The sequence below is a fragment of the Arachis hypogaea genome, chromosome 4, assembly GCF_003086295.3.
Source record: "Arachis hypogaea cultivar Tifrunner chromosome 4, arahy.Tifrunner.gnm2.J5K5, whole genome shotgun sequence".
Lineage (NCBI taxonomy): Eukaryota > Viridiplantae > Streptophyta > Magnoliopsida > Fabales > Fabaceae > Arachis > Arachis hypogaea.
The window spans coordinates 77969677-78041765 of NC_092039.1; the positions used below are offsets into that span (position 1 = coordinate 77969677).

Below are 72089 nucleotides of genomic sequence, written 5' to 3' on the forward strand. Positions count from 1 at the left end.
GCACTCGAGTCCTTTTGGAGATGGAAGTCAGAGGTTAGCTCATATGTTTGCAGATGGCCTCGAGGCACGCTTGGCAGGCACTGGAAGCCAAATCTATAAAGGCTTAATTTGTAAAAGAACATCAGCAGCTGATGTTCTTAAAGCATACCATCTATACCTTGCTGCATGCCCGTTTAGAAAGATTTCAAATTTTATGTCAAACATTACAATTAGGACATCTTCTGCAGACTCAATGAGAGTTCATGTTATAGATTTTGGTATCCTTTATGGTTTCCAGTGGCCGACTTTTATTCAGAGGCTTTCGTGGAGATCTGGGGGACCACCGAAACTTCGGATCACAGGAATTGACTTCCCACAACCTGGTTTCAGGCCTGCGGAGAGAATTGTAGAAACGGGACGTCGCTTGGCAGCTTATGCTGAAACTTTCAATGTCCCATTTGAGTACAACGCCATAGCAAAAAAGTGGGAAACAATTCAACTGGAAGAACTGAAGATCGATAGAGATGAATATGTTGTTGTTACTTGTTTTTATCGAGGCAAAAACTTATTGGATGAATCTGTGGTAGTGGAAAGTCCAAGGAATAAGTTCCTCAATTTGATAAGGAAGATCAACCCAGATATCTTCATTCATGGCATTATTAATGGGGCCTTTAATGCCCCTTTTTTTGTTACTCGATTCAGGGAAGCACTGTTTCACTACTCTTCACTGTTTGACATGCTTGAAACTATTGTGCCTCGTGAAGACTGGGAGAGGATGCTGATTGAGAAGGAGATATTCGGGCGAGAAGCATTGAATGTTATAGCCTGTGAAGGCTGCGAGAGAGTTGAGCGGCCAGAGACATATAAGCAGTGGCAAGTCCGAATATTAAGGGCCGGGTTTACGCAACAACCTTTTGATCCTAAGTTAATAGGGATGGCAATGGATAAAGTAAGGTCTGGCTTCCACAAAGATTTCCTAATTGATGAAGATGGTCAGTGGTTGGTGCAAGGTTGGAAGGGGCGAATCATTTACGCACTCTCTTGTTGGAAACCTGCATGACTAAGATGGTACGACCACATCCGCTGAGGGTTTTGTGAATTGGTTTTACTCATGAGGATTTCAGGTAATGTAGCCACCTCATATTTTTCAGTTCATCTGGAAAAATATGGCTTGTGTGATTGTTATGCATTGTGAACTGAATCTGATGAAATTGAACAGGGCATGTGCAATTTGGCTCAAGCTGCGAGCTCGGTCCACCAAAACATGGACAGAGAATGGTTTAACCATTTGTGAGTTGTACCACATGCCTTTCAGCGTTAGATCATTTAGGAAGTTTATAGTTTGATACCTGACGTGGGTTTTCAGATTGATCTAGTGTTGTAGATTAGTTTGCCATGTAATAAGGTCAATCTTTTGAGTTTGATTGCTGTTTCCAATTGAGGTTAATACCCTCACACCTTTTGTAGGTAACTTAACTGAAGATGATATAGCTTGTGTACTTTTTTTCTGTGAACACAATCTAAAGTGACATATTATCTGGTTCTCATGGTAATTAAGGACTCAAGGAGTACTTCGAAGAAAAGAAAGATCTCTTTAGAATGGAGAAATTATCTAAATCAAAAGTTTAGCCTTTTATTCTTTTTATTTTAGTTTTTGGAGACAATGGCAGGAAGAAAATTTCAGGCATTACACTGATAAACCACACTGGGTTTTGGTTCACCTAAATCATGTAAGCTTAAAAAGCAAGTATACGTAAATTCTGGAATTTGAAGATTTGGTTACCTCGACAATACCCCAAACATAAACAATTCAAAACCCTTTACCAATATTACAATCTAGGGTTATCATGTTTGAAAAATAATTAATAAAGAAATATATAAATTGATTTTTAAAGAATTTCAGATTAAACACTTTATTTTTTAATAAATATTTATTTTATAGAAGGTTTGAGAATTATTTTTGTTAGAGAGATTGGTTTTACCGTTATTTTGAAAGGAGATTAATTTGTTCTATAGTGTTATTTTTATGATTTAACTGTCTTATAATAAAATTTATTATAGATTTATTTACTCATCATATATATTAAAAATTTGATTGAAAATGAGAATAATAAGTGTTTTTCGATCTGAAATTCTTTCGGGATTAATTTGAGTGTTTTCTAAAACGTAATTTGATTTACTTGTAGTTATTGGAAATGAGTCAATGACCAAAAGTGGTACGACATCTCTATACAATTTCTCATGAATTTATAGACGTGTGAAACATTAAGGATGTAGCAGATGAACTGCTCATTAAATAAACAACTCTATATAAGCCAAGAATTAGTCAACTGGTAAACCAGAGGTATCGGTGACTTTAACTGGATGTTACTACTATTAGGCACACGGATATTTCTTTTTCTTGTAAATTAGATGGTTTTGGATATGATTTTTATGTTTCATGTGTTACGTATTAATAAAACATAATTAATTATATAGAACTAACTAATAAATGATCAAAGCATCTGTTTCGTGATTCTCTCCTAACACTAGCGTATCTTCCCTCATGTTTTGAACGCAGTCAACAATAATTTAACAAACAAATTAAACTATAAATTAATAAAATTAATTATAATTAATTATGTTGTTCCATTCTTGGCTAATTATTAGTTGGTTTTATATACTTTTTCTTAAATAAAAGTGTTTGATATGATATCTAAAAGAGATTATCCAATTATTAAAATAGGTTAAGTAATTAATTTTAAATTTAGAATTATAAAAATTAAAAAATTTAAATATTTTAAAATTATTATAAAAAATAATTTAAATAAAAATTAGACACCTAATAAAAGACATCATAAAATTAGCCTTAAATAAATTCGTTCAGTGCCTAATGACTAGTTTCGCTTTCAACCCTGTTGACTTCTAAAAGTAGTCGAACTTATTCTTTATTTTGGAGTATTACAATGGTATACAACATTTAATAATGGTGCGATGCCGTGGTGGTCCTCGTTCCTGGGATGTGATTGTTTTACGAAGATTCCCAAGAGGGGTAGAAATAGAATTCATTCATCAAGCAATTGAAAGTATAGGCATGGGAACCTAAAAAACTTAGTGTTATATTAGTATATTTTCAGACAATCTTTTTTATTTTGATCATTTTTCAAAAAGAGTGTGCTTAAGAACTCTGGACACCTCTAATTGGGGACTTTAGCAAAGCTGAGTCACAATCTGAAAAGGTTCACCCAGTTATGTGTCTGTGGCATTTATGTATCCGGTGGTAATACTGGAAAACAAAATGCTTAGGGCCACGGCCAAGACTCAATAAGTAGCTGTGTTCAAGAATCAACATACTAAACTAGGAGAGTCAATAACACTATCTGAATTCTGAGTTCCTATGGATGCCAACCATTCTGAATTTCAAAGGAAAAAGTGAGATGCCAAAACTGTTCAGAAGCAAAAAGCTACAAGCCCCGCTCATCTAATAAGAATCTGAGCTTCACTTAAAACTCTGAGATATTATTGCTTCTTAATTTCTTTTCATCCTATTTTATTTATCTAGTTGCTTGAGGACAAGCAACAGTTTAAGTTTGGTGTTGTGATGAGCGGATATTTTATACGCTTTTTGGGGGTAATTTCATGTAGATTTTAGTATGTTTTAATTAATTTTTAGTAGAATATTATTAGTTTTTAGGCAAAAATCATATTTCTAGACTTTACTATGAGTTTGTGTGTTTTTTTGTGATTTCAGGTATTTTCTGGCTGAAATTGAGGGAGCTGAGCAAAAATCTGAGTTAGGCTGAAAAAGGACTGCTGATGTTGTTGGATCCTGACCTCCCTGCACTCGAAATGGATTTTCTGGAGCTACAGGAGTACAATTGGCGCGCTCTCAACGGCGTTGGAAAGTAGACATCCAGGGCTTTCCAGCAATATATAATAGTCCATACTTTGCGCGAAGATAGACGACGTAACTTGGCGTTGAACGCCAAGTACATGCTGGTGTCTGGAGTTAAACGCCAGAAAAACGTCATGATCCGGAGTTGAACATCCAAAACACGTTATAACTTGGAGTTCAACTCCAAGAAGGGCCTCAACTCGTGGATAACTCTAGTCCCAGCCCCAGCACACACCAAGTGGGCCCCAGAAGTGGATTTCTGCACCAATTATCTTAGTTTACTCATATTCTGTAAACCTAGGTTACTAGTTTACTATTTAAACTACTTTTAGAGATTTATCTTGTACCTCATGACATTTTCATATCTGAATTACATACTTTTTGACGGCATGAGTCTCTAAACTCCATTGTTGGGGGGTGAGGAGCTCTGCAGCGTCTCGATGATTTAATACAATTCCTTTGTTTTTCATTTAAACACGCTTGTTCTTATCTAAGATGTTTATTCGCGCTTAATTTTGGAGAAGGTGATGATCCGTGACACTCATCACCTTCCTCAATCTATGAACGTGTGCCTGACAACCACCTCCGTTCTACATCAGATTGAATGCATATCTCTTAGATTCCTTAATCAGAATCTTCGTGGTATAAGCCGGATTGATGGCGGCATTCATGAGGATCCAGAAAGTCTAAACCTTGGCTGTGACGAGCTTCAAACTCCTGAAGGCTGGGCGTTAGTGACAGACGCAAAAGAATCAATGGATTCTATTCCAACCTGATTGAGAACCGACAGATGATTAGCCGTGCTGTGACAGAGCATAGGAACGTTTTCACTGAGAGGATGGGAAGTAGCCATTGACAACGGTGACACCCTACATAGAGCTTGCCATGGAAGGGACTTTGCGTGTGGAGAAGGATTTCAAGGAAGAGTTGAAGTCAGAAGACAAAGCATCTCCAAAACTCCAACATATTTCTCATTACTGCAGAACAAGTAACGCTATTATTCTCCTTTAATTTTCCAATCTAATAATTCCAACTGATAATTTTAATTAATATCCTGACTAAGAATAATAAAATAAACATAGATTGCTTCAAACCAATAATCTCCGTGGGATCGACCCTTACTCACGTAAGGTATTACTTGGACGACCCAGTGCACTTGCTGGTTAGTTGTGCGAATCACAAATTCGTGCACCAAACACCTATAATCCTTCATGGAGGAATCATCCAAATTTCTCATGGAAGGATCAACAGAAGCCTCAACAAGGCTTCAATAACAATAATGGTGGGAGAAATAGGTTTGGCAATAGCAAGCATTTTCCATCATCTTCTCAGCAACAGACAGTGAATTCTGAGCAGAGCCGCTCTGGCTTAGCAAATATAGTCTCTGATCTATCTAAGGCCACTCTCAGTTTCATGACTGAAACAATGTCCTCCATCAAGAATTTTGGAGGCACAAGTGGGTCAGCTGTAAAAGAGTTACTGAAACTCCTCCGAATACTCTCCCAAGCAATACAGAAGAGAATCCAAAGAGAGAGTGCAAGGCCATCAATATAACCAAAATGGCCGAACCTATAGAGGAGGAAGAGGCAGTGATCTCTAGTGAGGAAGACCTCACTGGACGTCCACTGACCACTAAGAAGTTCCCTAGTGGGGAACCAAAGGAATATAAGGTTCATACAGAGACCATAGAGATTCTACTGAACTTACTATTACCATTCATGAACACTGATGAGTATTCTTCCTCCGAAGAAGATGAAGATATTGTTGTAGATCAAGTTGCTTGGTATCTAGGAGCAATCATGAAGCTGAATGCCAAGTTATTTGGTAATGAGACTTGGGAGGATGAACCTCCATTGCTCATCAATGAACTGAATGACTTGGTTCAGCTGAAAATACCTCAGAAGAAATCGGATCCCGGAAGGTTCTTAATACCTTGTACTATAGGCACCATGACCTTTGAGAAGGCTTTGTGTGACTTGGGGTTAGGTATAAACCTCATGCCACTCTCTGTAATGGAAAAATTAGGAATCTTTGAGGTATAAGCTGCAAGAATCTCACTAGAGATGGCAGACAAATCAATGAAACAAGCTTATGGAGTTGTAGAGGATGTCTTAGTGAAAGTTGAAGACCTCTACATCCTTGCTGACTTTATAATCCTAGACACCAGGAAGGATGAGGATGAATCCATCATCCTTGAAAGACCCTTCCTAGCCATAGCAAGAGCTGTGATTGATGTGGACAGAGGAGAGCTAGTCCTTCAATTAAATGAGGACTACCTTGTGTTTAAGGCTCAAGGATTTTCTTGTGTAAACATGGAGAAGAAGCATGAAAAGATTCATCCAATTCTTTCCTTACAGAGTCAAACAGAGCCCCCACACTCAAACTCTAAGTTTGGTGTTGGGAGGCCACAATCATGCTCTGAGCATATGTGAAGCTCTGAAAGAGCTTCTTGTCAAGCTATTGACATTAAAGAAGCGCTTATTGGGAGGCAACCCAATCTTATTTATCTATGTTAATTACTTTTTCATTTTATTTTCCAGAGTTAGTCTATGTTTTCTTTAGGTTGATGATCATGTGGAGTCACAAAAACAGCTGTAGAATTAAAGCGGAGTCAAAAATAGCACACTCTGGAGGACAGGCTTACTGGCATTTAAACGCCAGTAAGGATAGCAAAATGGGCGTTTAACGCCCAGGCTGGTAGCATACTGGGTGTTAAATGCCAAAAATGGCACATAAACTGGCGTTTAACGCCAGAAAAGGGTGTATGGTGTTTGACTGGCGTTAAACACTAGTAAGGGTAGCAGAATGGGCATTTAACGCCCAGTCTGGCAGCATTTTGGGCACTAAACACCAGAATTGGTAGTCAGACTGGCGTTTAATGCCAGAAAGGAGCATCAGCCTAGCGTTTAACACCAGAAATGGCACACAGAGGGCGTTTAAACACCAGAAAGGTGCAGGAATGAGAAATCCTTGACACCTCAGGATCTGTGGACCCCATAGGATCCCCACCTACCCCAACTCACTCTCTCCCCTTCACACCTTTTCATAACACTCTTTCCCAAACACCATTCACCTATCACATCCTACCCCCTTCCCCATAATCTCTCCATCACTCACATCCATCCACTATTTCCCAAAATTCCATCATAAAATCCCACCTACCTCACTATTCAAATTCAAAACACTTCCCTCCCAAACCCACCCATTCTCACACGGATTCCCTCTCTCTCTTACCCTATAAATACCCCTCCTCACTCCTTCATTTTCACACATCATAACCACCTAAAACCCCCCTTGGCCGAACCACTCACCCCCTCTATCTCTTCCATTTCTTCTTCTTCTCTTCCTTTCTTTCTTCTTTTTCTCAAGAACGAGCAAACCTCTTAAGTTTGGTATGGGAAAAAGCTTTGCTTTTTGTTTTTCCATAACCATTAATGGCACCTAAGGCAGGAGAAACCTCTAGAAAGAGGAAAGGGAAGGCAGTTGCCTCCACCTCCGAGTCATGGGAGATGGAGAGATTCATCTCAAAAGTCCATCAAGACCACTTCTATGAAGTTGTGGCCAAGAAAAAGGTAATCCCCGAAGTCCCCTTCATGCTCAAAAAGAGTGAATATCCGGAGATCCGATGTGAGGTTTGGAGAAGAGGTTGGGAAGCTCTCACCAACCCCATCCAACAAGTCGGAATCTTAATGTTTCAAGAGTTCTATGCTAATGCATGGATCACTAAGAACCATTATCAAAGTATGAACCCGAACCCAAAGAATTGGCTCACAATGGTTTGGGGGAAATACTTGGATTTCAGTTCGGAAACTGTGAGGTTGGCATTCAACTTGCCAATAATAAGAGAAGATTCTCATCCTTTTACTAGAAGAGTCAACTTTGATCAAAGGTTGGACCAAGTCCTCATGGACATCTGTGTGGAAGGAGCCCAATGGAAGAGAGATTCTAAAGGTAAGCCGGTTCAATTGAGAAGGCCTGACCTCAAACCCGTGGCTAGAGGATGGTTAGAGTTCATCCAATGCTCTATCATTTCTACTAGCAACCGGTCTGAAGTAACTGTGGATCGGGCTATCATTATCCATAGTATTATGATTGGAGAGGAAGTGGAAGTTCATGAGATCATACCTCTAGAACTGTACAAGGTGGCTGACAAGCCCTCCACTTTGGCCAGGTTAGCCTTCCCTCATCTCATCTATCACCTATGCAATTCAGCTGGAATTGTCATAGAGGTAGACATCCTCATTGAAGCAGACAAGTCCATAACTAAAAAGAGGATGGAGCAAACAAGAGAGCCCACTCATGGACCTCAACAAGAGCATGAGGAAGCCCCTCATCAAGAAATCTCTGAGATGCCTCAAGGGATGCATTTCCCTCCACACAACTATTGGGAGCAACTCAACACTTATTTAGGAGAATTGAGTTCTAACATGGAGCAACTGAGGATGGAGCACCAAGAGCACTCCATTATCCTCCATAAAATTAGAGAGGACCAAAGAGCCATGAGGGAGGAGCAACAAAGGCAAGGAAGAGATATTAAGGAGCTTAAGCACTCTATAGGATCTTTGACGTTGGAATTTTTTCTAGTAAAGAATTTATAAAAATATTTGTGTTGTAGATATAGCTTCTAAACTAACAGAAATCCCTTCGTACAAATGTTTTGGTTGTCACAAGCAACAAACCCCTAAATAAATTGATAATCGAAGTATTTAAACCTCGGGTCGTCTTCTCAAGGAATTGCAGGGAGGTATGTTCTTATTATTGGTTATGAGTTTGTAAATTGGGGGTTTTAAGAATGAGGAATGAATATAGCAAATAATTTAAATGGCAATTAAAATAAATAAATACTATAAAGAAAATCTTTTGGCAAGGTATGAGAAATTAGAAGTCCAGACTTAGTTACTCTTATCAATAATAATGAAAGTTGAATCTTAATTCCACTTAGTTAACCTTTGCTAAAGCAAAGGAAAGTCAAGGGACTAATTAGTTAGACCTTCAAATCCTATTTATTTCTTAAGAAAAGGTTGGGATTATTGAAGTTCAGTTCAATTAGCAAGATAACAGTTATCAATTATGTTGAGCTAAGATAACTCCTGAGTTACTGATTTCTTAACCAAGACCAAAAAGGGAAAAGTAAATTAATTCTACTGGAATAAAAATATCTCAGATTGGGAATAATCAATAGCATAAACAAAAGAAAGCAATATTAAACTGAAATACCTCAAATATCATTAAATAGGGAAATCATCATGAATGTGGCATAAGCCAAATAGGCAACATAACTAATATAAGCATTCAAGTATCTGAAAATAAGAAATAAATGTAAAGTAAAAGAACATTGAACTTGGGATCGAGAGTCACTCCTAAAACTAAGAGAAGTCCTAAATCCTAATTTCTAAAAACTCTACCTAAATCCTAAGAGAGAGGAGAGAACCTCTCTCTCTAAAACTACATCTAAACTAAAAATTATGAATTATGAGAGCATAATTATGAATGGATGCATTCCCCCACTTTATAGCCTCTAATTTGTGTGTTCTGGGCCAAAAACTGGGTCAGAGACAGCCCAGAAGTCACTTCCAGTGCTTTCTGGTCAGTACAGGCCGCGGCCAAGTGACGCGGAGGCGTCGCCCACGCGGCCGCGCGGATTGAAGTTTGCAATTGCGACGCATCCGCGTGGATCACGCGTTTGCGTCATCTAGCGTCAGGGCAACTATGGCGTATTATATATCAAATCGAAGCCCCGGACGTTAGCTTTCCAACGCAACTGAACCCGCGTCGTTTGGACCTTTGTAGCTAAAGTTATAGCCGTTTGAGTGCGAAGAGGTCAGGCTGGACAGCTTAACAACTTCTTCAACTTCTTGTATTCCTTCCACTTTTGCATGCTTCCTTTCCATCCTCCAAGCCATTTCTACCCTATAATATCTGAAAACACTTAACACACATATCAAGGCATCTAATGGTAATAGAGAGGATTAATAATAAGCAAATATAAGATCAAAGAAGCATGTTTTCAATCATAGCATAAAATCAGGAAGGAAAATGTAAAACATGCGAATTGTATGAATAAGTGAGTAAAGAGTTGATAAAAACCACTCAATTGAGCATAAGATAAACCATAAAATAGTGGTTTATCAACCTCCCCACACTTAAACAATAGCATGTCCTCATGCTATGCTCAAGAGAAACTATAAAGAGATGAAGAGGAATGATAGAATGTATGAGATGCAACCTATGAATGTAACTAAATGCAAAATTTTTCTACCTACTTGGTTAAAAATAAATAAGTTCTCCAAGACAAACATAAATCAGATTTCACTAATTCAAATCATACAGTGAAAATAAGTAAGCTTGTAAGAAGATAGCTCATGAAAGCAGGGAACATAGAATCAAGTATTGAACCCTCACTGGTAGTGTATATGCGCTCAAATCTCTCAAGTGTCTAGGGTCAATCTCTCTACTCTTCTCTAATCATGCTTTCTAAACTTTTGTTCCTCATCTAATCAATCAACAAATATTTAGCATATCAATGCAAGCATCATGAGGTCTTTTAGGGTTGTAATAGGGCTGAGGTAAAGGTAAGGATATATGTATAGTCAAGTGAGCTTTATAAAGTGAATCATTGATTAGTCTAAAATCTCACCTAACATACACATACTTTATATAAATTAAAATGCTTTACCTAGCTACCCAAATTTTTTTTCCACTTTTGTATTACATGCTCATGTATCAAACTTATTTTTGAATTTTGTCCCATGTGCATTGATTCTTTTTATTTTGCATTTGGGGTATATATATTTTTTTCTTTTTATATCCCTTTGAAATTTTATTTTTTTTATTTTTTTATATGCACATGGTAATTTAATTACTTTGATTTCACATGAGTATGCTTCCCAAAAATTTTTATTTTGAAATATCTGTACTCTTTTCAACTTTCTACCTTGTTTCTATCATCCATGTTCCCATAAAGTTTCCCCACACTTAAACAATTACACAATTTCTATCTTAAGCTAACCAAGGATTCAACTTGAGATTTTTATTTTGTTTTTCTGCTTAAGGCTAGTAATGCGGTTTATAGAACAAGAGGGGATTAAAAGCTCAAGGGGCTAACAAAGGTGATGTAAAAGGTAGGCTTATTTGGGATAAGTGAGCTAAAATCAAACAATGGCCTCAATCATATGCAAGCATGTAAATATACTAAATAATGGACATATAAAATGGAACAAAGCAAAGATTACAATTATAGAGAAGAAAACACACAAGAATAAAAATTTATGGTTAAATAATGTAACCATGTAAATAAGCTTAAAATCTCACAAGTTGTGAGTTCTTTGGCTTAAAAATCATGTTCCAAATACATCTTCAAACAAATTTAACACAAAAAATTTTTAATTTAAATTAGTAAAATATTATAAAATAAAGTCTTGAAAAGAAATTTATTACTTCAACCAAGTGGTAAAATATGCACAAAATCAAATAAATATGCAAATGCAACAAATAGCTACAAAGAAAATTTAAACATTGGTGTTGAGACAAGAAAGTACTAACCCATGGAGATCGGTATCGACCTCCCCACACTTAAAGATTGCACCGTCCTCGGTGCATGCTAAGATGTGCAGGTGGACGGGTTGCTTCAACTGATGCTTTTCTTCAAGGATTGTGCAGATGGACTTATTTGTCTCCCCTTTTAGAAGTTTCTCCCTTTTTCCGTCTTCGGTGGCCAGCCTGGAAGAAGAGAAAAAGAAGAATAGTAATACCCAGAAGTAAAGATAAGAAAATAAATGAAATGTGGGTGGGCTAATGCCAAATAACGAGGGTCTCAATTACATGGTAGCTACAACATGCATGTGAGAAAATAGTGGAGACACATGGCATATCAATAATGTAAAAATTTTCAAAAATAAGGGAAGAGAGTGTGGGTAAGGAGAGATAATATAAATTCAAGTCAATGCAAAAGTGATACAGGTATAAAAGATTGGCATTGATATAAATAATATTACCTAACCAGAATAAAACAAGTCACTAAGCATTCAAAATAATTCAAGAGAAGATGCAACAATTAAATAAGAAAATTCAACACCAAAGGAAAAATAATGAATTTAGAAAAGAAGGAAGAATATACACTAAATTAAAATGCAATGAACAGAATATGCAAATAAATAAAATGAAAGATAAGAAGAATGAGAAGGTAAAAAAGTGAGTAAGAAAGGAGGGAGGGAAAAATTAGGATTGGGGAAAAAAAGATAAGATATTTGGCAAATTAGGATAAGCTGTGCGGCGCAAGCGATGCGATCGCGTGGGGCACACGGTCGCGCGACTTGCGCTGATACTGATTGACGCAGTCGCGTCGGTCATGCGGTCGCGTGACACAATTCATGCTGCTAGCGCGAGGGCAGCCTCGCGCTCGCACAATTCTCTGCTCAAAATTTTACTTTACCAAATTTTGGGTGACGCGATCGCGTGGTCGACGCGATCGCGTGAGTGGCCAATATGGGGATATGACGCGGACGCGTGGGGCACACGTTCGCGTGGTAAGGTCTGTGTGTCTAGCGCCAGTCCAGCACCACTCCAGCTCATCTTTCGGCTATGCACCCTTTTGACGTCGATTTTCAGGTCACGCGGCCGCGTGGGTGACGCGGCCGCGCGGGAGGCCAAAGTTCCACATGACGCGGTTGCGTGGGGTCAAATTATGCTAATGGCGCGCCTCCAGCCACGCTCTTACGTGACTCTCTGTTCAATTCTTTTCTTTCCAACGCACTAGTGACGCGGACGCGTCAGCGACGCTGCCGCGTCGGGTGCGTGTTTTCCCTTTTTTTTTCATGCAAGTATGCAATTATGCAGTATGCAATGCGAAATGCAATGAATGTCATGCAAAAATTGCAGGTTCAATAAAAATTAAAAAACAGACTAAAATTAAAACTAAAAAGAGAACGATCATACCATGGTGGGTTGTCTCCCACCTAGCACTTTTAGTTAAAGTCCTAAGTTGGACAATTGAGGAGCTTCCTGTTATGGCGGCTTGTGCTTGAACTCATCCAGAAATCTCCACCAATGTTTGGAGTTCCAGTAGCCTCCGGGGTCCCAAACTAGGCATGTGAAACTTCTGAGCAGCTTCAAACGGATTTTTAGGCTCCCGGGGTGATGAATATCAGAATATATTCCAGGATCCCAAACTTTGGTTCCAAATCCGCTTTCGTTTTGATCTATACTCTTCCATCCGGGCGGTTTGGAAATTGGATTCTCGCCAAGATGACCAAACATTTTCCGAGATCCATTTGATTGAACATGATACCAATCCGTGCACTTCGAGTTGAAGCGTGGAACCTTATTGAACCTTGTATACCAGCTCTAAGTGCGAGCCATTTCCCTTTTACTCTTAAAGCCGCAGAGAACTTAAGCTGGCCATCTGTTTCAAGTAAACCGTATTCAAGTAGAAAAATAAAGATAAGAGTCAAGGATTTTACCCACTTGAAGTCTGTGTTGGTTGGTAGTGGCCTTGGGATCAGGGTTTTTAGTGGTTCTGCAAGCTCTACTCCCTTGTGGTCTTCAGTGAATTCCTCCACTTCCTTGCAAACCTTTTCCATTCTAGCCATGTCTTGGTCAAAGTCTTCCATATCTTCCTCATCACTTGAGTCATAAACAGGAGGTTGAGAAAAGTCGACCTTTGCATCATCTTCATATTCACTTGGGGAAGATTCTTTTGTCTCAGAGAATTCACTTGCGGGTGCAAGTTCATCACTAGGAGGACTCAACTGGTGACTATCATCATCAAGGAAACATGCGTCTTGAGTTACTCCGTCCAGTTCTTCATAAGATATCTGCATTGGAGGTTGTGCAACATCCTCTTTAGCGTCAGTTGTAACATCCTTGATGGGGTCTTCCATTACTTTGTATTCCTTAGGAGGTTCGGCATCTCCTAAATCTTTAACCAACTCTTCTTCTTCTACAATGACAGCATCCTCTTCTTGTTCCAGTACGAAGTTATACTCTATGCTGTCCACTGGAGTCTCTTGTGTCTTCTTCACAATACATTCTTCATTAGATTCTCCACATGAAGCCATGGGATTCTGTTGAGTGTCCGAACGTCTGGAGGATAATTGATTTATTGCTTGCTCCAGTTGATAAAGGGTTGCAGTAAATTGTTTTATTGATTCTTCAAGGCGAACCTGTGATTCTGGCTTTGATGGATGTGGGTATGGTGTATGGGGGAGTGGTGGTTCTCGGGAGTAATTGGATTGGTGTTGGGGTGGATAAGGATCGTATGGTGGCGAATGGTGAAAAGAAGCTTGTGAGTGTAGTGGTTCGAGGTTATGTTGAGAGGATGGTTTATAGGCACGGGGTGGGGCTTGTTGATAGTTACAAGGTTGTCCACCATATCTCTCAGCTGGGTATGCATTGTAGAATGGTCGTTGTCCGTGATATCTTGGAGGGTGTTGTTGCCTAAAGGGTTGATTAGATCCTCTTGGCTCCATCCATCCTTGATTGGTCTAATCTTGATGCATATTCCTGCTGTGCTTTCTATTTCCTTCAACAAAGTTAGAACCAAACTCAAAGCAAGAGGGGTGATAATTCATAGTAGTTATCAGAAATAAGGGGGAAAAGAGAAAAACAAATAAACAAGTAAAAGAAAAATATTATTTTTTTCTTTATAAAAAATATTTACAATAACCAATAATAAGGCACACGTTTGCAACTCTCCGGCAACGGCGCCATTTTGACGTTGGGATTTTTGCTAGTAAAGAATTTATAAAAATATTCGCGTTGTAGATATAGCTTCTAAACTAACAGAAATTCCTTCGTACAAATGTTTTGGTTGTCACAAGTAACAAATCCCTAAATAAATTGATAACCGCAGTATTTAAACCTCGGGTCGTATTCTCAAGGAATTGCAGGGAGGTATGTTCTTATTATTGGTTATAAGTTTGTAAATTGGGGGTTTTAAGAATGAGGAATGAATATGGCAAATAATTTAAATGGCAATTAAAATAAATAAATACTGTAAAGAAAATTCTTTGGCAAGGTATGAGAAATTAGAAGTCCAGACTTAGTTATTCTTATCAATAATAATGAAAGTTGAATCTTAATTCCACTTAGTTAACCTTTGCTAAAGCAAAGGAAAGTCAAGGGACTCATTAGTTAGACCTTCGAATCCTATTTATTTCCTAAGAAAAGGTTGGGATTATTGAAGTTCAGTTCAATTAGCAAGATAACAGTTATCAATTATGTTGAGCTAAGATAACTCATGAGTTACTGATTTATTAACCAAGACCAAAAAGGGAAAAGTAAATTAATTCTACTGGAATGAAAATATCTCAGATTGGGAATAATCAATAGCATAAACAAAAGAAAGCAATATTAAACTGAAATACCTCAAATATCATTAAATAGGGAAATCATCATGAATGTGGCATAAGCCAAATAGGCAACATAACTAATATAAGCATTCAAGTATCTGAAAATAAGAAATAAATGTAAAGTAAAAGAACATTGAACTTGGGATTGAGAGTCACTCCTAAAACTAAGAGAAGTCCTAAATCCTAATTTTTAAAAACTCTACCTAAATCCTAGGAGAGAGGAGAGAACCTCTCTCTCTAAAAATACATCTAAACTAAAAATTATGAATTATGATAGCATAATTATGAATGGATGCATTCCCCCACTTTATAGCCTCTAATCTGTGTGTTTTGGGCCAAAAACTGGGTCAGAGACAGCCCAGAAGTCACTTCCAGCGCTTTCTGGTCCATACAGGTCGCGGCCAAATGACGCGGAGGCGTCGCCCACGCGGCCGCGCGGATTGAAGTTTGCAGATGCGACGCATCCGCGTGGATCACGCGTTCGTGTCGCATAGCGTCAGGGCAACTATGGCATATTATATATCAAATCAAAGCCCCGGACGTTAGCTTTCCAACGCAACTAAAACCGCGTCGTTTGGACCTCTGTAGCTAAAGTTATAGCCGTTTGAGTGCGAAGAGGTCAGGCTGGACAGCTTAACAACTTCTTCAACTTCTTGTATTCCTTCCACTTTTGCATGCTTCTTTTCCATCCTCCAAGCCATTCCTGCCCTATAATATCTGAAAACACTTAACACACATATCAAGGCATCTAATGGTAATAGAAAGGATTAATAATAAGCAAATATAAGATCAAAGAAGCATGTTTTCAATCATAGCACAAAATCAGGAAGGAAAATGTAAAACATGCGAATTTTATGAATAAGTGAGTAAAGAGTTGATAAAAACTACTCAATTGAGCATAAGAAAAACCATAAAATAGTGGTTTATCAATCTTCAAGAGGAAGAACTAGCCACCATCACTAAGGTGGACCCGTTCTTTAATTTCCTTGTTATTTGTCTTTTTGTTTTTTTTTTCGTTTCCTTTGCTTTATGTTTTAACTATGTTTGTGTCTTCATTACATGATCATTAGTGTTTAGTGTTTAGTGTTTTCTGAATGAATGCTTGAACATTGCATATTTTTATAGTGAAGTTTATGAATTTTAAAATTGTTGGCTCTTGAAAGAATAATGAAAAAAGAGAAATATTATTGATAATCTGAAAAATCATAAAATTGATTCTTTAAGCAAGAAAAAGTAGTGAAAAACACAAAGTTTGCGAAAAAAAAATGGCGAAAAATAAAGAAAAAGAAAAAGCAAGCAGAAAAAGCCAATAGCTCTTTAAACCAAAAGGCAAGAGCAAAAAGCCAGTAACCCTTTAAACTAAAAGGCATGGGTAAAGAGGATCCAAGGATTTGTGCATCAGTGGATAGGAGGGTCCAAAGGATTAAAATTCTGGCCTAGGCGGCTAAGTCAAGTGTCCCTAACCATGTGCTTGTGTCATGAAGGTCCAAGTGAAAAGCTTGAGACTGAATGGTTAAAGTCGTGATCCAAAGAAAAAAGAGTGTGCTTAAGAACTCTGGACACCTCTAACTGGGGACTCTAGCAAAGCTGAGTCACAATCTAAAAAGGTTCACCCAGTTATGTGTTTGTGGCATTTATGTATCCAGTGGTAATACTGGAAAACAAGATACTTTATTTTCGAAAATTCTTCCCCTCTTCTCACATCCTTCTACTTATGGACTAACACTCCTCCTCAATGCACAATTCGAACTATATCTCTCTTGATAAGTTCGAATTCTTCTACCTTCTCCTTCTATTCTTCTTTTCCTCTGACACCTCAAGGAATCTCTATACTGTGACATAGAGGACTCCATACTTTCTTGTTCTCTTCTCTTTCATATGAGCAGGAACAAAGACAAAAGCATTCTTGTTGAGGCTGATCCTGAACCTGAAAGGACCTTGAAGCGATAGCTAAAAGAAGCTAAAGCACTACTCTCTGTAGAGGACCTAACAGAAATCTTCAAACTAGAAGAAGATATGGCATCCGAAAACAACACCAATGCCAACAATGCAAGGAAGGTGCTGGGTGACTTTACTGCACCTACTCCCGACTTCTATGGGAGAAGCATCTCTATCCCTGCCATTGGAGCAAACAACTTTGAGCTTAAGCTTCAATTAGTTTCTCTAATGCAACAGAATTGCAAGTTCCATGGACTTCCATTGGAAGATCCTCATCAATTTTTAGCTGAATTCTTGCAAATCTGTGACACTGTCAAGACCAATGGGGTTGACCCTGAGGTCTACAGACTTATGATGTTCCCTTTTGCTGTAAGAGATAGAGCTAGGATATGGTTGGACTCACAATCTAAAGAAAGCCTGAACTCTTGGGAAAAGCTAGTCAATGCCTTCTTGGCAAAGTTCTTTCCACCTCAAAAATTGAGTAAGCTTAGAGTGGAAGTCCAAACCTTCAGACAAAAGGAAGGTGAATCCCTCTATGAAGCTTGGGAAAGATACAAACAATTGATCAGAAAGTGTCCTTCTGACATGCTTTCTGAATGGAGCATCATAGGTATCTTCTATAATGGTCTGTCTGAACTGTCCAAGATGTCATTGGATAGCTCTGCTGGAGGATCTCTTCATCTAAAGAAGATGCCTGCAGAAGCTCAAGAACTCATTGAAATGGTTGCAAATAACCAATTCATGTACACTTCTGAAAGGAATCCTGTGAACAATGGGACGAATCAGAAGAAAGGAGTTCTTGATATTGATACTCTGAATGCCATATTGGCTCAGAACAAAATATTGACTCAGCAAGTCAATATGATTTCTCAAAGTCTGTCTGGAATGCAAGCTACACCATGCAGTACTAAGGATGCTTCATCTGAAGAAGAAGCTTATGATCCTAAGAACCCTTCAATGGAAGAGGTGAATTACATAGGAGAACCTTATGGAAACACCTATAATTCTTCATGGAGAAATCATCCAAATCTCTCATGGAAGGATCAACAGAGACCTCAACAAGGTTTCAACAACAATAATGGTGGAAGAAACAGGTTTAGCAATGGCAAGCCTTTTCCATCATCTTCTCAGTAACAGACAGAGAATTCTAAGTAGAGCCACTCTGACTTAGCAACCATGGTCTCTAATCTAATCAAAACCACTCAAAGTTTCATGATTGAAACAAGGTCCTCCATTAGAAACTTGGAGGCACAAGTGGGTCAGTTGAGTAAGAAAGTTACTGAACTCCTTCCTAGTACTCTTCTAAGCAATACAGAAGAGAATCCAAAAGGAGAGTGTAAGGCCATCAACATGGCCGAATTTAGAGAGGAAAAAGAAGTAGTGAGCGCCACTGAGGAAGACCTCAATGGACGTCCACTGGCCTCCAATGAGTTCCCTAATGAGGAACCATGGGAATCTGAGGCTTACACTGAGACCATAGAGATTCCATTGGATTTACTTCTGCCATTCATGAGCTCTGATGAGTATTCTTCCTCTGAAGAGGACGAAGATGTCACTGAAGAGCAAATTGCTAAATACCATGGAGCAATCATGAAGCTAAATGACAAGTTATTTGGTAGTAAGACTTGGGAGGATGAACCCCCTTTGCTCACCAAAGAACTGGATGACTTGACTAGGCAGAGATTACCTCAAAAGAGATAGGACCCTGGGAAGTTCTCAATACCTTGTACCATAGGCACCATGACATTTGAGAAGGCTCCGTGTGACCTAGGGTCAAGCATAAACCTCATGCCTCTCTCTGTAATGGAGAAGCTAGGGATCTTTGATGTGCAAGCTGCAAGAATCTCACTAGAGATGGCAGACAATTCAAGAAAACAAGCTTATGGACTTATAAAAGATGTTCTGGTAAAGGTTGAAGACCATTACATCCCTGCTGATTTCATAGTCCTAGAGACTGGAAAGTGCATGGATGAATCCATCATCCTTGGCAGACCTTTCCTAGCCACAGCAAAGGCTGTGATTGATGTTGATAGAGGAGAATTGATCATTCAAGTGAATGAAGAATCCTTTGTGTTTAAGGCTCAAGGATACCCCTCTGTAACCATGGAGAGGAAGCATGAAGAGCTTCCCTCAAAACAGAGTCAAACAGAGCCCGCACAGTCAAACTCTAAGTTTGGTGTTGGGAGGCCACAACCAACTTCTATGTTTGGTGTTGAACCCCCACATTCAAAATCTAAGTTTGGTGTTGGAAGGTTCCAACATGGCTCTGAGTATCTGTGAGGCTCCATGAGAGCCCATTGTCAAGCTACTGACATTAAAGAAGCGCTTGTTGGAGGCAACCCAATGTTATATTTATCTATTTCCCTTTGTTATTTTACGTCTTTTATAGGTTGATGATCATGGGAAGTCACAAAATCAATTGAAAAAGTAAAAACAGAATGAAAAACAGAAAGAAAAATAGCATACCCTGGAGGAAAATTTGCTGGCGTTTAAACGCCAGTGAAGATAGCAAAATGGGCGTTTAACGCCTAGTCTGGCACCATTCTGGGCGTTTAACGCCAGAAAGGGGCACCAGACTGGTGTTTAACGCCAGGAATGGGCAAGAAGCTGGCGTTAAACGCCAGAAATTGGCACCAGCCCGGCATTTAATGCCAAGATTGGCAGAAGGAGCATTTTTGCTCGCCACTTGGTGCAAGGATGAATTATCGTTGACACCTCAGGATCTGTGGACCACACAGGATCCCCACCTACCCCACCACTCTCTCTCTTCTTCACCCATTCACCAATCACCTCAACACCTCTTCCCCAAAAACCCCTCACCTATCAAATCCCACCATTCTCTTCACCACTCACATCCATCCTTCATAAAACCCCACCTACCTTACCATTCAAATTCAAACCACTTTCCCTTCCAAACCCACCCATAATGGCCGAACCTTACCCCCCTCTCCACCCCTATATAAACCCATCTTCACTCCTTCATTTTCACACAACCTACACACTACTTCTCCCCCTTGGCCGAAAAATAAAGCCACCTCCATCTTCTCTATTTCTTCTTCTTCTACTCTCTTCTTTCTTCTTTTGCTCGAGGACGAGCAAACCTTCTAAGTTTGCTGTGGTAAAAGCATTGCTTTTTGTTTTTCCATAACCATTTATGGCACCTAAGGCCAGAAAAACCTCTAGAAAGAGGAAAGGGAAGGCAAAAGCTTCCACCTCCGAGTCATGGGAGATGGAGAGATTCATCTCAAGGGTGCATCAAGACCACTTCTATGAAGTTGTGGCCATGAAGAAGGTGATCCCCGAGGTCCCTTTTTCAAACTCAAAAAGAGTGAATACCCGGAGATCCGACATGAGATCCGAAGAAGAGGTTGGGAAGTTCTTACCAACCCCATTCAACAAGTCGGAATCTTAATGGTTCAAGAGTTCTATGCCAATGCATGGATCACCAAGAACCATGATCAAAGTGTGAACCCGGACCCAAAGAATTGGCGTACAATGGTTCGGGGGAAATGCTTAGATTTTAGTCCGGAAAATGTAAGGTTGGCATTCAACTTGCCCATGATGCAAGGAGATGAACACCCTTACACTAGAAGGGTCAACTTTGATCAAAGGTTGGACCAAGTCCTCATAGACATTTGTGAAGAGGACGCTCAATGGAAGAGAGATTCAAGAGGGAAGCCGGTTCAACTGAGAAGGCATGACCTCAAGCCCGTGGCTAGGGGATGGTTGGAGTTTATCCAACGCTCAATCATTCCCACTAGCAACCGGTCCGAAGTTACTATAGACCGGGATATCATGATTCATAGCATCATGATTGGAGAGGAAATAGAAGTTCATGAGGTTATATCCCAAGAACTTTATAAGGTGGCGGACAAGTCCTCTACCTTGGCAAGGTTAACCTTCCCTCATCTCATTTGTCACCTCTGTAATTCAGTTGGAGTTAACATAGAGGGAGACATCCTCATTGATGAGGACAAGCCCATCACTAAGAAAAGGATAGAGCAAACAAGAGATCCCACTCATCATGCAATCCCTGAGATGCCTCAAGGGATGCACTTTCCTCCACAAAACTATTGGGAGTAAATCAACACCGCCCTAGGAGAATTGAGTTCCAACATGGGACAACTAAGGGTGGAGCACCAAGAACATTCCATCCTCCTCCATGAAATTAAAGAAGATCAAAGAATCATGAGAGAGGAGCAACAAAGGCACGGAAGAGACATTGAGGAGCTCAAGCACTCCATAAGATCTTCAAGAGGAAGAACAAGCCGCCATCACTAAGGTGGACCCATTCTTTAATCTCCTTGTTCTTTATTTTCCTGTTTTTCGAAAATTATGCTTTATGTTTTATTTATGTTTGTGTCTTATGATCATTAGTGTCTTAGTGTCTATGCCTTAAAGTTATGAATGTTCTATGAATCCATCACCTTTCTTAAATGAAAAATGTTTTTATTACAAAAGAACAAGAAGTACATGATTTTGAATTCGTCCTTAAAACTAGCTTAATTAGTTTGATGTGGTGACAATACTTTTTGTTTTCTGAATCTATGCTTGAACAGTGCATATGTCTTTTGAATTTGTTGTTCAAGAATGTTAAAATTGTTGGCTCTTGAAAGAATGATGAAATAAGAGAAATGTTACTGAGGATCCGAAAAATCATAAAAATGATTCTTGAAGCAAGAAAAAGTAGTGAATTTAAAAAAAAAACAAAAAAAACGAAAAAGAGAATGAAAGAGCAAGCAGAAAAAGCCAATAGCCCTTTAAACCAAAAGGAAAGGGTAATAAAAAGGATCCAAGACTTTGAGCATCAGTGGATAGCAGGGCCTACAGGAATAATATCCTAGCCTAAATGGCTAAACCAAGCTGTCCCTAACCATGTGCTTGTGGCGTGAAGGTGTCAAGTGAAAACTTGAGACTGAGCGGTTAAAGTCGTGATCCAAAGCAAAAAGAGTGTGCTTAAGAACCCTGGACACCTCTAATTGGGGACTCTAGCAAAGCTGAGTCACAATCTGAAAAGGTTCACCCAGTTGTGTGTCTGTGGCATGGATGTATCCGGTAGTAATACTGGAAAACAGAGTGCTTTGGGCCACGGCCAAGACTCATAAAGTAGCTGCGTTCAAGAATCAACATACTTAATTAGGAGAATGAATAGCACTATCTGAATTCTGAGTTCCTATAGATGCCAATCATTCTGAACTTCAAAGGATAAAGTGAGATGCCAAAACTGTTCAGAGGCAAAAAGCTACTAGTCTCGCTCATCTAATTGGACCTAAGTTTCATTGATAATTTGGAGTCTATAGTATATTATCTTCTTTTTATCCTATTGATTTTTAGTTGCTTGGGGACAAGCAACAATTTAAGTTTGGTGTTGTGATGAGCGGATAATTTATACGCTTTTTGGCATTGTTTTTAGTATATTTTTAGTACGTTTTAGTTAGTTTTTATTATATTTTTATTAGTTTTTATTTAAAATTCACTTTTCTGGACTTTACTATGAGTTTGTGTATTTTTCTATGATTTCAAGTATTTTCTGGCTGAAATTGAGGGACCTGAGCAAAAATCTGATTCAGAGACTAAAAAGGACTGCAGATGCTGTTGGATTCTGACCTCCCTGCACGCGAAGTGGATTTTCTGAAGCTACAGAAGCCCAATTGGCACGCTCTTAATTGCGTTGGAAAGTAGACATTCTGGGCTTTCCAGCAATTTATAATAGTCCATACTTTGCTCGAGATTTGATGGCCCAAACAGGCGTTCCAAGTCAGCTCAAGAATTCTGGCGTTTAACACCGGAACTGGCACAAGAATGGGAGTTAAACGCCCAAACTGGCACAAAAGCTGGCGTTTAACTCCAAGAAAAGTCTCTACACATGAAAGCTTCAATGCTCAGCCCAAGCACACACCAAGTGGGCCCGGAAGTAGATTTTTATGTCATTTACTCATCTTTGTAAACCCTAAGCTACTAGTTCTCTATAAATAAGACCTTTTGCTATTGTATTTTCATCTTGGTTCTTCTGGTTCCCTCTCTGGGGCCAAAGCCAATGATCACCATTATCACTTATGTATTTTCAATGGTGGAGTTTCTACACACCATAGATTAAGGTGTGGAGCTCTGCTGTACCTCGAGTATTAATGCAATTACTATTGTTCTTCTATTCACTTCAACTTATTCTTGTTCTAAGATATCACTTGTTCCTCAACTTGATGAATGTGATGATCCGTGACACTCATCATCATTCTCACCTATGAACGTGTGCCTGACAACCACCTCCGTTCTACCTTAGATTGAGTGAATATCTCTTGGATTCCTTAATCAGAATCTTCGTGGTATAAGCTATGGCGGCATTCAAGAGAATCTGGAAGGTCTAAACCTTGTCTGTGGTATTCTAAGTAGGATTCAAGGATTGAATGATTGTGACGAGCTTCAAACTCCTGAAGGCTGGGCGTTAGTGACAGACGCAAAAGAATCACTGGATTCTATTCCAACCTGATTGAGAACCGACAGATGATTAGCTGTGTGTGACAGAGCGCGTTGAATATTTTCACTGAGAGGACGGGACTGTAGCCATTGACAACAGTGATGCCCAACATACAGCTTGCCATGGAAAGGAGTAAGAAGGATTGGATGAAGACAGTAGGAAAGCAGAGAGACGGAAGGGACAAAGCATCTCCAAACGCTTATCTGAAATTCTCACCAATGAATTACATAAGTATCTCTATCTTTATTTTATGATTTATTCATAAATCATCCATAACCATTTGAATCTGCCTGACTGAGATTTACAAAATGACCATAGCTTGCTTCATACCAACAATCTCCGTGGGATCGACCCTTACTCGTGTAAGGTTTATTACTTGGACGACCCAGTGCACTTGCTGGTTAGTTGTGCGAAGTTGTGATAAAGAGTTGAGATTGAAATTGAGCGTACCATGTTGATGGCGCCATTGATGATCACAATTTCGTGCACCAAGCAACCAGGCATGGCACGCCAAGCTTGAGAAATCCACAAATGTATGGGCGTGCCACTTGGTATCGAAGGTGTAGCATGCCAGTCCAAGAATCTCACTATGGCGTGCCACTTGAGTGCTGATGATTGGCATGCCAGGTACTGGAACCAAGGCAAGATCATGGGCGTGGCACGCTAGTACAAGTTTCCAGAGAGGATGAGGGAGGCCAAACACATGGGCGTGCCACTTGGCGTCGAGGGCGTGGTATGCCATCCACTATTCCTCATTTGGGCGTGACACTTGAACCCCAGGCATGGCATGCCAGTGTCATTTAGGAAGAAAAAGCCATTGTGGCGTGCCACTTGTGTTCGTGGCGTGGCACGCCAAACAAAAGAATCACTTGCTTACAAAGGGCATGGCATGCCAGACCCTGGGCGTGCCACACTAGTTCAACTTTCGAGAGAGCTTGATCAAACGTGTAGCAAGGGCGTGGCATGCCAGACCCAGAGCGTGCCACGCTAGTTCAAGTCTCTAGAGGCAAAAAGAAGAAGAAAAAGGCTAGGGCGTGCCACTTAAGCTCGAAGGCGTGGCACGCCAGGCTGCATGGTTATTAAAAGACCCTAGGCGTGCCACTTGAGCTCGAAGGTGTGGCATGCCAGGGATGTTATTGAAGAAGAGCGTGCCACTTGAGAGACTGGGCATGGCACGCCAAGCCATAATTGGAGGAGCATGTGGCACGCCACTAAAGCGCCAGCCACACGCCAGCTGGGAAGTCACGCTTATTCAGTTTCTTTTCCCTCTAAATTATAATTTTCCTTTTTCACTTTTGTAATACTTTTATTTTGAGAGCTAGGAGTAGTATAAATACCCCTAAGAAGTACTAAAAAAGGGGTTAAGCAGTTAGGGAGCTAAGTTTGAGATCCACTTTTACACTTCATCATCTTCTTTACTTTGGAGTACTTTTCTTTAAGCTATGAGTATAAATTCCCTCTCATTGAGAGAGGGAGATCTGTTGTACTTGAAGGATTGATGATAGTGAAATTCTTATTCTCTTCATCTTATCTTTGATTTTCTAGAAGGAATTTTGTTTTCCATGCTTAGTGTTCAATTATCTTGGAAAAGAAATTGAATGCAAAAATAGGTTTCATGGGAACCTTGGAAAAGGAAACATGAAACCTTGCTTGAAATCCCTTCCACACTTGAGTAGGATCTGGGTCTTGGTGTTTGGATATGGTGACATATAATCCTCCCTCTACTTGGACCTATGAGGATGTGTGGTATAATCAGGGATCAAGCATATCTCTCTTCATGAACAATTAGACCAAGGAATTGGCTATTGATCAAGATCTGAGAGATTGAGACACCAAGGGATTGGGGCTCAATCAATCATGATTGCCAAGAGATCAATGAGTTGCATGATTGAAGAGGATATAAGCTGGAATTGATCCAAAGAGACAACATCTCCTGATCTCAATGAATTTCCCCATTCTTATCTACCACTTTCTTTATAGCTTGCTTTTACATTCTGCAATTTCCCATTCCCATTTACAATTAAGTCATTTATGATTCTGCACTTTACATTCTGCCATTTCCATTTACGCACTTTATTGCTTTCCTTTACAGTTTAGCTATTTACATTTATGCCATTTATAATTCTGCAATTACAATCTATCTGTCCCACTTGACTAATTCATCAATTGATTAAAACTATTCAAATTTACCAATCTCTGTGGATATGATCCCACTCTACTGTGGGTTATTACTTGAAGATAATTTTGGTGCACTTGCCAAAAGAGTGAACTCATAATAAAAAATTTTATGGGGTATGAATCGAAAACTCCTTCAGTGGCTGGGGCATTGCATAGCTCAAATGGCATCCTTCTGTAGGCAAAAACTCCAAATGGACATGTGAAGGAGGTCTTTTCTTGGTCCTTGGAATCCATCACTATCTGATTATACCCGGAATACCCATCCAAAAATCAATAATAAGCATGGCCTACCAATCTTTCCACCATCTGATCAATGAAGGGGAGGGAGAAGTGATATTTCCTTGTAGCATCATTCAGTCTTCTATAATCTATGCACATCCTCCATCCAGTCATTATCCTTGTGGGAATTAACTCATTCTTCTCATTGGAAATGATTGACATTCCTCCCTTCTTTGGTACAACTTAAACCGGACTCACCCATGAGCTGTCAGAGATAGGAAAGATTATACTAGCATTCCATAGCTTCATCACTTATTTTTGAACCACCTCCTTCATGGTTGGGTTAACTCTTCTTTGGGGTTGAACCACAGTCTTTGAATCATCCTCCAATAGAATTTTATGCATACAAATGGCAGGGCTGATGCCTTTGATATCCTCAATTGTCCAACCTAAGGCTGTCTTGTGAGCTTTTAACACTTCAATCAGCTTTGTTTCCTCTTCCATGTTCAAGGAGGAGTTTATGATCACTGGCAGAGCCTCTGCTTATCCAAGAAACACGTATTTGAGATGAGGGGGAAGAGGCTTTAACTCTTGTTTTGGCTTATTGTTTATTTCTTTGCCAATTCTTGGCTTTACTTTTCTTTTTCTTTCTTACTTTGATCCATTCTCATGGGATATTCATTAATAAAGCGCTTTATAGCAGCAACCTAATTCACACTTCAAGGAACATTTTATTATGCAGCTTTTATTATTGAGCTAATTATTAAATTAAACAAGTACCACCACTGAATTTCATTCTAATTCCTACAAAATTGGACAATCATTTTCTGTTTCAAACATTTTTCTTTTATTTATGCAGAGGGGAACAAAACAAAATTTAAGCAAATGATTGATAACAAGCACAATGCAGGCTAACATTCTTAGCAAACATCTCCATTTACACCTAATTGAACACTTCAGCAAGACATATAGGAATCTCCAAGTTAAAACACAGCAAAAAGGACTAAGTGTCAATACAACCTGGGAATGTCTCTCAGCTTCTCTTCTGTCATCATTATTTCTCTTTGTTGTACCTCCTTGGGCACAATCCTTAGAAGTTGCTTGTTTCCTAAGCCCTTAGGCAATTGGTTAATATGCAGAATTTTTTTGTAGGCTTTTGAACTTACTTTGGTGTGTGAACACCAAACTTAGTTCCTTGCCAATATTTCTTATGCAACAAGTCAACCATTTATGTGAAACCTTGTGCCTTTGCTGAAGGTCTCAAAACTAAAAACTAGTAAACAGACAATGGCTAAGTAGTTTCTCTGATTGCTTGGAGCTAGCAACTATTTATGCAGAAGGTAACAATGTGTTTTCAAATGAGATTTTTGGTGGAACACCAAACTTAGCATCCTTCATTCTCCCTTAAATTATTTTGGTGTGCAACACTAAACTTAGCTCCTTGCAATACAGATAAAGCCACTCAACCTTTTTATTGAAATAGTTAGGAAAAGAAAACTACCTCTGGTTGGGTTGCCTCCTAACAAGCACTCTTTTAATGTCACTAGCTTGACATTCCTCATTCTTGCTCAACTTAATTCTTGAACCTCCTTCTCTTTATTCCGAGGGCCTACCAAATAATGTTTTGCTCTGTGGCCATTTGCTGTGATTGTGTCCTTTGTAGCCTCATCCAAAAGTTCAAGGCTTCCATAAGGGAGAACCTTTGTGATCAAATAGGGGCCAGTCCATTTAGATTTGAGTTTGCCTGGGAAAATCTTGAGCCTGGAGTTATATAGGAGTACTTGCTGCCCTGGTTAGAACTCTCTTTTCAAGATCTTCTTATCATGCCACTTTTTAGCTCTTTCCTTGTATATCTTTGCATTTTCATAAGCTTCCAATCTGAATTCCTCTAGCTCATTGAGTTGCAACAACCTTTTTTCTCCTGCTGCTTGAGGATCAAAATTCAGGAGCTTAGTGGCCCAGTAAGCTTTGTGTTCTAGCTCCACATGAAGGTGGCATGATTTTCCATAGATTAGCTGAAATGGGGATCTTCCTATAGAAGTTTTAAACGATGTTCTATATGCCCAGAGAGCATCTTCTAATTTTCTGGCCCAATCTTTTCTTGTGCTTCGTACTATTTTCTCTGAGATCTTCTTTAAATCCCTATTTGCCAACTCAACTTGGCCATTAGTCTGAGGGTGGTATGGTGTGGCTACTTTATGAATCACTCCATATTTATGATGGAGTTTCTCCATCTGCTTGTTGCAAAAATGACTACCACCATCACTGACAAGACCTTTGGGCACTCCATATCTAGTAAAAATATGCTTCTTAAGGAATTGAAGGACAATATGTGCATCACTTGTGGTTGTGGCTATGGCTTCCACCCACTTTGAGACATACTCCACTGCTACTAGAATGTATTTGAAAGAGTAAGAAGGAGGAAAAGGGCCCATGAAATCAATTCCCCAAAGATCAAATAGCTCCACTTCAAGAATGAAATTTTGAGGCACCTCATTCCTTCTTGATAGTCCTCCAGTTCTTTGGCACTCATTACACTGATGAACGAACTCTCTGGCATCCTTTAATGTAGTTGGCCACTATAATCCACTTTATAGCACTTTGGCAGTTGTTCTCTCTGGTCCAAAGTGTCCACCATAGGCTGAACCATGACAATGCCACAATATGTCTCTCATCTCAGTTTCAGGGACACACCTCCTAATCATTCCATCTGGGCATCTTTTGAACAAAAATGGTTCATCCCACAAAATTTTATTGGCTTCATTAAGTAGCTTTTCCACTTTTTGCCTGGAGAGTTCTTGAGGGATTTTTCTTCCCACTTTGTAATTTGCGATGTCAGCAAACCATGGTGCTTGCTGGACTTGGAAAAGATGCTCATCAGGGAATTTTTCATTCACTTACTGTGGTATATCTTGATTGGCCTCTTGTGGCACTCTTGACAAATGATCTGCTACTTCATTCTCACTCCCCTTCCTATCTCTCACTTCAATGTCGAATTCTTGTAGCAGCAGCAACCACCTAATAAGCCTTGGCTTTGAATCCTGTTTAGACATTAGATACTTGAGAGCAGCATGGTCAGTATACACTATAACCTTTGAACCAATCAAGTATTGTCTAAATTTATCAAATGCATATACAATTGCCAAAAGCTCTTTCTCAGTGGTGGTATAATTTTTCTATGCTTCATTTAACACCTTGCTAGCATAATATATGACATGGTGCAGCTTGTCTTTCTTTTGCCCCAACACAGCACCAATTGCAAAGTCACTTGCATCACACATAAGTTCAAAAGGTAATTCCAATCAGGGGGTGTGATAATTGGTGCTGTAATGAGTTTTCTCTTTAAAGATTCAAAGGCATGCTTGCAATTGTCATCAAAGATAAAAAGGTTATCAATCATTAGCAAATTGCTTAATGGTTTTGCTATTTTTGAAAAATCCTTGATGAACCTCCTGTAAAAACCAACATGCCCAAGAAAACTCCTTACTGCTTTCACATTAACAGGTATAGGAAGCTTTTCAATGATTTCTATTTTAGCTTTGTCAACTTCTATACCTTTGCTTGAAACTTTATGCCCAAGAACTATCCCTTCAAGAACCATGAAATGACATTTCTCCCAATTCAATACCAGGTTAGTTTCTTGGCATCTTTTCAAAACAAGAGTTAAATGATGCAAGAAAGTGTTAAATGAATTGCCAAAGACAAAAAATCATCCATGAAGACTTCTAAACATTTTTCCACCATGTCAGTGAAAATGGAAAGCATACACCTTTGAAAGGTGGCTAGGGCATTGCATAGCCCAAATGGAATCCTTTTGTAGGCGAAAACTCCAAATGGACATGTGAAGGAGGTCTTTTCTTGGTCCTTGGGATCCACCACTATCTGATTATACCCGAAATACCCATTCAGGAAGCAATAATAAGCATGGCCTGCAAATGTTTCCAATATCTGATCAATGAAGGGGAGGGGGAAGTGATATTTCCTTGTAGCATCATTCAGTCTTCTATAATCTATGCAAATCCTCTATCCAGTCACTGTCCTTGTGGGAATTAACTCATTCTTCTCATTGGAGATGACTGTCATTCCTCCCTTCTTTGGTACAACTTGAACTGGACTCACCCATGAGCTGTCAGAGATAGGAAAGATTATACCAGTATTCCATAGCTTCATCACTTCTTTTTGAACCACCTCATTCATGGTTGGGTTATGTCTTCTTTGGAGTTGAACCACAGGCTTTGAATCTTCCTCTAATAGAATTTTATGCATAAAAATGGTAGGGATGATGCCTTTGATATCCTCAATTGTCCAACCTAAGGCTGTCTTGTGAGCTTTTAACACTTCAATCAGCTTTGTTTCCTCTTCCATGTTCAAGGAGGAGTTTATGATAACTGGCAGGGCCTCTGCTTCTCTAAGAAACACGTATTTGAGATGAGGGGGAAGAGGCTTTAACTCTTGTTTTGGCTTTTCCTTTTCCTTGCCTTCTATGGAGTTCTCTACCACTTCCTTTTCTATGAACTCTTGTTCCGCCTCTATTTCCTCTTCTTGTTCCTCTTGGTTATCATCTTCCAGTAGTTTTTCCTCCATTTCTTCTTCTTGTTGCTCATGATAATTGGCTTCTAACATTTCTTCTACCAAACCTTCTATCATATCCACTCTCATGTAGTTCTCTTGCTTAGTGGAATATTACATTGATTTGAAAACATTGATGATCATTGTGCACCCTGAAGATCATTTCTCCCTTTTCTACATCAAAAATAGCTCTTGCTGTGGCTAGGAATGGTCTTCCTAGGATAATTGAGTTGTTTCCCTCTTCTTATGTGTCCAAGATCACAAAGTCTACAGGGAAGATAAACTCTCCAACCTTCACTAATAGATTTTCCACAATTCCATTGGGTGTCTTGATTGATCTATCGGCCATTACAAGTGACATCCTGGTAGGTTTGTTTTCTTCTATGGCAAGCTTTCTCATCATTGAGAGGGGCATCAAGTTGATGCTAGCACCTAGATCGCAGAGAGCTTTCTCTAAGGTCATCTTGCCTATGGTGCATGAAACTACAAAACTCCCTGGATCTTTAAGCTTTGGTAGAATACCCCTTTGAATTACTACACTACATTCTTCAGTGAGCATGACGGTTTCCTTCTCATGCCAGCTTCTCTTTTTGTTGATGAGCTCCTTCAAGAACTTTGCATATAGAGGCATCTGCTCTAATGCTTCAGCAAGGGGAATGTTAATTTCCAGCTTTTTAAAGACCTCAAGGAACTTGGGAAATTATTGGTCCTTGAGCTCTTTTTGCAGCCTTTGAGGATACGGCAAAGGAGGTGTGTATGCCTTCACCATCTTCCTTTGTTCTTGTGATGATTCCTCCATTACTTGCTTCCCTTTCCTTGAAGCTTGTTGCTACTCATCTTTCTCTTTGAGCTTCTCCTGATCTTGTTTGTCTTTTTCCTCATTGCTGGCTTCATCTTTCTTGCTGCTAGCCTTGTCATTGTCCATAGGCTTCTTGTAAGTTTCCTTGTCTTTCACCAAGATTCTTCCACTCCTTAATTGGATGGCTTTGCATTCTTCTTTGGGGTTCGGAATGGTATCACTTGGGAGTGAGCTTGTTGGTCTCTCAATCACTGCTTGTTTGGACAGTTGACTAATTTGCCTTTCTAGATTTTTCATTGAGGCTTCATGGTTCTTGCTTGTTAGCTCTTGGTGCTTCATCATCCTTTCCATTATTATCTCCAAGTTGGAGTTTCATTGAGAGTTTTGAGGTGGTTATGGCTGATTATAGGATGTTGAGGGTGGATGAAAAGTGTTTTGGTTAGTTGATAGATTATTAGGTGGATAGAAGTTTGAATTGGGGTAGTTGTTTTGTGGTTTTCTATATTGGTTTTGGTTAGTTTGCTGATGGTTTTGGTTGTTTATGTTTCTTGAGTTGTTTTGGTTTGAATTTCTTTTCCATGGCTGATGGTTTTAATTCTGGTTGTCTCCCCATCTCAGATTTAGATGGTTTCTCCAGGAAGAGTTGTAATTATCTCCATGAAAGTCATTTGATCCAGAACCTTGGTTGTGCAAATATTGAACTTGTTCCTACTGCTGATCCTCTTGGTTTTCTTTATTTTGCCCCCATATGGGTGATGGTTGACTTGTATTCACTGCTACAACTTGGAGGCCATCAATCCTCTTGGACATCATCTCCATTTGCTGCTGGATTTGTTGGTGCATCACCTTGTTTTGAGCTAAAATAGTGTCCCCACCTTCAAGCTCCAAATACACCTTTCCTTTGAGCTAGTTGGCGTTGCCTCTGATGACCATAGAAGTATTGGTTTTTTGTTACAGTGTTAATGAGATTTTGAGCCTCCTCAGCTGTCTTCATGAGTTGTACTGAGCCTCCAGTAGAGTAATTGATGAGCGGATAATTTATACGCTTTTTGGCATTATTTTTAGGTAGTTTTTAGTAGGATCTAGCTACTTTTTGGGATATTTTTATTAGTTTTTATGAAAAATTCATATTTCTGGATTTTACTATGAGTTTGTGTGTTTTTCTGTGATTTTAGGTATTTTTTGGCTGAAACTGAGGGACCTGAGCAAAAATCTGATTCAGAGGCTGACAAAAGACTGTTGATGTTGTTGGATTCTGACCTCCCTGCACTTGAAGTGGATTTTCTGGAGCTACATAACTCCAAATGGCACGCTCTTAATTGCATTGGAAAGTAGACATCCAGGGATTTCCAGAAATATATAATAGTCCATACTTTGCCTGAGTTTTGAAGATGCAAATTGGCATTCAAACGCCCCTTCTCTGTCCTATTCTGAAGTCAAAACGCCAAAACTGGCATAAAAGCTGGCGTTTAACTCCAAGGAAGACCTCTACACGTGTAAAACTCAATGCTCAGCCCAAGCACACACCAAATGGGTGTAGTGACAGATGCAAAAGGATCACTGGATTCTATTCCAACATGATCGAGAACCGATAGATGATTAGCCGTGTGGTAACAACGCATTTGGACCATTTTCACTGAGAGGACAGGAGGTAGCCATTGACGCCAGTGAAACCCAACATACAGCTTGCCATGGAAAGGAGTATGAAGGATTGGATGAAGGCAGTAGGAAAGCAGAGATTCAACAGGAACAAAGCATCTCTATGCACTTATCTGAAATTCTCACAAATGAATTACATAAGTATCTCTATCTTTACTGTATGTTTTATTTATCTTTTTAATTATTAAAACTCCATACCCATTTGAATCTGCCTGACTGAGATTTACAAGGTGACCATAGCTTGCTTCAAGCCGACAATCTCCATGGGATCGACCCTTACTCACGTAAGGTTTATTACTTGGACGACCCGGTGCACTTGCTGGTTAGTTGTGCGAAGTTGTGAAAAAGAGTGAGATTACAATTGTGCATACAAGTTGTTGGCGCCATTGTGTATCACAATTTCGTGCACCAAGTTTTTGGCACCGTTGCCGGGGATTGTTCGAGTTTGGACATTTGACGGTTCATCTTGTTGCTCAGATTAGGTAATTTTCTTCTTATTTTATTTTCAAAAAGCTTTCAAAAATCATTCAAAAGTTTTTTTTATTTATTTGTTTTCGTTTTTCCAAAATTAATTTTTGAAAAATCCAAAAAAATTCGTAAAATCATAAAAACTCAAAAATATTTCATGGTTCTTGTTTGAATCTAGGGCCAAATTTTAAGTTTGGTGTCAATTGCATGATTTTAATAGTCTTGCAATTTTTGAAACACATACATTGTGTTCTTGATGATCTTCAAGTCGTTCTTGATGAATTGCCTTGTTTGATCTTCATGATTTATTGATTTGCACTGCATGATGTTCTACATATGCATTCCTGCATTCATATGGCCCAAACATGAGAAAGTTCTAAGTTTGGTGTCTTCCATGTTTTCTTTCATTAAGAAAACTGAGTTCTTGATGTTCCTCTTGATCTTCAAGATTGTTCTTGGTGTTCATCTTGACGCTCATAATGTTCTTGCATATATCTTGTGTTTTTATCCAAGAATTATATGTTTTGACTCATTTTGTTGTTTTTTAAAATTGAAAATATATCTTCTTGAATAAAGGATTTAGCCAAATGAAGATCCAAGAACATAAAGCAGAGGAATTACAGAGAAAAAGATGGGTGTTCAAAACGCCCAGTGAAGAAGAAAAACTGGCGTTTAAACGCCAGCCATGGTACCTGGCTGGGCATTTCAACGCCCAAACCATGCAGCAATTGGGCGTTAAACGCCGAAAACATGCAGCTCCTGGGCGTTTAACGCCAGGATGACACAAGGAGAGGAATTTTGTTTTCAAATCAAATCTTTTTTTCAAATCTTCATATTTTTTTCAAAATCAAATCTTTTTCAAATCAAATTTTTTCAATCATATATTTTTCAAAATCATATCTTTTCAAACATATCAAATCTTTTTAATTTCCTTTTCAAATCTTCTTCAAAATAAATTTCAATCATATCTTTTCAAACATATCTTTTTCAAATCATATCTTTTTCAAAATCAATTTCAAAATCTTTTCTAACTTCTTATCTTTTCAAAATTGATTTTCAAATTTTTTTCAACTAACTAATTGACTTTTTGTTTGTTTTACTATTTCTTATCTTTTTCAAAACTACAACCAATTTTTCAAAAATTTATTTTAAATTTTATTCTTTTTGTTTTTAAAAATTCTTCCCCCTCTTATCTTTTTCTATTTAAACACTAACATTCCTCCTCCATTGTCAATTCGAACTCCATCTCTCTTTGTGTGTTTGAATTCTTCCTTACCTACCTCATCCTTCCATTCTTGTTTTCCTCTGACACCTTAAGGAATCTCTATGCTGTGATATAGAGGATTCCATATTTTCTTTGTTTTCTTCTCTTTCATATGAGCAGGAACAATGATAAAGGCATACTTGTTGAAGATGATCCTGAACCTGAAAGGACTCTGAAGAAGAAGCTAAGAGCAGCTAAAGCACAAAACTCCGAAGATGACCTCATTGAAATTTTTGAAAAGGAAGCAGCAAAAGAAAAAATTATGGCCGAACCAAACAACAACGCAAGGAAGATGCTTGGTGATTTTACTACACCAATTTCCAACTTCTATGGAAGAAGCATCTCAATCCCTGCCATAGAAGCAAACAATTTTGAGCTAAAGCCTTAATTAGTTTCTCTACTACAACAGAACTGCAAGTTTCATGGACATCCATCAGAAGACCCTTATCAGTTTTTAACTAAGTTCTTGCAGATCTGTGACACTGTTAAGACCAATAGAGTTGATCCTGAAGTCTACAAGCTTATGCTTTTCCCTTTTGCTGTAAGAGACAGAGCTAGAACATGGTTGGACTTACAACCTAGAGATAGCCTGGACTCTTGGAATAAGCTGGTCACGGCTTTCTTAGCCAAGTTCTTTCCTCCTCAAAAGCTGAGCAAGCTTAGAGTGGATGTTCAGACCTTCAGACAAAAAGATGGTGAGTCCCTCTATGAAGCTTGGAAAAGATACAAACAACTGACCAAAAAGTGTCCTTCTAACATGCTTCAAGAATGGACCACATTAGATATATTCTATGATGGTCTGTCTGAATTTTCCAAGATGTTACTAGACCACTCTGCAGGTGGATCTATTCACCTAAAGAAAATGCCTGCAGAAGCTCAGGAACTTATTGAAATGGTTGCAAATAACTAGTTCATATATACCTCTGAGAGGAATCCTGTGAGTAATTAGATGCCTCAAAGAGAGGAGTTCTTGAAATTGATGCTCTGAATGCCATATTGGCTCAGAACAAAATATTGACCCAACAAGTCAATATGATATCTCAGAGTCTGAATGGATTGCAAAATGCATCCAACAGTACTAAAGAAGAATCTTCTGAAGAAGAAGCTTATGATCCTGAGAACCCTGCAATGGCAGAGGTGAATTACATGGGTAAAGCCTTTGGCAACACCTATAATCCTTCATGGAAAAATCATCCGAATTTTTCATGGAAGGATCAACAGAAGCAAGGCTTCAATAATAACAATGGTGGAAGAAACAGGTTTAGCAATAGAAAACCTTTCCCATCATTGGTGCACAAAAATTACACTCACACTATGTAATTCCGCACAACTAACCAGCAAGTGCACTGGGTCGTCCAAGTAATACCTAACGTGAGTAAGGATCGATCCCACGAAGATTGCCGGCTTGAAGCAAGCTATAGTTATCTTATTATTCTTAGTCAGGATACCAATAGAGTTCTTTAGTTTCAATTGTAAAAAGTGAAAGAGCATGAAATGAGTATTTGTTACGCAGTAATGGATAATGTGTTGGAGTTTTGGAGATGCTTTGTCTTCTGAATCTCTGCTTTCTCCTGTCTTCTTTTCACGCACGCAAGGTTCCTCCTATGGCAAGCTGTGTGTTGGTGGATCACCATTGTTAATGGCTACTATCTGTCCTCTCAGTGAAAATGGTCCAGGTGCGCTGTCACCGCACGGCTAATCATCTGTCGGTTCTCACTCATACTGGAAAAGGATCCATTGATTCTTTTGCGTCTGTCACTACGCCCAACCCTTGTGAGTTTGAAGCTCGTCACAGTCATTCAATCCCTGAATCCTACTCGGAATACCACAGACAAGGTTTAGACTTTCCGAATTCTCAAGAATGCTGCCAATGGATTCTAGCTTATACCACGAAGACTCTGATTAAGGAATCCAAGAGATACTCATCCAATCTAATGTAGAACAAAGGTAGTTGTCAGGCACGTGTTCATAGGTTGAGAATGGTGATGAGTTTCATGGATTATCTCCTTCTTCGTATGGAAGTGCGAATGAATATCTTAGATAGAAACAAGCGTGTTTGAATAGAAAACAGAAATAATTGCATTAATTCATCGAGACACAGCAGAGCTCCTCACCCCCAACAATGGAGTTTAGAGACTCATGCCGTCAAAGAGTACAAAGTTCAGATCTAATATGTCATGAGGTACAGAATAAATCTCTAAAAGTTGTTTAAATACTAAACTAGTAACCTAGGTTTACAGAAAATGAGTAAACTAAGATAGATAGTGCATAAATCCACTTCTGGGGCCCACTTGGTGTGTGCTGGGGCTGAGAGTTGAGCATTTCATGTGCCTGGGCTGTTTTTGGAGTTAAAAGCCAGGTTGTAACCTGTTTTGGGCGTTTAACTCCAATTTGCAACCTGTTTCTGGTGTTTAACGCCAGGATGGAACATGAAACTGGCGTTAAGCGCCAGTTTACGTTATTTATCTTCGAGAAAGGTATGGACTATTATATATTTCTAGAAAGCCCTAGATATCCAATTGAGAGCGACTCTTGTAGCTCCAAAAAATCCATTCCGAGTGCAGGGAGGTCATAATCCAACAGCATCAGCAGTCCTTTTTCAGCCTGAATCAGATTTTTTGCTTAGCTCCCTAAATTTCAGCCAGAAAATACCTGAAATCACAGAAAAATACACAAACTCATAGTAAAGTCCAGAAATATGAATTTTGCCTAAAAAATAATAAAAATATACTAAAAATAACTAAAACATACTAAAAACTACATGAAATTATCCCCAAAAAGCGTATAGAATATCCACTCATCAATCATCATCTCAGCAACAGACAGAGCATTCTAAGCAGAATCCTTCTAGCTTAGCAAACATAGTCTCTGATCTATCTAAGGCCACTCTTAGTTTCATGACTGAAACAAGATCCTCCATTAGAAACTTGGAGGCACAAGTGGGACAGTTGAGTAAAAGGGTTCCTGACACTCCTCCTAGCACTCTCCCAATTAATACAAAAAAGAATCCCAAAGGAGAGTGCAAGGCCATTGATGTAATCAAAATGGCCAAACCTGAGAAGGAGGAGGAGGACATGAATCCCAATGAGGAAGACCTCAGGGAACGTCCAATGGTCAGTAAGGAATACCCTAATGAGGAATCAAAGGAATCTGAGGCTCATACAGAGACCATAGAGATTCCCTTGGACCTCCTTTTACCATTCACGAGCTCTGATGATTGGTAATGTTGAAGGGCAAGTTGCTCAATATTTAGGAGCAATCATGAAGCTGAATGCAAAGCTGTTTGGTAATGAGACCTGGGAGGATGAACCTCCCTTGCTCACCAATGAACTGAATACATTGGTTCAGTAAAATTTACCTCAAAAGAAATAGGATCCTAGTAAATTCTTAATACCCTGTACCATAGGCACCATGACCTTTGAGAAAGATTTGTGTGACCTGGGGTCAGGGATAAACATGATGCCACTCTCTGTAATGGAGAAACTGAGAATCTTTGAGGTATAAGCTGCTAAATTCTCAATAGAGATGGCAGATAAGTCTATAAAAAAGGCTTATGGACTAGTAGAGGACATGCTAGTAAAGGTTGAAGGCCTTTACTTTCCTGCGGATTTCATAATGCTAAACACTAGGAGGGATGAGGATGAATCTATCATCCTTGGAAGACCCTTCCTAGCCACAGCAAGAGCTGTGATTGATGTTGACAGAGGAGAGTTGATCCTTCATGTGAATGAAGAATGCCTTGTAGTAAAGACTCAAGGTTCTCCATTTGTAACCATGGAGTGTAAGCATGAAGAGCTTCTCCCAATACAGAGTCAAACAAAGCCCCCACATTCAAACTCTAAGTTTGGTGTTGGGAGACCACAGCCAAACTCTAAGTTTGGTGTTAAGAGATCTCAACCATACTCTGATCATCTGTGAGGCTCCATGAGAGCTCACTGTCAAGCTATTGACATTAAAGAAGCGCTTATTGGGAGGCAACCCAGTTTTATTCTAATTTTATCTATATTATTTTATTTTCTTTTAGGTTGATGATCATGTGAAGTCACAAAGACAATTACAAAAATAAAGAAAAAAAATAAAAAACAGCATTGAAAATAACACACCCTGGAGGAAGGACTTACTGGTGTTTAAACGCCAGTAAGAGTAGCAAAATGGGTGTTTAAACGCCCAATCTGGCACCTTTCTGGGCGTTTAAACGCCAGAATAGGGCACCAGACTAGCGTTTAAATGCCAAAACTGGGCAACAAACTGGCGTTTAGATGCCAGAACAGGAAGGAAAACTGGCGTTTAAACGCCAGAACAAGGCAGCAGATTGGCGTTTAAACGCCAGAATTGCACTCTAAGGCGTTGTGAACGCCCAATTGGAGCAGGGATGAAGAATTCCTTGGCTCTTCAGGATCTGTGGACCCCACAGGATCCCCACCAACCTCAATTCACTGTCTCTCCTCTTCACACCTTTCTACAACACTCTTCCCCAAAAAGTCTATACACCCTCTATCTCTTCCATTTTCTTCTTCTTCTACATCTTTCTTTCTTCTTTTGCTCGGGGACGAGCAAACATTTTAATTTTGGTGTGGTAAAAGTAATGCTTTTTGTTTTTTCATAACCATTTATGGCACCTAAGGCCGGAGAAACCTCTAGAAAGAGGAAAGGGAAGACAAAAGCTTCCACCTTCGAGTCATGGGAGATGGAGAGATTCATCTCAAGGGTCCATAGCCCAGTAATAGAGCATTTGACTACACATCAAGAGAGCCCACTCATGGACCTCAACAAGAGCATGAGGAATTCCATCATCAAGAAATCCTTGAGATACCTTAGGGGATACATTTTCCTCCACACAACTATTGGGAGCAACTTAAGATAGGAGCACCAAAATCACTAGGGATGGAGCAACAAAGGCAAGAAAGAGACATAAAGGAGCTCAAGAGCACCATTGGGCCTTCAAGAGGAAGACGTCACCCTCACTAAGGTGGACTCATTCCTTAATCTTCTTGTCTATATATTTCCTATTTTCGATTTTTATGCTGTATGTTCTATCTATGTTTGTGTCTTCACTACATGATCATTAGTGTCTAGTGTCTATGTCTTAAAGCTATGAATAACTCCATGAATCATTCACCTCTCTTACATGAAAAAGGTGCTTAACTACAAAAGAACAAGAAGTACTAGGATTTCAAATTTTATCTTGAAACTAGTTTAATTATTTTGATGTGGTGGCAATACTTTTTGTTCTCTGAATGAATGCTTGAATAGTGCATATTTTTTATCTTCTTGTTTATGAGTGTTAAAATTGTTGGCTCTTGAAAGAATGATGAACAAAGAGAAATGTTATTGATAATCTGAAAAATCATGAAATTGGTTCTTGAAGCAAGAAAAAGCAGTGAAGAAAATGGCGAAAAGAAAAAAAAAGAGAGAAAAGAAAAAGAAAAAGCAAGCAGAAAAAGCCAATAGCCCTTTAAACCAAAAGGCAAGGGTAAAAAGGATCCAAGACTTTGAGCATCAGTGGATAGGAGGGCCTAAAGGAATAAAATCCAGGCCTAAGTGGCTAAATCAAGCTGTCCCTAACCATGTGCTTGTGTCATGAAGGTCCAAGTGAAAAACTTGAGACTGAGTGCTTAAAGTCGTGATTCAAAGCAAAAGAGTGTGCTTAAGAACTCTGGTCACCTCTAACTGGGGACTTTAGCAAAGCTGAGTCACAATATGAAAAGGTTCACCTAGTTATGTGTCTGTGGCATTTATGTATCCGGTAGTAATACTAGAAAACAAAGTGCTTAGGGCCACGGCCAAGACTCATAAAGTAATTGTGTTCAAGAATCAACATACTGAACTAGGAGATCAAGAACACTATCTAAAATTCTAAGTTCCTATAGATGCCAATCATTCTGAATTTCAAAGGAAAAAGTGAGATGCCAAAACTGTTCAAAAGCAAAAAGCTACAAGCCCCGCTCATCTAATTAGAACTAAGTTTCATTGATACTGTGGGATTCATTGTATATTCTCTTCTTTTTATCCTATTTTGTTTTCAGTTGCTTGGGGACAAGCAACAATTTAAGTTTGGTGTTGTGATGAGCGGATAATTTATACGCTTTTTGGCATTGTTTTTAGGTAGTTTTTAGTAGGATCTAGCTTCTTTTTGGGATATTTTTATTAGTTTTTATGAAAAAATCATATTTCTTGACTTTACTCTGAGTTTGTGTGTTTTTCTGTGATTTCAGATATTTTCTGGCAGAAATTGAGGGACATGAGCAAAAATCTGATTCAAAGGCTGACAAAGGACTACTGATGCTGTTGGATTTTCTGGCGCTACAAAACTCCAAATGGCGCGCTATTAATTGCGTTAGAAAGTAGATATCCAGGGATTTCCAACAATATATAATAGTCCATACTTTTCTGGAGTTTTGACGATGCAAACTGGCGTTCAAACGCCCCTTCTCTGCCCTATTCTGAAGTCAAAACGCCAGAACTGGCATAAAAGCTGGCGTTTAACTCCAAGGAAGACCTCTACACGTGTAAAGCTCAATGCTCAGCCCAGGCACACACCAAGTGGGCCTGAAAGTAGATTTCTGCATCATTTACCTATTTCTGTAAACCCTAGTAGCTAGTTTCATTATAAATAGGACCTCTGACTATTGTATTTTCATCTTTTGATCATCTTTTGATCTCTTGATCACATTTTGGGGAGGGTGGCCTCTTGACCATGCGTACCCTATTTTCACTTATGTATTTTCAACGGTGGAGTTTCTACACACCATAGATTAAGGGTGTGGAGCTCTGCTGTTCCTCAAGTATTAATGCAATTACTATTGTTTTCTATTCAATTCATGCTTATTCTTATTCTAAGATATCCACTTGCATTTCAACATGATGAATGTGATGATCCGTGACATTCATCACTATTCTCAACCTATGAATGCATGCCTGATGGTGAACGAAATTGTGATTCATACTCTTTGTACTTGTATGAAATTTAATTCGAGATAATAGCTCTTTACTATGTGTGGTCACAACTCCGTTCAACTAACCAGCAAGTGTACTGGGTTGTCCAAGTAATAAACCTTATGTGAGTAAGGGTCGATCCCACAGAGATTGTTGGTATGAAGCAAGCTATGGTCATCTTGTAAATCTCAGTCAGGCGGATTTAAATAAATTATGGAATTTGGAAAATCAAATAATAGTAAATAAACATAAAATAAAGATAAAGTTACTCATGTAATCCAATGATGGGAATTTCAGATAGGTGTATGGAGATGCTGTGCTCCTCTTGAATCTCTGCTTTCCTACTGCTTTTATCCGATCCTTCTTACTCCTTTCCATGGCAAGCTGTATGTAGGGCATCACCGTTGTCAATGGCTACATCCTATCCTCTCAGTGAAAAAGGTCCAAATGCTCTGTCACAGCACGGCTAATCATCTATCGGTTCTCAATCAGGTTGGAATAGAATCCTTGATTCTTTTGTGTCTGTCACTAACGCCCAGCCTTCAGGAGTTTGAAGCTCATCACAGTCATTCAATTCTGGAATCCTACTCGGAATACCACAGACAAGGTTAGACCTTCTGGATTCCCATGAATGTCGCCATCAATTCTAGCCTATACCACGAAGATTCTGATTAAGGAATCCAAGAGATATGCACCCGGTCTAGGGTAGAACGGAAGTGGTTGTCAATCACGGGCGTTCATAGGTGAGAATGATGATGAGTGTCACAGATCATCACATTCATCAAGTTGAAGTGCAACGAACATCTTAGAATAGGAATAATTCGAATTGGATAGAAAATAATAGTGATTGCATTGAAACTTGAGGTACAGCAGAGCTCCACACCCTTAATCTATGAAGTGTAGAAACTCCACCGTTGAAAATGCATAAGTGAAAGGTTCAGGCATGGCCGAATGGCCAGCCCCCCAAAACATCATCAATAGTCTCCTCAGATGAAGAATAAAATAAAACTGAGACCAAAGATGTCTAATACAATAGTAAATTATCCTATTTATACTAGACTAGCTACTAGGGTTTACATGAGTAAGTAATTGATGCATAAATCCACTTCCGGGGCCCACTTGGTGTGTGTTTGGGCTGAGCTTGATCTATCCACGAGCTGTGGCTTCTTTTGGAGTTGAACGCCACGTTGTAACGTGTTTTGGGCGTTCAACTCCGGGTCGTGACGTGTTTCTGGCGTTTTACTCCAGACAGCAACATGGAACTGGCGTTGAGCGCCAGTTTACGTCGTCAATTCCCGAATAAAGTATGGACTATTATATATTTCTGGATGTCTACTTTCCAACGCCATTGAGAGCGTGCTATTTTGAGTTCTGTAGCTCCAGGAAATCCATTTCGAGTGCAGGGAGGTCAGATTCCAACAACATCAGCAGTCCTTTGTCAGCCTCCTATCCGAGTTTTGCTCAAGTCCCTCAATTTCAGCCAGAAATTACTTGAAATCACAAAAAAACACACAAACTCATAATAAAGTCCAGAAATATGAATTTAACATAAAAACTAATGAAAACATCCCTAAAAGTAGCTTGAACTTACTAAAAACTACCTAAAAACAATGCCAAAAAGCGTATAAATTATCCGCTCATCACAACACCAAACTTAAATTGTTGCTTGTCCCCAAGCAACTGAAAATCAAATAGGATAAAAAGAAGAGAATATATTATAAATTCCAAAATATCAATGAATATTAATTCTAATTAGATGAGCGGGACTTGTAGCTTTTTGCTTCTGAACAGTTTTGGCATCTCACTTTTTCCTTTGAAGTTCAGAATGATTGGCTTCTCTAGGAACTTAGAATTTCGGATGGTGTTATTGATTCTCCTAGTTAAGTATGTTGATTCTTGAACACAGCTACTTATGAGTCTTGGCCGTGGCCCTAAGCACTTTGTTTTCCAGTATTACCACCGGATACATAAATGCCACAGACACATGACTGGGTGACCCTTTTCAGATTGTGACTCAGCTTTGCTAGAGTCCCCAGTTAGAGGTGTCCAGAGCTCTTAAGCACACTCTTTTTGTTTTGGATCACGACTTTAACCACTCAGTCTCAAGCTTTTCACTTGGACCTGCATGCCACAAACACATGGTTAGGGACAGCTTTGATTTAGCCACTTAGGCCTGGATTTTATTTCCTTGGGCCCTCCTATCCATTGATGCTCAAAGCCTTGGATCCCTTTTACCCTTGCCTTTTGGTTTTAAGGGCTATTGGCTTTTTCTGCTTGCTATTTCTTTTTCTTTCTATTTTTTTCGCAAGATTTTGTTTTTCACTGCTTTTTTTTGCTTCAAGAATCAATTTCATGATTTTTCAGATTATCAATAACATTTCTCTTTGTTCATCATTCTTTCAAGAGCCAACAGTTTTAACATTCATAAACAACAAGATCAAAAATTTGCACTGTTCAAGCATTCATTCAGAAAGCAAAAAGTATTGTCACCACATCAATATAATTAAACTAAATTCAAGGATAAATTCGGAATTCATGTACTTCTTTGTTCTTTTGAATTAAAAAATTTTTTCATTTAAGAGAGCTGAAGGATTAATAGAATTATTCATAACTTTAAGACATAGTTACTAAACACTAATGATCATGAAGTAGAGACACAAAACATAGATAAACATATAATATAAAAACCGAACAGCAGAAAAGTGAGAACAAGGAATGAATCCACCTTAGTGGCGTCTTCTTCTTGAAGGACCAACAATGTCCTTAAGCTCTTCTATGTCCCTTCCTTGCCTTTGTTGCTCCTTCCTCATTGCTCTTTGATCTTCTCTTATTTCATGGAGAATGATGGAGTGCTCATGATGTTCCACCCTTAATTGTTCCACATTGTAGCTCAAATCTTCTAGGGAAGTGTTGAGTTGTTCCCAATAGTTGTTGGGAGGAAAGTGCATCCCTTAAGGCATCTCAGGGATTTCTTGATGATGAGCTTCCTCATGCATCTCTTGAGATCCGTGGAGGGTCTCTCTTGCTTGCTCCATCCTCTTCTTGGTGATGGGCTTATCCTCTTCAATGAGTATGTCTCCTTCTATGATAACTCCAGCTGAGTAACATAGATGGCAAATAAGATGAGGAAAAGCTAGCCTTGCCGTGGTGGAGGACTTTTCGGCTATTTTGTAGAATTTATGGGAGATGACTTCATGAACTTCTACTTCCTCTCCAATCATGATGCTATGAATCATGATGGCCCGATCCACAGTAACTTTAGATCGGTTGCTAGTGGGGATGATGGAGTGTTGAATGAACTCTAACCACCCTCTAGCTACAGGCTTGAGGTCCAGTCTTCTTAGTTGAACCGGCTTACCTTTGGAGTCTCTTTTCCATTGAGCTCTGGTGCACGAAATTGTGATCAATACTTTTCACAACTCAAATAATCCCCGGTAATGAATCCAAAAACTTAGTGTTCAATACCATGGCATAAACACAACTTCGCACAACTAACCAGCAAGTGTACTGGGTCGTCCAAGTAATAAACCTTACGCGAGTAAGGGTCAATCCCACAGAGATTGTTGGTATGAAGCAAGCTATGGTCATCTTGTAAATCTTAGTCAGGCAAACTCAAATGGATATGGTGATGAACGCATAAAAACATAAAGATAAAGATAGAGGTACTTATGTAATTCATTGGTAGGAACTTCAGATAAGCGCATGAAGATGCCTTCCCTTCCGTCTCTCTGCTTTCATACTGTCTTCATCCAATCCTTCTTACTCCTTTCCATGGCAAGCTTATGCAAGGGTTTCACCGTTGTCAGTGGCTACCTCCCATCCTCTCAGTGAAAATGTTCCTATGCTCTGTCACAGCATGGCTAATCATCTGTCGGTTCTCGGTCAGGCCGGAATAGAATCCAGCGATTCTTTTGCGTCTGTCACTAACGCCCCGCCTGCTAGGAGTTTGAAGCACGTCACAGTCATTCAATCATTGAATCCTACTCAGAATACCACAGACAAGGTTAGACCTTCCGGGTTCTCTTGAATGCCGCCATCAGTTCTAGCCTATACCACGAAGACTCTGATCTCACGGAATGGTTGGCTCGGTTGTCAGGCGATCAACCATGCATCGTGCAATCAGGAATCCAAGAGATATTCACCCAATCGAAGGTAGAACGGAGGTGGTTGTCAGTCACACGTTCATAGGTGAGAATGATGATGAGTGTCACGGATCATCACATTCATCAAGTTGAAGAACAAGTGATATCTTAGAACAAGAACAAGCGGAATTGAATAGAAGAACAATAGTAATTGCATTAATACTCGAGGTACAGCAGAGCTCCACACCTTAATCTATGGTGTGTAGAAACTCCACCGTTGAAAATACATAAGAACAAGGTCTAGGCATGTCCGTGAGGCCAGCCTCCCAATGATCTAAGAACTAGACGTCCAAAGATGATCTAGAGATCTAAAGTGATCAAAAGATTCTAAATACAATAGTAAAAGGTCCTACTTATAGAAAACTAGTAGCCTAAGGTTTACAGAAATGAGTAAATGACATAAAAATCCACTTCCGGGCCCACTTGGTGTGTGCTTGGGCTGAGCAATGAAGCATTTTTGTGTAGAGACTCTTCTTGGAGTTAAACGCCAGCTTTAGTGCCAGTTTGGGCGTTTAACTCCCATTTGGGTGCCAGTTCCGGCGTTTAACGCTGGAAATCTTGAAGGTGACTTTGAACGCCGGTTTGGGCCATCAAATCTTGGGCAAAGTATGGACTATCATATATTGCTGGAAAGCCCAGGATGTCTACTTTCCAACGCCGTTAAGGGCGCGCCAATTGGGCTTCGGTAGCTCCAGAAAATCCACTTCGAGTGCAGGGAGGTCAGAATCCAACAGCATCTGCAGTCCTTTTTAGTCTCTGAATCAGATTTTTGCTCAGGTCCCTCAATTTCAGCCATAAAATACCTGAAATCACAGAAAAACACACAAACTCATAGTAAAGTCCAGAAAAGTGAATTTTAACTAAAAACTAATGAAAATATACTAAAAACTAACTAGATCATACTAAAAACAATGCCAAAAAGCGTACAAATTATCCGCTCATCACAACACCAAACTTAAATTGTTGCTTGTCCTCAAGCAACTGAAAATCAAATAAGAAAAAAAAAGAGAATATGCAATGAATTCCAAAAACATCTATGAAGATTAGTATTAATTAGATGAGCGGGGCTTTTAGCTTTTTGCCTCTGAATAGTTTTGGCATCTCACTCTATCCTTTGAAATTCAGAATGATTGGCTTCTTTAGGAACTCAGAATCCAGATAGTGTTATTGATTCTCCTAGTTAAGTATGATGATTCTTGAACATAGCTACTTATTGAGTCTTGGCTGTGGCCCAAAGCACTCTGTCTTCCAGTATTACCACCGGATACATACATGCCACAGACACATAATTGGGTGAACCTTTTCAGATTGTGACTCAGCTTTGCTAGAGTCCCCAATTAGAGGTGTCCAGGGTTCTTAAGCACACTCTTTTTGCCTTGGATCACAACTTTATTTCTTTTTCTTTCTTTTTCTCCCCTTTTCTCTATTTTTTCGATTTTTTTTTCATTGTTTTTTTCTTGCTTCAAGAATCATTTTTATGATTTTTCAGATCCTCAGTAACATGTCTCCTTTTTCATCATTCTTTCAAGAGCCAACATTCATGAACCACAAATTCAAGATACATATGCACTGTTTACGCATACATTCAGTAGACAAAAGTAATGCCATCACATCAAAATAATTAAACTGTTATAAAATTCAAAATTCATGCAATTCTTTTTCTTTTTCAATTAAGCACGTTTTTATTTAAGAGAGGTGATGGATTCATAGGACATTCATAACTTTAAGGAATAGACACTAAGACACTAATGATCACAAGACACAAACATAGATAAACATAAGCATGAAATTCGAAAAACAGAAGAATAAAGAACAAGGAAATCAAGGAACGGGTCCACCTTAGTGATGGCGGCTCTTTCTTCCTCTTGAAGACCATATGGAGTGCTTGAGCTCCTCAATGTCTCTTCCTTGTCTTTTTTGCTCCTCTTTCATGATTCTTTGATCTTCTCTAATTTCATGGAGGATGATGTAGTGTTCTTGGTGCTTCACCCTTAGTTGTCCCATGTTGGAACTCAATTCTCCTAGGGAGGTGTTTAGTTGCTCCCAATAGTTTTGTGGAGGAAAGTGCATCCCTTGAGGTATCTCAGGGATCTCATGATGAGTAGGGTCTCTTGTGTGCTCCATCCTCTTCTTAGTGATGGGCTTGTCCTCATCAATAGGGGTGTCTCCCTCTATGTCAACTCCAACTGAATAACAGAGGTGACAAATGAGATGAGGGAAGGCTAACCTTGCCAAGGTAGAGGACTTGTCCGCCACCTTATAGAGTTCTTGGGCTATAACCTCATGAACTTCTATTCCTTCTCCAATCATGATGCTATGAATCATGATAGCCCGGTCTATGGTAACTTCGGACCGGTTGCTAGTGGGAATGATTGAGCGTTGGATGAACTCCAACCATCCTCTAGCCACGGGCTTGAGGTCATGCCTTCTTAATTGAACCGGCTTCCCTCTTGAATCTCTCTTCCATTGGGCGCCCTCTTCACATATGATTGTGAGGACTTGGTCCAACCTTTGATCAAAGTTGACCCTTCTAGTGTAAGGATGTTCATCTCCTTACATCATGGGTAAGTTGAACGCCAACCTCACACTTTCCGGACTAAAGTCCAAGTATTTCCCCCGAACCATAGTAAGATAATTCTTTGGATTCGGGTTCACACTTTGATCATGGTTCTTGGTGATCCATGCATTGGCATAGAACTCTTGAACCATTAAGATTCCGACTTGTTGAATGGGGTTGGTGAGGACTTCCCAACCTCTTCTTCGGATCTCATGTCGGATCTCCGGATATTCACCCTTTTTGAGTGAAAAAGGGACCTCGGGGATCACCTTCTTCAAGGCCACAACTTCATAGAAGTGGTCTTGATGCACCCTTGAGATGAATCTTTCCATCTCCCATGACTCGGAGGTGGAAGCTTTTGCCTTCCCTTTCCTCTTTCTAGAGGTTTCTCCGGCCTTGGATGCCATAAATGGTTATGGAAAAACAAAAAGCAATGCTTTTACCACACCAAACTTAAAATGTTTGCTCGTCCTCGAGCAAAAGAAGAAAGAAGAGAGGAGAAGAAGAAGAAATGAGGAAGAAGGGAATGGCTTTGTGTTCGGCCAAAGGGGAGAGAAATGGTGTTTAGGATGTGTGAAAATGAAGGAGTGAAGGAGGGTTTATATAGGAGAGGGGGATGGGAGGGTTCGGCCATTTGAGGGTGGGTTTGGGTGGGAAGGTGGTTTGAATTTGAATGGTGAGGTAGGTGGAGTTTTATGAAGGATGGATGTGAGTGGTGAAGAGAAAGATGGGATTTGATAGGTGAAGGGTTTTTGGGGAAGAGGTGTTGAGGTGATTGGTGAATGGGTGACGAAGAGAGAGAGAGTGGTAGGGTAGGTGGGGATCCTGTGGGGTCCACAGATCCTGAGGTGTCAAGGAAAAGTCATCCCTGCACCAAATGGCAAACAAAATCACGTTTTTAGCCATTTCTGGCGTTAAACGCTGGGCTGGTGCCCATTTCTGGCATTTAACGCCAGCTTCTTGCCCCTTTCTGGCGTTTAACGCCAGTCTGGTGCCCCTTTCTGGCGTTAAACGCCCAACAGCTAACCTCACTGGCGTTTAAACGCCAGTAGGTGCGTCCTCTAGGGTGTGCTGTTTTTCTTCCTGTTTTTCATTCTGTTTTTGCTTTTTTCATTGATTTTGTGACTCCTCATGATCATCAACCTACAAAAAAGAGAAAATAACAAAATAAAATAGATAAAATATAACATTGGGTTGCCTCCCAACAAGCGCTTCTTTAATGTCAGTAGCTTGACAGAGGACTCTCATGGAGCCTCACAGATACTCAGAGCCATGTTGGAACCTCCCAACACCAAACTAAGAGTTTGAATGTGGGGGTTCAACACCAAACTTAGAGTTTGGTTGTGGCCTCCCAACACCAAACTTAGAGTTTGGCTTTGGGGGCTCTGTTTGGCTCTGCTTTGAGAGAAGCTCTACATGCTTCCTCTCCATGATGACAGAGGGGTATCCTTGAGCCTTAAACACCAAGGATTCTTCATTCACTTGAATGATCAACTCTCCTCTATCAACATCAATCACAGCCTTTGCTGTGGCCAGGAAGGGTCTGCCAAGGATGATGGATTCATCCATGCACTTCCCAGTCTCTAGGACTATGAAATCAGTAGGGATGTAATGGTCTTCAATCTTTACCAGAACATCCTCTACAAGTCCATGGGCTTGTTTTCTTGAATTGTCTGCCATCTCTAGTGAGATTTTTGAAGCTTGCACCTCAAAGATCCCTAACTTCTCCATTACAGAGAGAGGCATGAGGTTTACACTTGACCCTAAGTCACACAAGGCCTTCTTGAAGGTCATGGTGCCTATGGTACAAGGTATTGAAAACTTCCCAGGATCCTGTCTCTTTTGAGGCAGTTTTTGCCTAGACAAGTCATCCAGTTCCTTGGTGAGCAAAGGGGATTCATCTTCCCAAGTCTCATTTCCAAATAACTTGTCATTCAGCTTCATGATTGCTCCAAGGTATTTAGCAACTTGCTCTTCAGTGACATACTCATCCTCTTCAGAGGAAGAATACTCATCAGAGCTCATGAATGGCAGAAGTAAGTCTAGTGGAATCTCTATGGTCTCATTTTGAGCCTCAGATTCCCATGGTTCCTCATTGGGGAACTCATTGGAGGCCAGTGGACGCCCAGTGAGGCCTTCCTCAGTGGCGTTCACTGCCTCTTCTCCCTCCCAAAATTCGGCCATGTTGATGGCCTTGCACTCTCCTTTTGGATTTTCTTCTGTATTGCTTGGAAGAATACTAGGAGGGAGTTCAATAATTTTCTTGCTCAGCTGACCCACTTGTGCCTCCAAATTTCTGATGGAGGACCTTGTTTTAGTCATGAAACTTTGAGGGGTTTTGATTAGATCAGAGACCATGGTTGCTAAGTCAGAGGTATTCTGCTTAGAACTCTCTGTCTGTTGCTGAGAAGATGATGGAAAAGGCTTGCTATTGCTAAACCTGTTTCTTCCACCATTATTGTTATTGAAACCTTGTTGAGGTCTCTGTTGATCCTTCCATGAGAGATTTGGATGATTCCTCCATGAAGGATTGTAGGTGTTTCCATAGGGTTCTCCCATGTAATTCACCTCTTCCATTGAAGGGTTCTCAGCATCATAAGCTTCTTCCTCAAATGAAGCTTCCTTAGTACTGCTTGGTGCATTTTGCATTCCAGACAGACTTTGAGAGATCATATTGACTTGTTGAGTCAATATTTTGTTCTGAGCCAATATGGCATTCAGAGTGTCAATCTCAAGAACTCCTTTCTTCTGACTAGTCCCATTGTTCACAGGATTCCTTTCAGAAGTATACATGAATTGGTTATTTGCAACCATTTCAATCAGTTCTTGAGCTTCAGTAGGCGTCTTCTTCAAATGAAGAGATCCTCCAGCAGAGCTATCCAAAGACATCTTGGATAGTTCAGAGAGACCATCATAGAAAATACCTATGATGCTCCATTCAGAAAGCATATCAGAAGGACACTTTCTGATTAATTGTTTGTATCTTTCCCAAGCTTCATAGAGGGATTCTCCTTCCTTTTGTCTGAAGGTTTGGACTTCCACTCTAAGCTTACTCAATTTTTGAGGTGGAAAGAACTTTGCCAAGAAGGCATTGACTAGCTTTTCCCAAGAGTCCAGGCTTTCTTTAGGTTGAGAGTCCAACCATGTCCTAGCTCTGTCTCTTACAGCAAAAGGGAATAGCATAAGTCTGTAGACCTCAGGGTCAACCCCATTAGTCTTGACAGTGTCACAGATTTGCAAGAACTCAGCTAAAAACTAATGAGGATCTTCCAATGGAAGTCCATGGAACTTGCAATTCTGTTGCATTAGAGAAACTAATTGAGGCTTAAGCTCAAAGTTGTTTGCTCCAATGGCAGGGATAGAGATGCTTCTCCCATAGAAATCGGGAGTAGGTGAAGTAAAGTCACCCAGCACCTTCCTTGCATTGTTGGCATTGTTGTTGTTTTCGGCTGCCATATGTTCTTCTTCTTTGAAGAATTCGGTCAGGTCCTCTAAAGAGAGTTGTGCTTTGGCTTCTCTTAGCTTTTTCTTCAAGGTCCTTTCAGGTTCAGGATCAGCCTCAACAAGAATGCATTTGTCTTTGCTCCTGCTCATAAGAAAGAGAAGAGAACAAGAAAATGTGGAATCCTCTATGTCACAGTATAGAGATTCCTTAAAGTGTTAGAGGAAAAGAAGAGTAGAAGACAGAAGTAGAAAATTCGAACTTATCAAAGAAGATGGAGTTCGAATTTTGCATTAAGGGATAGTGTTAGTCCATAAATAGAAGGATGTGAGAAGGAGGGAAGTAATTTTCGAAAATTAAGTAAAAGATTTTGAAAACATTTTTGAAAACAATACTTGATTTTCGAAAATGAAAGTGGAAAAGAAATCAAGTGATTTTTGAAAAAGATTTTAAAATTAGAAATCAAAAAGATTTGATTGAAAACTATTTTGAAAAAGATGTGGTTAAGAAAATATGATTAGTTTTAAAAAGATGTGATTGAGAAGATATGATTTGAAAAACATTTTAAAAAAAAGACTTGATTTTGAAAATTAAAAACTTGACTAACAAGAAAAGATATGATTCAAACATTAAACCTTCCTCAACAGAAAAGGCAACATGCTTGAAGTGTTGAATCAAATCATTAATTGATAGTAAGTATCTTTGAAAATGGAAAGAAATTGATTTTGAAAACACATGATTGAAAAGATATGATTTGAAAAAGATTTGATTTTGAAAAACTTTGAAAACCTGAAAAAAAATTGCATTGAAAAACAGAATCTTCCCTCTTGTGCCATCCTGGCGTTAAACGCCCAGAATGGTGCACATTCTGGCGTTTAACGCCCAAAACTATACCCTTTTGGGCGTTAAACGCCCAACCAGGTACCCTGGCTGGCGTTTAAACGCCAGTCTGTCCTTCTTTACTGGGCGTTTTGAACGCCCAGCTTTTCTGTGTAATTCCTCTGCTGTATGTTCTGAATCTTTAATTTCTCTGTAGTATTGACTTGAGAAGACACAAATAAAAAATATTTCTGGATTTTTAATAATAAGGAAAAATCAAAATGCAACAAGAATCAAATAACTATGCATGCAAGACACTAAACTTAGCAGTTTGTATACTACTGACACTAATGAGAATGCATATGAGACACATAAAACACTCAAGTCAAGAGAATTCAAAGATCAGAGTAAGAAATCATCAAAAATTATTTGAAGATCCTTAAGAACACATGAATGAATGCATGCAATTGACACCAAACTTAACATGAGACACTAGACTCAAACAAGAAATTTTTGGATTTTATGATTTTTTTGATTTTTTTTTTCGAAAATTAAGTGGAAAAAGATATCAAAATTCTTATTGAGAATCCCAGGAATCATGCAATGTTAGTCTAAAGCTTCAGTCTAAAGGAATTAGACATGGTCAGCCAAGCTTCAGCAGAACATTGCATTCAAGAGCTAAATTGATGAAGATCAATCAGCTTTGGTGATGATAAGAACATCACCTTGAAACACTAGAATTCATTCCTAAGAACTCTGAAGAAAAAAAAAATACCTAATCTAAGCAACAAGATGAACCGTCAGTTGTCCAAACTCAACAATCCCCGGCAACGGCGCCAAAAACTTGGTGCACGAAATTGTGATCAATACTTTTCACAACTCAAATAATCCCCGGTAATGAATCCAAAAACTTGGTGTTCAATACCATGGCATAAACACAACTTCGCACAACTAACCAGCAAGTGTACTGGGTCGTCCAAGTAATAAACCTTACGCGAGTAAGGGTCGATCCCACAGAGATTGTTGGTATGAAGCAAGCTATGGTCATCTTGTAAATCTTAGTCAGGCAAACTCAAATGGATATGGTGATGAACGCATAAAAACATAAAGATAAAGATAGAGGTACTTATGTAATTCATTGGTAGGAACTTCAGATAAGCGCATGAAGATGCCTTCCCTTCCGTCTCTCTGCTTTCCTACTATCTTCATCCAATCCTTCTTACTCCTTTCCATGGCAAGCTTATGCAAGGGTTTCACCGTTGTCAGTGGCTACCTCCCATCCTCTCAGTGAAAATGTTCCTATGCTCTGTCACAGCATGGCTAATCATCTGTCGGTTCTCGGTCAGGCCGGAATAGAATCCAGCGATTCTTTTGCATCTGTCACTAACGCCCCGCCTGCTAGGAGTTTGAAGCACGTCACAGTCATTCAATCATTGAATCCTACTCAGAATACCACAGACAAGGTTAGACCTTCCGGGTTCTCTTGAATGCCGCCATCAGTTCTAGCCTATACCACGAAGACTCTGATCTCACAGAATCGTTGGCTCGGTTGTCAGGCGAGCACTCGGTTGTCAGGCGATCAACCATGCATCGTGCAATCAGGAATCCAAGAGATATTCACCCAATCGAAGGTAGAACAGAGGTGGTTGTCATTCACACGTTCATAGGTGAGAATGATGATGAGTGTCACGGATCATCACATTCATCAAGTTGAAGAACAAGTGATATCTTAGAACAAGAACAAGCGGAATTGAATAGAAGAACAATAGTAATTGCATTAATACTCGAGGTACAGCAGAGCTCCACACCTTAATCTATGGTGTGTAGAAACTCCACCGTTGAAAATACATAAGAACAAGGTCTAGGCATGTCCGTGAGGCCAGCCTCCCAATGATCTAAGAACTAGACGTCCAAAGATGATCTAGAGATCTAAAGTGATCAAAAGATTCTAAATACAATAGTAAAAGGTCCTACTTATAGAAAACTAGTAGCCTAAGGTTTACAGAAATGAGTAAATGACATAAAAATCCACTTCCGGGCCCACTTGGTGTGTGCTTGGGCTGAGCAATGAAGCATTTTCGTGTAGAGACTCTTCTTGGAGTTAAACGCCAGCTTTAGTGCCAGTTTGGGCGTTTAACTCCCATTTGGGTGCCAGTTCCGGCGTTTAACGCTGGAAATCTTGAAGGTGACTTTGAACACCGGTTTGGGCCATCAAATCTTAGGCAAAGTATGGACTATCATATATTGCTGAAAAGCCCAGGATGTCTACTTTCCAACGCCGTTGAGAGCGCGCCAATTGGACTTCTGTAGCTCCAGAAAATCCACTTCGAGTGCAGGGAGGTCAGAATCCAACAGCATCTGCAGTCCTTTTTAGTCTCTGAATCAGATTTTTGCTCAGGTCCCTCAATTTCAGCCAGAAAATACCTGAAATCACAGAAAAACACACAAACTCATAGTAAAGTCCAGAAAAGTGAATTTTAACTAAAAACTAATGAAAATATACTAAAAACTAACTAGATCATACTAAAAACATACTAAAAACAATGCCAAAAAGCGTACAAATTATCCGCTCATCAAGCTCCTTCCACACATATGTCCATAAGGACTTGGTCCAACCTTTGATTAAAGTTGACCCTTCTAGTGTAGGGGCGTTCATCTCCTTGCATCATGGGCAAGTGGAATGTCAACCTCACATTTTCCGGACTAAAATCTAAGTATTTCCCCCGAACCATTGTGAGATAATTCTTTGGACTCGGATTCACACTTTGATCATGGTTCCTAGTGATCCATGCATTGGCATAGAACTCTTGAACCATTAAGATTCCGACTTGTTGCATGGGGTTGGTTAGGACTTCCCAACCTCTTCTTCGGATTTCATGTTGGATCTCCGGATACTCATTTTTCTTGAGTTTGAAAGGGACCTCAGGGATCACCTTCTTCTTTGCCACAACATCATAGAAGTGGTCTTGATGGCTTTTGGAGATGAATCTTTCCATCTCCCATGACTTGGAGGTGGAAGCTTTTGTCTTCCCTTTTCCTTTTCTAGAGGATTCTCCGGCCTTAGGTGCCATTGATGGTAACGGAAAAACAAAAAGATTATGCTTTGACCACACCAAACTTAAAATATTGCTCGCCCTTGAGCAAGAGAAGAAAGAAGAGAAGAAGAAGAAGAAGAAAATATGAAAGAGAGTGAGGGAAGGTGTTTCAGTCAAGGTGTAGAAGAGGGGGTTTGTGTTGTGTGAAAATGAAGTAGAATAGAAGGGTATATATAGGGAGGGGAGTGGGTATAGTTTCGGTCATTTAGGGTGGGTTTGGGTGGGAAAGATTTTTGAATTTTGAAGGTGGGTGGGGTTTATGGGGAAGAGTGGATGGATGTGAGTCGTGAAGGGGGTAATTGGGAAGAGAGGTTTAAGGTGATTGGTGAAGGGTTTTTGGGGAAGTGTGTTTATTGGAAAGAGAGAATGAATATTGAGAAGATGGAAAAATATGTTAGGTGGGGATCCTATGGGGTCCACAGATCCTGAGATGATCCTGTGGGGTCCACAGATCCTGAGGTGTCAAGGATTTACATCCCTGCACCAATTAGGCATGTAAAATGCCTTTGCACACCATTCTGGTGTTTAAACGCCGAAGTGATGCACACTCTGGGCGTTCAACGCCCATGTGTAGCATGTTTCTGGCGTTGAATGCCAGTTCCATGCTTGTTACTGGCGTTCAGCGCCAGCTTTCCTCAAGGCATATTCCTGGCGTTCAAACGCCAGGATGTTGCTTGTTTCTGGCGTTCAGCGCCAGAAACATGCTATGTTCTGGTGTTGAACGCCAGCCAGATGCACCTTACTGGCGTTTAAACGCCAGTAAGTCCTTCCTCCTGGGTGTGATTTTTCTTCTGCTCTTTTTGATTCTGTTTTTAATTTTAGTATTTTTTTCGTGACTCCACATGATCATGAACCTAATAAAACACAAAATAACAATAAAATAAAATTAAAATTAGATATATAAAAATTGGGTTGCCTCCCAACAAGCGCTTCTTTAATGTCATTAGCTTGATAGTGGGTTCTCATGGAGCCTCACAGATATTCAGAGCATGATGAGGGCCTCCCAACACCAAACTTAGAGTTTGAATGAGGGGGCTTCTCAACACCAAACTTAGAGTTTGGTTGTGGCCTCCCAACACCAAACTTAGAGTTTGAATGTGGGGGCTCTTTTTGACTCTGTACTGAGAGAAGCTTTTGATACTTCCTCTCCATGGTTGCAGAGGAAGGTCCTTGAGCTTTAAACACAAGGTAGTCCCCACTCAATTGAAGGACTAATTCTCCTCTACTAACATCAATCACAGCTTCTGCTGTGGCTAGGAAGGGTCTTCCAAGGATGATGCATTCATATTCTTCCTTCCTATTGTCTAAGATTATGAAATCAGCAGGGATGTAAAGGTCTTCAACCTTTACTAACACATCCTCTACTAATCCATAAGCTTGTCTTACTGACTTGTCTGCCAATTGAAGTGAGAATAAGGCAGGATGTACCTCAATGATCCCCAGTTTCTCCATTACAGAGAGTGGCATAAGATTTATGCCTGACCCCAGGTCACACAGAGCCTTGTTAAAGGTCATGGTGCCTATGGTACAGGGTATTAAGAATTTACCAGGATCTTGTCTTTTTTGAGGTAGAGTTTTCTGAATCCATGTATCTAGTTCACTAATGAGCAAGGGGGATTCACCTTCCCAAGTCTCATTACCAAACAACTTGGCATTCAGCTTCATGATAGCTCCTAGATATTGAGCAACTTGCTCTCCAGTTACATCTTCATCCTCTTCTGAGGAGGAATAGTTTTCAGAGCTCATGAATGGCAGAAGGAGATTTAGTGGAATCTTTTTGGTCTCTATATGAGTCTCAGATTCCTTTAGGTCCTCAATAGGGAACTCCTTCTTGCTTGAGAGACGTCCCAAGAGGTCTTCCTCACTAGGATTTTCGTCCTTCTCCTCCCTTGTGCATTCGGCCATATTGATTACTTCAATGGCCTTGCAATCTCCTTTTGGATACTCTTCTGTATTGCTTGGAAGAATACTGGGAGGAGTTTCAATGACTTTCTTACTCAGCTGGCCCATTTGTGCCTCCAGATTTCTAATGGAGGACCTTATTTCACTCATGAAACTTAAAGTGGCTTTTGACAGATCAGAGACTAAGTTTGCTAAATTAGAGGGGCTCTGTTCAGAATTTTCTGTCTGTTGCTGAGAAGATGATGGAAAAGGCTTGTTATTACTGAGCCTATTTCTTCCACCATTGTTAAAGCCTTGTTGAGGCTTTTGTTGATCCTTCTATGAGAAATTTGGATGTTTTCTCCATGATGAGTTATAGGTGTTTCCATAAGGTTCACCCATGTAATTAACCTCTGCCATTGCAGGGTTCTCAGGATCATAAGCTTCTTCAGAAGCTGCCTCTTTAGTACTGTTGGATGCATTTTGCCATCCATTCAGACTTTGAGAGATCATGTTGACTTGCTGAGTCAACACTTTGTTCTGAGCCAATATGGCATTCAGAGTATCAATTTTCAAGAACTCCCTTCCTCTGAGGCGTCCCACTATTCACGGAATTCCTCTCAGAAGTGTACATGAATTGGTTATTTGCAACCATGTCAATAAGTTCTTGAGCTTCTTCAGGCGTTTTCTTTAGGTGAATAGATCTACCTGCAGAATGGTCCAATGACATCTTGGAAAATTTAGATAGACCATAATAGAATATATCTAATATGATCCATTCTGAAAACATGTCAGAAGGACACTTTTTGGTCATCTGCTTGTATCTTTCCCAAGCTTCATAGAGAGATTCACTATCTTTTTGCTTGAAGGTCTGAACATCCACTCTAAGCTTGCTCAGCTTTTGAGGAGGAAAGAATTTATCCAAGAAGTCCATGACCAGCTTATCCCAAGAGTCCAGGCTATCTTTAGGTTGTGAGTCCAACCATGTTCTAGCTCTGTCTCTTACAGCAAAAGGGAAAAGCATGAGCCTGTAGACTTCAGGATCTACTCCATTCGTCTTAACAGTCTCACAAATCTGCAAGAACTCAGTTAAAAATTGGTAAGGATCTTCAGATGGAAGTCCATAAAACTTGCAGTTCTGTTGCATTAAAGCAACTAGTTGAGGCTTATGCTCAAAATTGTTGGCTCCAATGGCAAGAATGGAGATGCTTCTTCCATCAAATTTGGACGTTGGTTTTGTGAAGTCACCAAGCATTCTCCTTTCATTATTGTTGTTGGTTTCGGCTGCCATTTCCTTCTCTTGTTCGAAAATTTCAGAAAGGTTGCCTCTGGATTGTTGTAGTTTAGTTTCTCTTAGTTTCCTCTTCAGAGTCCTTTCAGGTTCTGGATCAGCTTCAACAAGGGTGTCTTTTTCCTTGTTCCTACTCATATAGGGAAGAAGAGAACAAGAAAAGAAAGAGGAATCCTCTATGTCAAAGTATAGAGATTTCTTTATGTTAGTAGAAGAAAAAAGGGCAGAGTAGTAAAGAAGAATGGGTAAGGATAGAGGTGGTGATCTGAGATGAAGAGAGATGAAGAAAAGTGTTAGTGAATAAATAAATAAATAGATAGAAGGAAAGATAGAGAATTTCGAAAATAATTTTGAAAAAGTGGTTAGTGATTTTCAAAAATTAAAGATAAGATATAATTAAAATTAAAATTTAAAACAATTAAAAAGAATTTTTGAAAAAGAGAGAGGTATTTTCGAAAATTAGAGAGGGATAGGTAGTTAGTTGGTTTTGAAAAAGATAAGAAACAAACAAAAAGTCAAATAGTTAGTTTAAAAATATATTAAAATCAAATTTGAAAAGATAAGAAGACAAGATAAGATAAGATATTTTGAAATCAAAATTGAAAAAGATAAAATTTTGAAAAAGTTAAGATAAAAAGATAAGATAGATAAGATATAGTTAAGTAATTAATTTTAATTTTAAAAATTAAATCTATCTTATCTTATCTTTTATACCATATCTTTTTCAAAATATTTTCAAAATCTCTTCCTTATCTTTATTTCAAAAATTTCGAAATTACACTAACAATTAATGTGATTGATTCAAAAATTTGAAGTTTGTTACTTTCTTGTTAAGAAAGGTTCAATCTTTAAATTCGAGCAACGGCACCAAAAACTTGGTGGATGAAATTGTGATTCGTACTCTTTGTACTTGTATTAAATTTAATTCGAGATAATAGCTCTTTACTATGTGTGATCACAACTCCGTTCAACTAACCAGAAAGTGTACTGGGTCGTCCAAGTAATAAACCTTACGTGAGGAAGGGTCGATCCCACATAGATTGTTGGTATGAAGCAAGCTATGGTCATCTTCAAAAACTCAGTCAGGCGGATTTAAATAAATTATGGAATTTCAGATAGGTGTATGGAGATGTTGTGCTCCTCCTGAATCTCTGCTTTCCTACTGCTTTTATCCAATCCTTCTTACTCCTTTCCATGGCAAGCTGTATGTAGGGCATCACCGTTGTCAATGGCTACATCCCATCCTCTCAGTGAAAAAGGTCCAAATGCTCTAACACAGCACGGCTAATCATCTGTCGGTTCTCAATCAGGTTGGAGTAGAATCCCTTGATTCTTTTGCGTCTGTCACTAACGCCGAGCCTTCAGGAGTTTGAAGCTCGTCACAGTCATTCAATTCCGGAATCCTACTCGAAATACCATAGACAAGGTTAGACCTTCCGGATTCCCATGAATGTCGCCATCAATTCTAGCCTATACCACGAAGATTCTGATTAAGGAATCCAAGAGATATGCACCCGGTCTAGGGTAGAACGGAAGTGGTTGTCAATCACGCGCATTCATAGGTGAGAATGATGATGAGTGTCACGGATAAGCACATTCATCAAGTTGAAGTGCAACGAATATCTTAGAATAGGAATAATTCGAATTGGATAGAAAATAATAGTGATTGCATTGAAACTTGAGGTACAGCAGAGCTCCACACCCTTAATCTATGGTGTGTAGAAACTCCATCGTTGAAAATACATAAGTTAAAGGTTCAGGCATGGCCGAATGGCCAGCCCTCCAAAACTTGATCAATAGTCTCCTCAGATGAAGAATAAAATAAAACTGAGACCAAAGATGTCTAATACAATAGTAAATTATCCTATTTATACTAGACTAGCTACTAGGGTTTACATGAGTAAGTAATTGATGCATAAATCCACTTTCGGAGCCCACTTGGTGTGTGTTTGGGCTGAGCTTGATCTATCCACGAGCTGAGGCTTCTTTTGGAGTTGAACGCCACGTTGTAACGTGTTTTGGGCGTTCAACTCCGGGTCATGACGTGTTTCTGGCGTTTTACTCCAGACAGCAACATGGAACTGGCGTTGAGCGCCAGTTTACATCATCAATTCCCGAATAAAGTATGAACTATTATATATTGATGGAAAGCTCTGGATGTCTAATTTCCAACGCCATTGAGAGCGTGGCATTTTGAGTTCTGTAGCTCCAGGAAATCCATTTCGAGTGCAGGGAGGTCAGATTCCAACAACATCAGCAGTCCTTTGTCAGCCTCCTATCAGAGTTTTGCTCAAGTCCCTCAATTTCAGTCAGAAATTACTTGAAATCACAGAAAAACACACAAACTCATAGTAAAGTCTAGAAATGTGAATTTAACATAAAAACTAATGAAAACATCCCTAAAAGTAGCTTGAACTTACTAAAAACTACCTAAAAACAATGCCAAAAAGCGTATAAATTATCTGCTCATCACCTGACAACCACTTCCGTTCTACCTTAGATCGAGCGTATATCTCTTAGCCTCCATTTCAAAAGATCGGAGTCTTCGTGGTATAAGCTAGAATTATTGGTGGCCATTCCTGAGATCTGGAAAGTCTAAACCTTGTCTGTGGTATTCCGAGTAGGATCTGGGAAGGGATGACTGTGATGAGCTTCAAACTCGTGAGTGTTGGGCGTAGTGACAGACACAAAAGGATCACTATATTCTATTCCAACATGATTGAGAACCGACAGATGATTAGCCATGCGGTGACAACGCATTTGGACTATTTTCACTGAGAGGATGGGAGGTAGCCATTGACACCGGTGAAACCCAACATACAGCTTGCCATGGAAAAGAGTATGAAGGATTGGATGAAGGCAGTAGAAAAGCAGAGATTCAACAGGAACAAAGCATATCTATGCACTTATCTGAAATTCTCACCAATGAATTACATAAGTATCTCTATCTTTACTTTATGTTTTATTTATCTTTTTAATTATTAAAACTCCATACCCATTTGAATCCGCCTGACTGAGATTTACAAGGTGACCATAGCTTGCTTCAAGCCGACAATCTCCATGGGATCGACCCTTACTCACGTAAGGTTTATTACTTGGACGACCCAGTGCACTTGCTGGTTAGTTGTGCAAAGTTGTGAAAAAGAGTGAGATTACAATTGTGCGTACAAGTTGTTGGCGCCATTGTGTATCACATTTTCGTGCACCAGTAATCAAGTGCTTCTTGAGCTCTCGGTGTCAGTCCTTCATAGAAGTTTTGGAGTCTATCCCATTCACTGAACATTTCTTGTGGGCACTTCCTGATTAGAGCTTTGTATCTCTCCCATGCCTCATACAATGATTCTCCATCCATCTGAGTGAATGTTTGGACCTCTGTTTTGAGTCTGATGATCTTTTGGGGAGGATAGAACTTGGCTAAGAACTTGTTCACTAGATCTTCCCAATTGTTGATGCTATCTCTTGGAAATGACCCCAACCGTTGAGTAGCTTTGTCTCTCAGGGAAAATAGAAACAACAACAATTTGTAAATGTCAGGATGTACACCATTGGTCTTCACTGTGTCACATATCCTCAGAAAGGTGGATAAGTGTTAGTTTGGATCTTCCAGTGGGCCTCCTCCATAGGAACAATTATTCTGCACGAGAGTGATGAGTGGTGCGGTGTTTTACAACCCACAAACTAATCGGAAAGTGCACCGGGTCGTGCCAAGTAATACCTTACGTGAGTAAGGGTCGATCCCACGAGGATTGATGGATTAAGCAACAATAGTGTTTGATAGGCTTAGTTAGACAAACGAAAAATAGTGTTTGGAAGTTCAGAAGCATTAACAGTAAATTTAAAATATTAAAGATAGGCAGATAAATAAGTTGGGAATAAAATATTGAGAAGGCAGTTAAGGCTTCTGAGTTGTCTATTTTCCGGATTGACTCTTCTTATCAACTATTTTAATCATGTATAATTTAATTCATGGCAAACTATATGTGACTAGACCCTAATTCCTTAGACCTTCCTAGTCTCCTCTAAAATTCATTAACTGCCAATTCCTTGGTCAATTAATTCTAATTAGAAGGTGATGATCAAATTCCAGTTTATATGCCACAAGAATCCTAATTATCCAAAAATAAAAGGATTATATGTCACGTATTCCGTTAAATACAAACAATTATAAATTCAGGATAATATGTTTTCAAGCTGTTGTTCAAGTAAAAAGCTTTTCCAAGTTATACAAGAACTCAATTAGAACATGGGTCATACTTCCTTTCCACCCAAATTCATAAAATAAAGAACGAAAATAATTATTGAAATATAAATCAAAACATGAATTAAGGTAGAAAAATAATAATATCAATCCATACAATAGACAGAGCTCTTAACCTTAATAGTAGAGGATTAGTTGCTCATGGAATGTGGAATGTAAATTTGTATAGAATTCCCTAATGGAATCCCCCTCATAGAATCTCCTCAATAGAAGAGAAGTCTATCCTTTTTATAACTAATCCTAATTAATTTAAAATTTAATATCTAAAATTAAGATAATATCTTTTCCTATTATCAAATTCAAATTTGAATTTAAATTAGAATTAATTAACTACTCCGCGTCTTGTAACATGGGGACCAATTGGCTTCATTGGATCTGCGCCTAACTTAGGTGCTAAAATGGGGCCCAGAAATCACCCCACAGTGTTTTCTACGTTTTCTGCATGAGGCGCATTTCACGCGTACGCGTCAGTCACGCGTACGCGTCGATGGTCTTTTTCACAAGTCATGCGGATGCGTCAGTCACGCGCATGCGTCGCTCTGCAATTCTTCAAATCACGCGTACGTGTCAGTCACGCGCATGCGTCGCCATGGAAAGCTCCAAATCACGCGTACACGTCAGTCACGTGTATGCGTCGCTCCTCGCTGCCATCTCCTTTTGTTCTTGTGCTGCAGAAACTCCATCAAATCCAGTCGAATGCTACCTAAAATAAATAAAATTGCAAAAGGCTCAAAATAACATCCGTATTGGCTAAAAGATAATTAATTCTTTATTAAACTCAACAAATTAGATGCAAATTCACTAGGAAAAGATAGAAAAGATGCTCACGCATCACAACACCAAACTTAAACTATTGCTTGTCCTCAAGCAACCAAAACTAATATAAGCTTAGGATGTGAATTTGCATGAGAATGAGAGTTTGATTAAGCTCATGTCTCTTCTTATAGTGGGGTTTACAACTGCAATACTGAATAGTTTTGGCATTTCACTTTATCCTTTGAAGTTCAGAATGATTGGAATCCATAAGAATTCAGAATTCATTTAGTGTTATTGATTCTCCTAGTTCAGTATGTTGATTCTTGAACATAGCTACTTTATGAGTCTTGGTCGTGACCCTAAGCATTTTGTTTTCCAGTATTACCACCAGATACATAAATGCCACAGACACATAACTGGGTGAACCTTTTCAGATTGTGACTCGGCCTTACTAGAGTCCCCAGTTAGAGGTGCCCAGAGTTCTTAAGCACACTCTTTTTGCTTTGGATCACGACTTTAACCGCTCAGTCACAAGCTTTTCACTTGACACCTTCACGCCACAAGCACATGGTTAAGGACAACTTAATTTAGCTGCTTAGGCCAGGGTTTTATTCCTTTGGGCCCTCCTATCCATTAATGCTCAAGCCCTTGGATCCTTTTTTTTCGCAAGCTTTGTATTTTTCACTTCTTTTTCTTGTTTCAAGAATCAATTTTATGATTTTTCAGATTATTAATAAAATTTCTCTTTTTTCATCATTCTTTCAAGAGCCAACAATTTTAACATTCATAAACTTCACTATAAAAAATATGCACTGTTCATGTCATGCATTCAGAATCACAGAAAATACCACAACATTTAAGTAAATAAGATTATTCTTCAATATAAACTCACTTTCTCATGCAATACATCACTTTTGTATTTTTTATTTGAATTCAAGCTCAGTGAGTAATACATGAGACATCTTTTCAAAATCGAAGCAACTAAGAGAAAGCTAAACTAGTCTTAGGATTCTAACTAATAAAGGATCATGCAACAAACAAAGAAAAATAGTAGAAAACTAGAACATAACATAGAAAAAGAGGGGAGGAATAAAAAATGAAAGGAACTCAACCACCTTAGTTATCCCAGCAGTCGCTTTATTCTTCAGGTTGTGCTCCTTAGTGAAGATGATTCGCCTCCCTTTTGGTGCCATAGGAATAAACAGAAAAACCCTTAAGTGAAGCGTCAAAAACTTGGTGCGGAATTTATAGTCCACAAACAAACCGGCAAGTGCACCGGGTTGTACCAAGTAATACCTTACGTGAGTAAGGTTCGATCCCACAATGATTGATAGATTGGATTAGTTAGGCAAGCAGAAAAGAGTGTTTTTGTATTCAAAGAGCATTAAACATTAAAATTAAGAATTTCAGAAAGCAAGCAGCAATGAGTTGGGAATAAAATATAGAGAAAAAAGTTAAGGTTTCAGAGTTATCTATTTTTTGGATTACCTTTTCTTACTAAGTAATTTAATTATGCAGGATTTAATTTATGGCAAACTGTATGTGACTAGACCCTAATTCCTTAGACCTTCCTAGTCTCCTCTAAAATTCATTAACTGCCAATTCCTTGGTCAATTAGTTCCAATTAGAAGGTGATAATTGATTTCCAGTTTATATGCCACAAAAACTCTAATTACCTAAGAAATAAAAGGATTATATGTCACGTATCCTATTAAATTCAAATAATTAAAATTTAGGAGAATTTGTTTTCAAGCTGTTGTTCAAGTATAGAGCTTTTCCAAGTTATACAAGAACTCAAATAGAAAGAGGGTCATACTTCCGTTCCATCCAAATTCATGAGATAAAGAGCAAAAACAATTCTTAAATTATAAATTCACACATGAATTAAAATAGAAAAAGCAATAAAATCAATCCATACAAATAGACAGAGCTCCTAACCTTAACAATGGAGGATTAGTTGTTCGTGGAATGCAGAATGTAAATTTGTATCGAATTTTCTAATGGAATCCCCCTCATGGAATCTCCTCAATAGAAGAGAAGTCTCTCCTTTTTATAACTAATCCTAATTAATTTAAAATCTAATATCTAAAATTAAGATAATATCTTTTCTTATTTTCAAATTCAAATTTGAATTTAAATCAAAATTAATTAACTACTCTGCGTCTTATAACGTGGGGACCACTTGGCTTTACTGGATCTGCGCCTAACTTGGGTGCTAAAATGGGGCCCAGAAATCATCCCATAGCGTTTTCTGTATTTTCTACATGTGGCGTTTGTCATGCGTACGCGTCAGTCACGCATACGCGTCGATGGTCTTTTTCGTCAGTCACGCGCACGCGTCGCCATGGAAAGCTCCAAATCACGCGTACGCGTCAGTCACGCATATGCGTCGCTCATCGCTGCCATCTCCTTTTGTTCTTGTGCTGTAGAAACTCCATCAAATCCAGCCGAATGCTACCTAAAATAAATAAAATTGCAAAAGACTCAAAGTAGAATCCATATTGGCTAAAAGATAATTAATTCTTTATTAAACTCAACAAATTAGATGCAAATTCACTAAGAAAAGATACGAAAGATGCTCACGCATCACAACACCAAACTTAAACTGTTGCTTGTCCTCAAGCAACAAAAACTAATATAAGCTTAGGATGTGAATTTGCATGAGAATGAGAGTTCGATTAAGCTCATGTCTCTTCTTATAGTGGGGTTTACAACTGCAATCCTGAATAGTTTTGGCATTTCACTTTATCCTTTGAAGTTCAGAATGATTGGAATCCATATGAACTCAGAATTCAGATAGTGTTATTGATTCTCCTAGTTCAGTATGTTGATTCTTGAAGACAGCTACTTTATGAATCTTGGCCATGACCCTAAGCATTTTGTTTTCCAGTTTTACCACCGGATACATAAATGCCACAGACACAAAACTGGGTGAACCTTTTCAGATTGTGACTCAACTTTGCTAGAGTCCCCAGTTAGAAGTGCCCAGAGTTCTTAAGCACACTCTTTTTGCTTTGGATCACGAATTTAACCGCTTAGTCTCAAGCTTTTCACTTGACACCTTCACACCACAAGCACATGGTTAAGGATAGCTTAATTTAGCCGCTTAGGCTAGGGTTTTATTCCTTTGGGCCCTCCTATCCATTAATGCTCAAAGCCTTTGATCCTTTTTTTTCGCAAGCTTTGTGTTTTTCACTGCTTTTTCTTGCTTCAAGAATCAATTTTATGATTTTTCAGATTATCAATGACATTTTCTTTTTTTTCATCATTCTTTCAAGAGCCAATAATTTTAACATTCATGAACTTCACTATAAAAAATATGCACTATTCATGTCATGCATTCAGAATCACAGAAAATACCACCACATTGAAGTAAATAAGATTATTCTTCAATATAAACTCACTTTCTCATGCAATACATCACTTCTGTATTTTTTATTTGAATTCAAGCTCAGTGAGTAATATGGTGCACGAAATTGTGATCAATACTTTTCACAACTCAAATAATCCCCGGTAATGAATCCAAAAACTTGGTGTTCAATACCATGGCATAAACACAACTTCGCACAACTAACTAGCAAGTGTACTGGGTCGTCCAAGTAATAAACCTTACGCGAGTAAGGGTCGATCCCACAGAGATTGTTGGTATGAAGCAAGCTATGGTCATCTTGTAAATCTTAGTCAGGCAAACTCAAATGGATATGGTGATGAACGAAATAAACATAAAGATAAAGATAGAGGTACTTATGTAATTCATTGGTAGGAACTTCAGATAAGCGCATGAAGATGCCTTCCCTTCCGTCTCTCTGCTTTCCTACTGTCTTCATCCAATCCTTCTTACTCCTTTCCATGGCAAGCTTATGCAAGGGTTTCACCGTTGTCAGTGGCTACCTCCCATCCTCTCAGTGAAAATGTTCCTATGCTCTGTCACAGCATGGCTAATCATCTGTCGGTTCTCGGTCAGGCCGGAATAGAATCCAGCGATTCTTTTGCGTCTGTCACTAACGCCCCGCCTGCTAGGAGTTTGAAGCACGTCACAGTCATTCAATCATTGAATCCTACTCAGAATACCACAGACAAGGTTAGACCTTCCGGGTTGTCTTGAATGCCGCCATCAGTTCTAGCCTATACCACGAAGACTCTGATCTCACGGAATGGTTGGCTCGGTTGTCAGGCGAGCACTCGGTTGTCAGGCGATCAACCATGCATCGTGCAATCAGGAATCCAAGAGATATTCACCCAATCGAAGGTAGAACGGAGGTGGTTGTCAGTCACACGTTCATAGGTGAGAATGATGATGAGTGTCACGGATCATCACATTCATCAAGTTGAAGAACAAGTGATATCTTAGAACAAGAACAAGCGGAATTGAATAGAAGAACAATAGTAATTGCATTAATACTCGAGGTACAGCAGAGCTCCACACCTTAATCTATGGTGTGTAGAAACTCCACCGTTGAAAATACATAAGAACAAGGTCTAGGCATGGCCGTGAGGCCAGCCTCCCAATGATCTAAGAACTAGACGTCCAAAGATGATCTAGAGATCTAAAGTGATCAAAAGATTCTAAATACAATAGTAAAAGGTCCTACTTATAGAAAACTAGTAGCCTAAGGTTTACAGAAATGAGTAAATGACATAAAAATCCACTTCCGGGCCCACTTGGTGTGTGCTTGGGCTGAGCAATGAAGCATTTTCGTGTAGAGACTCTTCTTGGAGTTAAACGCCAGCTTTAGTGCCAGTTTGGGCGTTTAACTCCCATTTGGGTGCCAGTTCCGGCGTTTAACGCTGGAAATCTTGAAGGTGACTTTGAACACCAGTTTGGGCCATCAAATCTTGGGCAAAGTATGGACTATCATATATTTCTGGAAAGCCCAGGATGTCTACTTTTCAACGCCGTTGAGAGCGCGCCAATTGGGCTTCTGTAGCTCCAGAAAATCCACTTCGAGTGCAGGGAGGTCAGAATCCAACAGCATCTGCAGTCCTTTTTAGTCTCTGAATCAGATTTTTGCTCAGGTCTCTCAATTTCAGCCAGAAAATACCTGAAATCACAGAAAAACACACAAACTCATAGTAAAGTCCAGAAAAGTGAATTTTAACTAAAAACTAATGAAAATATACTAAAAACTAACTAGATCATACTAAAAACATACTAAAAACAATGCCAAAAAGCGTACAAATAATCCGCTCATCACAACACCAAACTTAAATTGTTGCTTGTCCTCAAGCAACTGAAAATCAAATAAGATAAAAAAAAGAGAATATGCAATTAATTCCAAAAACATCTATGAAGATCAGTATTAATTAGATGAGCGGGGCTTTTAGCTTTTTGCCTCTGAATAGTTTTGGCATCTCACTCTATCCTTTGAAATTCAGAATGATTGGCTTCTTTAGGAACTCAGAATCCAGATAGTGTTATTGATTCTCCTAGTTAAGTATGATGATTCTTGAACATAGCTACTTATTGAGTCTTGGCTGTGGCCCAAAGCACTCTGTCTCCCAGTATTACCACCGGATACATACATGCCACAGACACATAATTGGGTGAACCTTTTCAGATTGTGACTCAGCTTTGCTAGAGTCCCCAATTAGAGGTGTCCAGGGTTCTTAAGCACACTCTTTTTGCCTTGGATCACAACTTTATTTCTTTCTTTTCTCTCTTTTTTTCGTTTTCTTTTCTTTTTCTCTTTTTTTTTTCGATTTTTTTTTTGCTTTTTCTTGCTTCAAGAATCATTGTAATGATTTTTCAGATCCTCAGTAACATGTCTCCTTTTTCATCATTCTTTCAAGAGCCAACATTCATGAACCACAAATTCAAGATACATATGCACTGTTTAAGCATACATTCAGAAAACAAAAATATTGCCACCACATCAAAATAATTAAACTGTTATAAAATTCAAAATTCATGCAATTCTTTTTCTTTTTCAATTAAGCACATTTTTACTCAAGAAAGGTGATGGATTCATAGGACATTCATAACTTTAAGGCATAGACACTAAGACACTAATGATCACAAGACACAAACACAGATAAACATAAGCACTAGAATTCGAAAAACAGAAGAATAAAGAACAAGGAAATTAAGGAACGGGTCCACCTTAGTGATGGCGGCTCTTTCTTCCTCTTGAAGATCCTATGGAGTGCTTGAGCTCCTCAATGTCTCTTCCTTGTCTTTGTTGCTCCTCTCTCATGATTCTTTGATCTTCTCTAATTTCATGGAGGGTGATGGAGTGTTCTTGATACTCCACCCTTAGTTGTCCCATGTTGGAACTCAATTCTCCTAGGGAGGTGTTTAGTTGCTCCCAATAGTTTTGTGGAGGAAAGTGCATCCCTTGAGGTATCTCAGGGATCTCATGATGAGTGGGGTCTCTTGTGTGCTCCATCCTCTTCTTAGTGATGGGCTTGTCCTCATCAATAGGGGTGTCTCCCTCTATGTTAACTCCAACTGAATAACAGAGGTGACAAATGAGATGAGGGAAGGCTAACCTTGCCAAGGTAGAGGACTTGTCCGCCACCTTATAGAGTTCTTGGGCTATAACCTCATGAACTTCTATTCCTTCTCCAATCATGATGCTATGAATCATGATAGCCCGGTCTATGGTAACTTCGGACCGGTTGCTAGTGGGAATGATTGAGCGTTGGATGAACTCCAACCATCCTCTAGCCACGGGCTTGAGGTCATGCCTTCTTAATTGAACCGGCTTCCCTCTTGAATCTCTCTTCCATTGGGCGCCCTCTTCACATATGATTGTGAGGACTTGGTCCAACCTTTGATCAAAGTTGACCCTTCTAGTGTAAGGATGTTCATCTCCTTGCATCATGGGCAAGTTGAACGCCAACCTCACACTTTCCGGACTAAAGTCCAAGTATTTCCCCCGAACCATAGTAAGATAATTCTTTGGATTCGGGTTCACACTTTGATCATGGTTCTTGGTGATCCATGCATTGGCATAGAACTCTTGAACCATCAAGATTCCGACTTGTTGAATGGGGTTGGTGAGGACTTCCCAACCTCTTCTTCGGATCTCATGTCGGATCTCCGGATATTCACCCTTTTTGAGTGAAAAAGGGACCTCGGGGATCACCTTCTTCAAGGCCACAACTTCATAGAAGTGGTCTTGATGCACCCTTGAGATGAATCTTTCCATCTCCCATGACTCGGAGGTGGAAGCTTTTGCCTTCCCTTTCCTCTTTCTAGAGGTTTCTCCGGCCTTGGATGCCATAAATGGTTATGGAAAAACAAAAAGCAATGCTTTTACCACACCAAACTTAAAATGTTTGCTCGTCCTCGAGCAAAGAAGAAAGAAGAGAGTAGAAGAAGAAGAAATGAGGAAGAAGGGAATGGCTTTGTGTTCGGCCAAAGGGGAGAGAAATGGTGTTTAGGATGTGTGAAAATGAAGGAGTGAAGGAGGGTTTATATAGGAGAGGGGGATGGGAGGGTTCGGCCATTTGAGGGTGGGTTTGGGTGGGAAGGTGGTTTGAATTTGAATGGTGAGGTAGGTGGGGTTTTATGAAGGATGGATGTGAGTGGTGAAGAGAAAGATGAGATTTGATAGGTGAAGGGTTTTTGGGGAAGAGGTGTTGAGGTGATTGGTGAATGGGTGAAGAAGAGAGAGAGAGTGGTAGGGTAGGTGGGGATCCTGTGGGGTCCACAGATCCTGAGGTGTCAAGGAAAAGTCATCCCTGCACCAAATGGCAAACAAAATCACGTTTTTAGCCATTTCTGGCGTTAAACGCCGGGCTGGTGCCCATTTCTGGCGTTTAACGCCAGCTTCTTGCCCCTTTCTGGCGTTTAACGCCAGTCTGGTGCCCCTTTCTGGCGTTAAACGCCCAGAATGGTGCCAGACTGGGCGTTAAACGCCCAACAGCTAACCTCACTGGCGTTTAAACGCCAGTAGGTGCGTCTTCCAGGGTGTGCTATTTTTCTTCCTGTTTTTCATTCTGTTTTTGCTTTTTTCATTGATTTTGTGACTCCTCATGATCATCAACCTACAAAAAAGAGAAAATAACAAAATAAAATAGATAAAATATAACATTGGGTTGCCTCCTAACAAGCGCTTCTTTAATGTCAGTAGCTTGACAGAGGACTCTCATGGAGCCTCACAGATACTCAGAGCCATGTTGGAACCTCCCAACACC

The 72089-nt window shown here is 39.3% G+C and overlaps 1 protein-coding gene and 2 non-coding genes across 5 annotated transcripts in view; 2 read left to right on the forward strand and 1 right to left on the reverse strand.

The window, feature by feature from the left end:
• LOC112796862 (scarecrow-like protein 9) overlaps positions 1-1532 on the forward strand; it is a 3435-nt gene extending 1903 nt beyond the window's left edge. For 2 of the 3 annotated variants that reach the window (XR_003199431.3, XR_003199432.3), the window contains exons 2-3: positions 1-1103; positions 1199-1532. The exon at positions 1-1103 is cut by the window's left edge. Coding sequence is in view for 1 of the 3 variants with exons in the window: in XM_072235659.1 (XP_072091760.1) it covers positions 1-1039 (1039 nt within the window). In the remaining 2 variants the exon portion in view is untranslated. The other variant, XM_072235659.1, reaches the window with a different exon arrangement.
• A 16090-nt stretch (positions 1533-17622) lies between these two features.
• LOC112798880 (small nucleolar RNA R71) lies at positions 17623-17730 on the reverse strand. The gene has a single exon (XR_003200477.1). It is a non-coding gene; the product is annotated as a small nucleolar RNA R71 (small nucleolar RNA).
• Positions 17731-51348: 33618 nt separating this feature from the next.
• On the forward strand, positions 51349-51456 carry LOC112798386 (small nucleolar RNA R71). The gene has a single exon (XR_003199998.1). It is a non-coding gene; the product is annotated as a small nucleolar RNA R71 (small nucleolar RNA).
• The last annotated feature ends 20633 nt before the right edge of the window (positions 51457-72089 follow it).